We start from the raw sequence: 72089 nt of genomic DNA on the forward strand, positions 1-72089 counted from the left end.
CATCACGTTTACGACTTTGATAAAGTTCGGATTGTAGACTATCGCGATTGCAGTTTATCGTATCGCGACATTGTTGCTCGTGTTGGTCGAGATCCAATGATTGTTAGCAGAATATGGAATCGGTGGGTTCAGGAGGGTAATACGGAACGCCGTGCTGGATCCCAACGGCTTCGTATCATTAGCAATCGAGATGACAGGCATCTTATCCGCATGGCTGTAACGGATCGTGCAGCCACGTCTCGATCCCTGAGTCAACAGATGGGGACGTCTGCAAGACGACAACCATCTGCACCATCAGTTCGACCACGTTTGCAGCAGCATGGTCTATCAGCTCGGAGACCACGGCTGCGGTTACCCTTGACGATACATCACAGACAGGAGCGCCTGCGATGTTGTACTCATCGACGAACCTGGATGCACGAATGGCAAAACCGCATTTTTTCGGATGCATCCAGGTTCTATTTACAGCATCATGATGGTCGCATCCGTGTTTGGCGACATCGCAGTGAACGCACATTGGAAGCGTGTATTCGTCATCGCGATACTGGCGTATCACCCGGCGTGATGGTATGGGGTGCCATTGGTTCCACGTCTCGGTCACCTCTTGTTCGCATTGACGGCTCTTTGAACAGTGGACGTTACATTTCAGATGTGTTACAACTCGTGGCTCTACCCTTCATTCGATCCCTGCGAAACCCTACATTTCAGCAGGATAATGCACGACCTCAAGTTGCACGTCCTGTACGGGCCTTTCTGGATACAGAAAATGTTCGACTGCTGCCCTGGCCAGCACATTCTCCAGATCTCTCACCAATTTAAAACGTCTGGTTAATGGTGGCCGAGCAACTGGCTCGTCACAATACGCCAGTCACTACTCTTGATGAACTGTGGTATCGTCTTGAAGCTGCATGGGCATCTGTACCTGTACACGCCATCCAAGCTCTGTGTGACTCAATTCCCAGGCGTATCAACGCCGTTATTACGGTGAGAGGTGGTTATTCTGGGTAGTGATTTCTCAGGATCTATGCACCCAAATTGCGTGAAAATGTTATCACATGTCCGATCTAATATAACATATTTGTCCAATGAATACCCGTTTATCATCTGCATTTCTTCTTCGTGTAGCATTTTTAATGGCCAGTAGTGTACATACGTATACCTATTTATAATATGTATGAATTCGGTGCATTTCAAAACGTGGCCTGTCTCACGAACTAATATTTACTGGATCTATTCAAAACATATTTTATCTCTAATGTCACGGATCCAATTATTACTTCTGAGGCAAGTTCACGGGGCTACAAATTAGTCAGCCCTAGATAAATCATTTCAAACACAATGTAGCACCGTGTAATTCCGCTCCTGAACTTGAGAACCGCCTTGATTAAGTTAGGAAGTCACAAGGTTGTGCTGGTACGTCGCTTCCAGGTTCAGCCAACCCCTGAGAATCTGATCGCGCAGTTCCACCAAATGGCGAGAAAGATGATGCTGGCTTTTTTCCCACTGTTCCAACATGTCTCACTCAGGTGATTTTGCAGCTCATTCGAGGTACAACAGGGTAGGCGAGTGCTCAGAAAACCTCCAGTCCGACGAACTTTGCTGTTGTCATCATTATGTGCCCTTGTGAGCAATGTCCTCTTGCGAGGTGACCGACTCCAAATGTTCTTTACATACAGTTCCCAACGCAAGGTGCTCTCGCTGACAGGTCTGGATGGACTATCATTACCGCCTGCAGCAATTCCTGTTGGGACGAAAAGTGGTTTTCATTCATAACTGTGGAACGCATCACCTGTCCCGCTCAGTCAGGATGTTCTTCCGACCACAATTTTGACGTCATGTTTCGTGGCCACATGTGTCACCGCTGTTTGTAAACACGTTGAACAGTCCTCTGCGAGCCACGAACAAATTCAGCAGCTTCACTCACGGTACAGCCATGGGTACCGTCAAACACGTATGCCCCTTTTTGTCACTCTGTAACATCGTTAGATTCACACAAGTTTACGTCCAATGTCGATTTGAAACATTTATGCCTCACAGATCCCTACTGCACTGAAAAGCCAAAGAAACCGGTACACCCACCTAACATCGTGTAGGGCCCCTGTGAGAACGCAGAAGTGCCGCAACACGTGGCATGGGCTCGACTAATGTCCGAAATAGTGCCGGAGGGAACTGACGCCATGAATCGTGCAGAGCTGATCATAAATGCGTTAAGAGTACGAGAGGTTGGAGATCTCTTCTGAACAGCACGCTGCAAGGCATCCCATATATGCTCAATAATGTTCATTTCTGGGGAGTTTGGTAGCCAGCGGAAGGGTTTAAACCCAGAAGAGTGTTTCTGGAGCCACTCTGTAGCAATTCGTGGCGTGTGGGGTGTCGCATTGTCCTGCTGGAATTACCCAAGTCCGTCGGAATGCGCAATGGACATGAATGAATACAGGAAGCTTACGTACGTGCCACCTATCAAAGTCGTATCTAGACTATCAGGAATCCCATATCACTCCAACTCTACACGCCCCACACCATTAGAGCCTCCAATACTTTGATCAGTCCCCTGCTGACATGCAGGGTCCATGGATTCATGACGTTGCCTCCATACCCGTACGCGTCCATCCGCTCGATACAATTTGAAACGAGACTCCTCCGACCAGGCAACATGTTTCCAGTCACCAACAGTCCAATGTCGGTATTGACGGACCCAGGCGAGACGTAAAGCTTTGTGTCGTGCAGTCATGAAGGGTACACTAGCAGGCCTCCGGCTTCGAAGGCCCATATCGATGATATTTCCTTGAATGATTCGCACGTTGGCACTTGTTGATGGCCCAGTATTGAAATCTGTAACAATTTACAGAAGGATTTCACTTCTGACACTTTGAATGATTCTCTGCAGTCGTCGTTGGACCCGTTCTTGCAGGATCTTTTTCCGGCCACCGCTATGTCGGAGATTTGATGTTTTACCGGATACCTGGTATTCACGGTACACTCGTGAAATGGTCGTACGGGAAAATATCCACTTCATCCCTACCTCGTAGATGCTGTGTCCCATCGCTCGTGCGCCGACTATAACACCACGGTCAAACTCACTAAAATCTTGATAACCTGCCATTGTAGCAGCAGTAACCGATCTAACAACTGTGCCAGACATTTTTTGTCTTATATAGGCGTTACCGACCGCAGCGCCGCATTCTGCCTGTTTACATATCTCTGTATTTGAATACGCACGCCTATCCCAGTTCCTTTGGGAGCTTCAGTGTACCTTCTGTTCACGTAGAGGCAGTGCGCGTGCGTTGAACGAGTGACTCGACTGCTGCCCCATGTGTGAAGGCTTAACGAGTCGCCTCTGCGTGCGCACTGCGGTGACTTGATTTTTTGGTCTGGTGAGCTTGTCTTCCACTGGCACTGTGTCGCTCCCTTTCTCTCATACTGCCCTTATCTGCTTCTCTCTTTGTATACCACAACCGCTGTCTACTACCTTCCACTATTTATTACACATTCGTGGTGACTTTCGATAACCCATAGGACTTGGGGGAATGTCCAGTTCTGCAGGGACGATTAATATGTTTTCTAATTTATGTTGTTGTTGTTGTTGTGGTCTTCAGTCCTGAGACTGGTTTGATGCAGCTCTCCATGCTACTCTATCCTGTGCAAGCTTCTTCATCTCCCAGTACCTACTGCAACCTACATCCTTCTGAATCTGCTTAGTGTATTCATCTCTTGGTCTCCCCCTACGATTTTTACCCACCACGCTGCCCTCCAATACTAAATTGGTGATCCCTTGATGCCTCAGAACATGTCCTACCAACCGATCCCTTCTTCTGGTCAAGTTGGGCCACAAACTTCTCTTCTCCCCAATCCTATTCAATACTTCCTCATTAGTTATGTGGTCTACCCATCTAATCTTCAGCATTCTTCTGTAGCACCACATTTCGAAAGCTTCTATTCTCTTCTTGTCCAAACTATTTACCGTCCATGTTTCACTTCCGTACATGGCTACACTCCATACAAATACTTTCAGAAACGACTTCCTGACACTTAAATCTATACTCGATGTTAGCAAATTTCTCTTCTTCAGAAACGCTTTCCTTGCCATTGCCAGTCTACATTTTATATCCTCTCTATTTCGACCATCATCAGTTATTTTGCTCCCCAAATAGCAAAACTCCTTTACTACTTTAAGTGTCTCATTTCGTAATCTAATACCCTCAACATCACCCGACTTAATTCGACTACATTCCATTATCCTCGTTTTGCTATTGTTGATGTTCATCTTATATCCTCCCTTAAAGACACCATCCATTCCGTTCAACTGCTCTTCCAAGTCCTTTGCTGTCTCTGATAGAATTACAATGTCATCGGCGAACCTCAAAGTTTTTATTTCTTCTCCATGGATTTTAATACCTACTCCAAATTTTTCTTTTGTTTCCTTTACTGCTTGCTCAATATACAGATTGAATAACATCGGGGATAGGCTACAACCCTGTCTTACTCCCTTCCCAACCACTGCTTCCCTTTCATGTCACTCGACTCTTATAACTGCCATCTGGTTTCTGTACAAATTGTAAATAGCCTTTCGCTCCCTGTATTTTACCCCTGCCACCTTTAGAATTTGAAAGAGAGTATTCCAGTCAACATTGTCAAAAGCTTTCTCTAAGTCTACAAATGCTAGAAACGTAGGCTTGCCTTTCCTTAATCTTTCTTCTAAGATAAGTCGTAAGGTCAGTATTGCCTCACGTGTTCCAACATTTCTACGGAATCCAAACTGATCATCCCCGAGGTCAGCTTCTACTAGTTTTTCCATTCGTCTGTAAAGAATTCGTGTTAGTATTTTGCAGCCATTTTCTAATTTATAGCCATATCTTTCTGCCACCTTATTTTGAAAAAACACAGCACGCATTTATTACGGAAATTGCAAAATCATATCGAACATCCAGTGGGTGATAAATTCTTCGTTCTCCATTTATTTGCCAGAGTGTATCCCATAAACCGCCTAGTCCGAGACAGTCGGTTTTTATTGTTTGTTAAACATAAGGATGCATTAAATTTTCAGAGATACCAAATACCTCGTCTCTGACAATGACACACGGCATCGGTACTCCCTTCTGTCACATGGGGCTTTCCTCCGATACATTTTCACTAACGAGATTTTCATGCGAAATAGGTTGTATGAAAATAGATGAGTCAATATAAATTCCGTACACTTCAGCAGCTATGTAAGTAAACTTATAATCCTCAGCGCATAAAGAAAGTAAAACGAAGCAAAAAATTTATATTATTGTAATAAAATACGTTTGATATGAGAAAAAAGATATAATTATTCCACGTGCATCTCTCTTGGCTGATCGGTAATGGTTGGTCGTCAGCTGACTAAGTTGACTGCTTAACATTGCGGCTGCGTAGTCTTTTATAGCCGAAACTGCAGAAGCCGTCCACTTATAAGCATATTTATGTTTCATTTTTCACGCTGTAAATCATGTAAAGCTGTGCTCAACTTGAAGGATGGTTCCAGCACATCAGTGCTCTACCGGGAATGGTAGTGACTTCCTCTATCCTCTGAACGGATACACCGAATTGGAGGGGGATCTACATTTCAACACATGCTCTGAAATACGGTGCAATTTTACTTGGCAATATTATCTTTGTTATAGGTGAAAGAAGCGACAAGAACAGAGAAAATCGTAGGACCAACCGGGGCTCGAACCTTAAGCCTACGTTTTATAGTATGTTACTTCAGCCACAGAGCCACAAAGGCATATTGCTGGACAAACTACGTATTAATAAGTTGTTTATAAAACGGAAACTGCACCGAGCTAAGGAAAGAAATACTAATTCTATACAAGATATATATAAAGACAATACAGTGGCATTATACGTTATTCGTTATTTAATTTACAAATAATTTAATGGTGAATAAATTTGTTTGAATAATCTATTTACTTGAATAATTACCCAGATAGAAATCTATTTGAATTATACCCACCTCTTTTCAACTCTACACCTAATGCTTCCCTTCCCTTTCTGTTCATATTATAAAATATAGTGAGGCCTAGTAGTCCATTTGCTCAATTTTCTCACGAAAGTCTGTGGTGTAGCTAGATTGAAGTTTTTTTGTTAATTATAAACCAAGTTGACAGTTATAGTCTGCTGGCCGCGGTGGTCTAGCGGTTCTGGCGCTGCAGTCCGGAACCGTGGGACTGCTACGGTCGCAGGTTCGAATCCTGCCTCGGGCATGGGTGTTGTGTGATGTCCTTAGGTTAGTTAGGTTTAAGTAGTTCTAAGTTCTAGGGGACTTATGACCTAAGATGTTGAGTCCCATAGTGCTCAGAGCCATTTGAAGTTATAGTCTGTTGGATCTGCAATGTAAATCTTTTTAATCTGATCTGTTCAAAATACTGTATGTCTAAATGTCAGTGCGATTTTAGCAGCTGACTGGAAGCAACCTTTAATTGACCAGTTACTATCTCACGGAATATAAAGTTCGACTGGAATAATGACCTTCAGTAACGTTCAATATTCGACTATCATTTTATTTTTCTTTATGCTGTGATAATACTTGGTGAGTCTCAGGTATACAGCGCACATCTTCTCCATAGCAAATATGGAAAATCGGCTGCTGAAAAGAAATTCTAATTCTAAATGCATTTGAACACTTGCCGGGCCCTTAGCGCCGCTGTCTGTCTTTCCTCACCCTCACGGCAAGGCCACGCGGCTGTTGAGTGAGCGCCGCGTGATACCGACTGAGTGAACTGCCAAGCGCGTGTCTCCTCCGCTTGCGCGTGCACAGCGAGTGATGTAGACGAGCGCTACTCATGCAGATCCGCCGTGCGGATGCAGTGCTCTAGTAAGCAACAGTAGTAAATACACCGTGGATTTTTAGGTCGTAAAAAGTGCCTTTCGAGCAAGCAGTGAAGGAAACAAAAGAAAAATTCGGGGTAGGTATTAAAATCCATGGAGAAGAGGTAAAAACTTTGAGGTTCGCCGATGACATTGTGATTCCGTCAGAGACGGCGAAGGACTTGGAAGAGCAGTTGAACGGAATGGATAGTGTCTTGAAAGGAGGATATAAGATGAACATCAACAAAAGCAAAACGAGGATAATGGAATGTAGTAGAATTAAGTCGGGTGATGCTGAGGGAATTAGATTAGGAAATGAGACACTTAAAGTAGTAAAGGAATTTTGCTATTTGGGGAGCAAAATAACCGATGATGGTCGAAGTAGAGAGGATATAAAATGTAGACTTGCAATGGGAAGGAAAGCGTTTCTGAAGAAAAACTTGTTAACATCGAGTATAGATTTAAATGTCAGGAAGTCGTTTTTGAAAGTATTTGTATGGAGCGTAGCCATGTATGGAAGTGAAACATGGACGATAAATAGTTTAGACAAGAAGAGAATAGAAACTTTCAAAATGTGGTGCTACAGAAGAATGCTGAAGATTAGATGGGTAAATCACATAACTAATGAGGAGGTACTGAATAGGATTGAGGAGAAGAGAAGTTTGTGGCACAACTTGACTAGAAGAAGGGATCGGTTGGTAGGACATGTTCTGAGGCATCAAGGTATCACCAATTTTAGCATTGGAGGGCAGCGTGGAGGGTAAAAATCGTAGAGGGAGACCAAGAGATGAATACACCAAGCAGATTCAGAAGGATGTAGGTTGCAGTAGGTACTGGGAGATGAAGAAGCTTGCACAGGATAGAGTAGCATGGAGAGCTGCATCAAACCACTCTCAGGACTGAAGACCACAACAAGGCACCTAAAATAGACTCTTTCAGTACCTCATTTAGTTTATGTGTGGTATTTCCGTAAGAGCGTTCAAAAATTTAGCAGGGTTTAGAGGATGTTCCACTGAACAACTTCAGGAAGGGAACCTGGCGTAGTACAAGCCAGCTTAGGGGATAATAAGAATAAAATCACATTACTGTGTACCTTTTTTTACATTATTTACATCTTACTGCGAACTTGAAGTGTTATTGACGCAATGAAAGTGCCATTTGTACAATACCTTACAAAATGTGTTGAATGCACATGCAAGCATGACGTCGGCGAAAAAGATTCTGACGCACAATGATAAATATCCCTGGTGTGTTTCGAAGCCGGCCGGAGTGGCCGACCGGTTCTAGGCACTTCAGTCTGGAACCGCGCGACCGCTACGGTCACAGGTTCGAATCCTGACTCGGGCATGGATGTATGTGATGTCCTTAGGTTAGTTAGGTTTAAGTATTTCTAAGTTCTAGGGGACTGATGACCTCAGATGTTAAGTCCCATTGAGTCCCATAGTGCTCAGAGGCATTTGAACCCTTTTGTGTGTGTGTGTGTGTGTGTGTGTGTGTGTCTGCGTGTTTCGAATCACATCACAGCAGCTACAATTCTGGCATTCGTCAATCGAGAGAAATAAACACTCGTCGTGACGGATGCTGCCTGTTAGGAAATCGTTCTCTGTACAGCTTTACAGCAGCAAGAGTGTTGCAATGTACTTACCCATACACAAGATGCATGTCAGTGAGTTCTGTGGAACTGTACCAGTTTAGCTCCATCGTATTGTACTGTACGTCTCCGAATAATAGTGAATAATGAACGTGTCTGTCGTTGATTCATAGCACGTTCTGTCGTGGGACAATGTAAATACGAGACAACAGAGCCACCTTATGGACAAGTAAAGTAAACAAAACCTGCATCATGACTTCCTAATAATCCGGATCGTTATCATTTCCTCGCAGGAAATATAGAATGTACATGTAAATAAACAGCACAGTACACGTAAACTTGTACGAATGTTAGTTGTAAATGAGATGGAAAACAGTACTGTTAGACAAAGCGCTAGATAAGTTTGGTTCCATATCTCCTTAAGATGGCTTCTCCGACCCCAGGTTCCCTACCTCAAATAGTTCAGTGGAGCATTCTCTATGACGTGTTAAACTTCTGTACCCTCTTACGGAAACACGCTGTATAAAACCTAAAATAGGCCCTAAAAATATTATGCACAGGAGCTAAACATAATGTAAAACACACAGTGTCGAGATACGAGCATATAAAAAGTACAATGATAATATGCACAGTTGCACAGCACAGTAAACATTATACTATTTTAATGTTCAGACTGATCCCAAACCTCTTCAGTTTTTCCGGGATAAAAATACACTAACTGCATTACCATAGGGTAGCTGACAAAAGATAAGTCACACTATAGAGAGGGTATACAGCACTGCGAAACTAGTTACGTAAATACGGAATAATTGTGTATACGGCGAGCTGAACATACGCTTGTGGAACACTGCAGCTGCCTCTGAAATAAGTTGTGGTGATTAAACAGTAATGATAGAATTTGTGATTGTCTGATGCAAATCATTCTGAGAGAAAAAGATCAAATATGTGTGGTCCGCAGCTCGTGGTCGTGCGGTAGCGTTCTCGCTTCTCGCACCCGGGTTCCCGGGTTCGATTCCCGGCGCGGTCGGGGATTTTTCTCTGCCTCGTGCTGACTGGGTTTTATGTGATGTCCTTAGGTTAGTTAGGTTTAAGTAGTTCTAAGTTCTAGGGGACTGATGACCATAGATGTTAAGTCCCATAGTGCTCAGAGCCAAATATGTGTGCATATGTAACTATATAAAAAAAACAGATCGGATGCCCAGCAAACTTGTAAGAAGTTACTGTGGAAGGGTCCATAAGCTACTTTAACCACCCAACAATGACGTCAGAATGATTCAGGGAATACTCAACATTCACCTTTGCCATATTTATTCCAGATGTTTTTGATGCTACCTGTTTGGAAAGAGTCTTTCCTTTGACTTTAAGACATCAAATTTACGCTTGTTACATGTTACATTTAGTAATTCTACCGTTATCTCTTCATTGCGCAGCTGAGCTTTAAGTAAAGCTGGCTATTTCGTCAGTCTATTCACGATGGCTTGATATTGGTCCAAGAGCATCTACTTCATTCTGCAAATACGGAACGAGATCACTATTGCTCTTAGATTCGTTATTAGTTGTTACAAAATGTTTTTAGGCCAGTAACTCCGAGATCGTCAGTTTATATCACGAAGCACCAACTGGAGCACTACGTCACACTTTGTTGCTTGGTTGGTTCATCTGTGGGAGAAGACCAAACAGCGAAGGCATCGGACCCGTCGGATTAGGAAAGGAATTTGGCCGTGCCCTTTCAAAGGAACCACCCCGGAATTTGCCTGACGCGATTTAGGGAAATCACGGAAAACCTAAAACAGCACGGCCAAACGCGGGTTTGAACCGTCGTCTTCCCGAATGTGAAGCCACTTGCAAACCACTGCGCCACCTCGCTGGGTCACACTTTGGCCTTGTATCATGTGTATCATTTGTGTCGCGCACATGTACGCATCACGGAACTGCCCAAACCACCAGTTTTCTGAGTTCCCTACTTCGTGTAGCATTTATTGGAACACTTTTAAATCAGAAAGAAACACAAATGATAGCTCCTAGTCGTGGACGTTTAAAAGTTTCGTAAAGATTTTTCACCGTTTCTCGCCGCGCATGCGCAGAGGTTCAAAAAAAAATGGCTCTGAGCACTATGGGACTTAACTTCTGAGGTCATCAGTCCCCTAGAAGTTAGAACTACTTAAACCTAACTAATCTAAGCACATCACACACATCCATGCCCGAGGCAGGATTCGAACCTGCGACCGTAGCGGTCACGCGATTCCAGACTGAAGCCCCTAGAACCGCTCGGCCACACTGGCCGGCTTACAAAAAAAAATCATAACCTAATTTTTGCCTAGTAAATGTTGGTTCCGATGTAACATAACTGACATTTTTGACTACTACTTAAAACTGTCTGCACTTATCTGTCTCTTTCCGTATACATCATTTTACTTGCGTATACCTTATCAGTTTTTTTGTTTTCGTATTTGATTTCCCTTTTTGGAAAGATCCCCAGCGTTAGTAACATTCACTGGAAGTCATTCTGCCTGCTTAGCTGAGTGCCTTTTATGCAACGTGCCCTCATCATTATGTCATAATCACTGACACGCAAGCCGCCGAATGTGAGCCTTCAAGCCAACAATGCCACACGATCATTTCATTTCACTGTGAGAACCACATCTTATTCGCTTTTCCGTAATGGGTTTTGCAGGGCGATAGCTCCCACGAATCAATCTCGCAAAGCCTGATATGAGAGCATTGCTTAATTTACTTTTCGACACGTTCTGTAAAAACATTCTGAAGCTATTGTGGTATCACACTCGATGTACAAGGTCAAAATACGTCCATGCAGGGCATTTGTTTCATCCAAAAGCGATGTTTAACTCCGTATTATTTAATTAAAACATCGATACGAAATCATTTATAGCTTATAAAATAGTTTGCCATGGAAAAAATCTGAGTCCAGATCTGTACATCGTTAATTTGATCCAGTCTAGTGATTTTCGTTTTTCTAAGTCCTTAGTCCTTCCGTCTCCTTGTCAACACGGTTCAATCAATACATCACAAACATGATTTGCTTGTAAACTAAACCAGCAATCTGTGAGGGCCCCAAATTCTATTTTTGTCCTCTTAATGATGCTGAAAACTTGCCTTTGGCTTCACTAGAATTTGTGAATTTGATTCGTAAGAGATTTCAAATTCTGGCATAGGGACGTTAGAGGAATGACGCCATAAGTCACCACACTACAATAAGCCACCTCATCTGATGGAGGGCAGTTGGCAGTAATTCTGGAGACTATTCCAGAAACAGTGTCAGATGATTAGATTCCAAAAAACCTTATCGTGGCAACGCTGACAACGCCATATTGACGTACAGTTGCACTTTTTGTGATGATTAATAATAAACAACCCGCAGCGTTTTTACTGGTTTTTCATCCGTTTCAAATGACATCAGCGAAGTCACGGACCTGCAACCGTGGATAGAGAATCAAGAGAAATGTGTGGATCTGAGAATCTACTGATTAAGGCTCACCATTTATGCATAAACGAGGGAACACTAGTTGACCTGCTGGTCTCTACGTCTACATCTACCATACATACTCCCCAAGTCACCGTACGGTGCGTAGCGGAGGGTATCCTCACCACTACTTGTCATTTCCCCTCCTGTTCCGCTCGTAAACAGAGCGAGGGAAAAACGACTGTTTGTCCACCTCCGTATGAGCCCTAATTTCTCGTATCTTAATATTCATGTCCTAAAGCACGATGTATGTTGGCGAGAGCAGAATCGTTCGGCTGTCAGCTACAAATACAGTTCACTAAATTTTCTCAATAGTGCTTCAGAAAAGAACGTCTCTTTCCCTTCATGGATACCCATTAGAGTTCCCAAAGCATCTCCATAGCACTTACGTGTTGTTCGAACCTACCGGTAACAAATCGACCTCTGAAATGCTTCGATGTCTTCCTTCAATCCGACCTGGCACGGATCCCAAATACTCAAGCAATAATCGTCCGCCGCTCGTGGTCTCGCGGTAGCGTTCTCGCTTCCCGAGCACGGGGTCCCGTGTTCGATTCCCGGCGGGGTCAGGGATTTTCACCTGCCTCGAGATGACTGGGTGTTTGTGTTGTCCTCATCATTTCATCATCATCCAGGAAAGTGGCGAAATTGGACTGAGCAAAGGTTGGGAAATTGTACGGGCGCTCATAACCACGCAGTTGAGCGCCCCACAAACCAAACAACATCATCATCATCGTCAAGCAGTAATCAAGAATATGTCGTACTAGCGTCCTATATGCGGTCTCCTTTACAGGTGAACCACTCTTTCCTAAAATTCTCCCAATAAACCGAAATCGACCATTCGCCTTCCCTATCACAGTTCTCACATGCTCTGCAGCGTTATGTCAAGATATTTAAACGAGTTGATTGGTTGAAGAAGGACACTAGTAATTCTGTATCCGAACACTACAGGTTTGATCTACGCTACTGGCCATTAAAATTGCTACACCACTAAGATGACGTGCTACAGACGCGAAATTTAACCGACAGGAAGAAGATGCTGTGATATGCAGATGATTACCTTTTCGGAGCATTCACACAAGGCTGGCGCCGTGGCGACAACTACAACGTGCTCACATGAGGAAAGTTTCCAACCGATTTCTCATACACAAACAGCAGTTGACCGACGTTGTCTGGTGAAACGTTGTTGTCATGCCTCGTGTAAGGAGGAGAAATGCGTACCATCACGTTTCCGACTTTGATAAAGGTCGGATTGTAGCCTATCGCGATTGCGGTTTATCGTATCGCGACATTGCTGCTCGCCTTGGTCGAGATCCAATTACTGTTAGCATAATATGGAATCGGTGGGTTCAGGAGGATAATACGGAACGCCGTGCTGGATCCCAACGGCCTCGTATCCCTAGCAGTCGAGATGACAGGCATCTTATCCGCATGGCTGCAACGGATCGTGCAGCCACGTCTAGATCCCTGAGTCAACAAATGGGGACGTTTGCAACACAACAACCATCTGCACGAACAGTTCGACGACGTTTGCAGCAGCGTGGACTATCAGCTCGGAGACCATGGCTGCGGTTACCCTTGACGCTGCATCACAGACAGGAGCGCCTGCGATGGTGTTCTCAACGACGAACCTGGGTGCACGAATGACAAAATGGTGGATCCAGGTACGTTTTACAGCCTCATGATGGTCACATCCGTGTTTGGCGATATCGCGATGAACGCACATTGGAAGCGTGTATTCGTCATCGCCATACTGGCGTATCACTCGGCGTGATGGTATGGGGTGCCATTGGTTACACGTATCGATCACCTCTTGTTCGCATTGACAGCACTTTGAACAGTGGACGTTACATTTAAGATGTGTTACTACCCGTGGCTCTACCCTTCATTCGATTCCTGCGAAACCTTACATTTCAGCAGGATAATGCACGACCGGATGTTGAAGGTCCTGTACGGGCCTTTCTGGGTACAGGAAATGTTCGACTGCTGCCCTGGCCAGCACATTCTCCAGATCTCTCACCAATTGAAAACGTCTGGTCAATGGTGGCCGAGCAACTGGCTTGTCACAATATGCCAGTCACTACTCTTGATGAACTGTGGTATCGTGTTGAAGCTGCATGGGCAGCTGTACCTATACACGCCATCCAAACTCTGTTTGACTCAATGCCCAGGCGTATCAAGGCCCTTATTACGGCCAGAGGTGGTTGTTCTGGATAGTGATTTCTCAGGATCTATGCACCCAAATTGCGTGAAAATGCAATCACATGTCAGTTCTAGTATAATATAGTTGTCCAATGAATACCCGTTTATCATCTGCATTTCTTCTTGGTGTAGCGATTTTAATTGCCAGTAGTGTACCTACTCGTGCGCATTAACTTACATTTTTCCACATTTAGGGCTAGCTGCAATTCATCAGGCCAACTAGAAATTTTGTCTAAGTCTCTTGTAATTGTCACTCAACTTCGACACCTTACCTGTACACCACAGCATTATCAGCAACTAACCACAAATTGGTGCTCTCCCTATCCGCCAAATCATTAATGTATATAGAGATCGACAGTGGTCCTTTCACACTTGTTTGGGGCACTGCTGACAATACCCTTGTCTCTGATGAACAGTCGCCGCCGAGGACAACATACTGGGCTCCATTCCTTAAGAAGTCTTCGAGCCACTCACGTATCTCTGAACTTATTCCATATCGTCGTACCTTCGATAAGCCTGCAATGGTGCACTGTGTCAAGTGCTTTCTGTAAATCTAGAAATATTGAATCTGCCTGTTGCCTTTCATCCATAATTCTTAGTATATCACGTGAGGAAAGTGCAAGCTGAGTTTCGCGCAAGCGATTCTTTCCAAAACCATCCTAATTTGTGGACATGATGATGATGATGAGGTCCCATATTCCGAGGAGCGTAGGGGAAGATGCGGGAGAACCGCACCACTGTACTAGGCAAGGTCCTAGCGGAGGTGGTTTGTCATTGCCTTCCTCCGACCGTAATGGGGATGAATGATGGTGATGATGAAGACAACACAACAACACCCAGTCATCACTAGGTAGAGAAAATCCCTGACCCCGCCGGGAATCGAACCAGGGACCACGTGCGAGGGAAGCGAGAACGCTACCGCAAGACCACATTCGAACTAGGCGAGTGTGATGACCCAATTGTATTAATTTAGTCGAGTTCGGTAATAACTTCTGACGCTCTTTTCCTTCGGCGTCTGCGTACATCAGACGTACCGTAGCATTGCGCAATCGTTAAGAGCGGTCACAAAAGAGCGGTCACAAAACCGAGAGACGCAGTACTTGACTCGTGTGCCGCTGTTGTTGTGGCAGGCCTGGTGTTTACGACGCAGGCCGGGAGGCGTGTCCGTGTTTACCTGCTGTCATCCCCCTCCCCCCCCCCCCCCGGCCACACTCATCCCTCGGTAATGGTCACAAACAGCCCGCCGCGCCAGGCGTTATCTGCCGCCGCCCACTGCGCCGTTTCCGCCTACTGCAAAACACAATAGTGAGGGTCGCTCCGCCACGTCACGACGCGCTGCCCACACTGGCTTGGGCGAAACACCCGGAAGTGATTTCCGTCACTGCTTCGGCGAGCTGGATGGCGCTCCAGCTGCGGTGCGCTTCCTTCTACAGGGTGAGAAAAACGCACAGTAAAGCAGCGACTTTGTCAAGCACGTGGCAAGGCCACACAGCCTGTGTCCACTCCTGTTCTCGCCACAAAGCAACAGAGAGAAATAAAATTATTCTTTTAATTCTAGTCACAGGTTCGAACTTCATATAAAATTCCGAGTTAACTGATATTGAAACGTCCCCTTTGAACAATTGTACATGACTGTGCTTAAGCCGGCCGAAGTGGCCGTGCGGTTAAAGGCGCTGCAGTCTGGAACCGCGAGACCGCTACGGTCGCAGGTTCGAGTCCTGCCTCGGGCATGGATGTTTGTGATGTCCTTAGGTTAGTTAGCTTTAACTAGTTCTAAGTTCTAGGGGACTAATGACCTCAGAAGCTGAGTCCCATAGTGCTCAGAGCCATTTTGAACTGTGCTTAAACTGACACACAATATTTTTAGCGCAACGCAATCTGACTTTCAGAAATCCCTACAAAAGAATGGCCCTGACTAACATTAACCTATGCGTTTCACAAATTGCTTACCTCACAAAAATCTTGGTTACTCGAACTACTGCAATTACAGCGAGCGCCACTACTGCCAGCTAAATAAAAGATTCAAACTACGGAATGCAGTAACTACTGATAGGCATAGTTAGCAAATGAAAGATTTTGATAGAGAACAAACAATGTATTTACCTTAATAGTGTTCAAAAGTCATAATGTATATAGCAGTTCATGATATCCAGTATTGCAAATTTCAAAACTCCGCCATCTCTCTCCTCACATCCACCACTGCTGGCGGCTCACCTCCAGCTGCGCAACGCTACGCGCTGTTCACGTCCAGCTGCCCAACACTACAATGGCAGACAACAATGCAAACTAGCCACAGACTGCACACAGCACAGCCAGTGATTTTCATACAGAGAGCGCTACGTGGCGGCGGCGTTACCAATATAAGAACCTAAACAGCCTACTTACAATATCTAACTCTGACCAGTCGAATAATTAATTAATAATTCATCAAACTTGACCATTGAGGTAATACCACTAAATTGATTTTCCGAAGTCCACAGACACTACCACAACGAAATTCTGTCTCGAAATCTGGCAGAAAACCCAAAGAGATTCTGATCGTACATAAAGCACACCAGTGGCAAGACACAATCAATACTTTCACCGCGCGATAACAATGCTGAAGTCACTGATGACAGTGCCACTAAAGCAGAGTTATTAAACACGGTTTTCCGAAACTCCTTCACCAAAGAAGACGAAGTAAATATTGCTGAATTCCAATCAAGAACAAGTGCCAAGATGAGAAACATAGAAGTAGATATCCTCGGTGTAACAATGCAGCTTAAATCACTTAATAAAGGCAAGGCTTCCGGTCCAGACTGTATGCCTGTCAGGTTCCTCTCAGAGTATGCTGATAAAATAGCTCCATATTTAGTAATTATATACAACCACTCTCTCACAGAAAGATACGTACCTAAAGACTGGAAAATTGCTCAAGTCACACCAATACCCAAAAAGGGAAGTAGGAGTAATCCGCTGAATTACATACCTATATCACTAACGTCGATTTGCAGTAGGGTCTTAGAACAAATACGGTATTTGAACACTATGAAGTACCTCGAAGAAAAAGATTTATTGACATATAGTCAACACGGATTCAGAAAATATCGTTCTTGTGAAACACAACTAGTTCTTTATACTCATGAAGTAATGAGTGCTATCCACAGAGGATGTCAAATTGATTCAAATGGTTCAAATGGCTCTGAGCACTATGGGACTCAACATCTTAGGTCATAAGTCCCCTAGAACTTAGAACTACTTAAACCCAACTAACCTAAGGACATCACACACACCCATGCCCGAGGCAGGATTCGAACCTGCGACCGTAGCAGTCCCGCGGTTCCGGACTGCAGCGCCACAACCGCTAGACCACCGCGGCCGGCTCAAATTGATTCCATATATTTAGATTTCCAGAAGGCTTTCGACACCGTTCCTCACAAGCGTCCTAATCAAACGGCGTGCCTACGGAGTAGCGCCTCAGTTGTGCGACTGGATTCGTGATTTGCTGTCAGAAAGGTCACAGTTCGTAGTAATAGACGGAAAGTCATCGAGTAAAACAGAAGTAATATCCGGCGTTCCCCAAGGGAGTGCTATAGACCCTCTATTGTTCCTGGTCTATATTAACGACATAGGAGACAATCTGAATAGCCGTCTTAGATTGTTTGCAGATGATGCTGTCATTTACCGTCTTGTAAAGTCATCAGATGATCAAAACGACTTGCAAAATGATTTAGATAAGATATCTGTATGGTGCGAAAAGTGGCAATTGACCCTGAATAAAGAAAAGTGCGAAGTTATTCACACAAGTACTAAAGAAATCAGCTAAATTTCGATTACGCGGTAAGTCACACAAATCTGAGGGCTGTAAATTTAACTAAATACTTAGGGATTACAATTACAAATAACCTAAATTGGAACGATCACATAAATAATATTATGGGTAGAGCAAACCAAAGACTGCGATTCATTGGCAGAACACTTAGAAGGTGCAACAGGTCTACCAAAGAGACTGCTTACACTACGCTTGTCCCTATTCTAGAGTACTGCTGTGCAGTGTGGGATCCGCATCAGGTGGGACTGACGGATGACATCGAAAAAGTACAAAGAAGGGTAGCTCGTTTTGTATTATCGCGAAATAGGGGAGATAGTGTCACAGACATGATACGTGAATTGGAGTGGCAATCATTAAAACAAAGGCTTTTTTCGTTGCAACGGGATCTTCTCATGAAGTTTTCTCCTCCGATTGGCAGCCACCTACATAGGGAGAAATGATCATCACGATAAAATAGGATAAATCAGGGCTCGCAAAGAAAAATTTGAGTGCTCGTTTTTCCCGCGTGTCGTTCGGGAGTGGAACGGTAGACAGCATGAAGGTGGTTCATTGAACCCTCTGCCAGGCACTTTATTGTGAATCGCAGAGTAATCATGTAGATGTAGATGTACGGAGAGGACCATCGATTAAAACGGGCAGGATAATTTTAGCATTCCCCGTTTAAAAAATAAATAAAATGCCCAAGTTGGCGAATATAGCTTGCTGTTCAGGCCGTTACGTCAAGTCGACGTTGGAGCGACGCGGTGGCGGAGGCACACACAGTTCACCCGCCTTCAGAGAACTGTCGCCAGTTCAGGGCACCCAACGTGAGGGATGGAACTCAGCCACTCCAGGCGGCCAGAACAGCAGGAATGGTTCCACCTCTCACCCCTGTTAGGTTGGATACGAGGGCGTTTCCGCGTACCGCGAAGGTGCACTGCGGCTCATCGACCGAGCATTTAAATAACCTGGAGAGCAACTCTCCAGCCCCATTCCGGTGCAGTTTCCTAGAGGAGTCAACATCGCGAAGTTCAGTGTACGGCGGTTACCGCCATTTAATGCCTAGTGTTTCCCATTGCTCTGGGAACTGCGTAGGTTTAATCATCAGGGAACCTCTCGTGATGTTTCTGAGGCGCTCCTGGAATTACGATGGTTGCGAGTGCGTTAGAGCTACGTCTGCGCAGCAAGATATTGGCACCATAGATCGGCATGAAGAGTAGTAAGGAGTTCTGGCCGACTCCTGTTGCTGTTAACGTGACCCATGGTTAGTTTCTCTGGTTATAGTGATACCTGCTATTTCATTTCTGTGCTTTCTCTGGGGACTGGTCTTCACACTGAGGACGAGTTGGAAAGTGATCTTGTGTACTTTCAACTTGTCCTACAGCAAGTATGTTCGCCCAGCAGCTACATTCCGTGTGTAAAATGTGTAACTACTTGTGACAGGATTACCTCTGAATTTATATGTTCATTTCTGAATATGTGTTTCGCCAGATTACTCCGACTTTCATTATCTGCTGCTTGCCTACTGTTCCTTTTGTAAACCAGTTTCTTACTAGGCTACGAAGCACCTGCAGAAGAGACGAGGTCCGTCGCCTGGGACAGAAGCTCCTCAAGCGAGTGATCTGCCAGAAAACATTGTCAGTCGGAGCTCCATTGCTAATCTGATACAGTTATCTCCACCAAAAACCCAAAAGCTACAACTCTCTAAGGAAAAGAAAACGGCGCACCACGAAGGAATTATCCGAATGGGATGAAAATGAGTGTGCCCGCATCTCGTGGTCGTGCGGTAGCGTTCTCGCTTCCCACGCCCGGGTTCCCGGGTTCGATTCCCGGCGGGGTCAGGGATTTTCTCTGCCTCGTGATGGCTGGGTGTTGTGTGCTGTCCTTAGGTTAGTTAGGTTTAAGTAGTTCTAAGTTCTAGGGGACTGATGACCATAGATGTTAAGTCCCATAGTGCTCAGAGCCATTTGAACCATTTTTTTGAAAATGAGTGTGTAACGCCGGAAACGCATATCCCCCTATTTCCATCTATTGTACTATAGATTTTTCCTTATTTTGTTACCCGAAGATATGACATTTCTGTGTCTTTATATATTGTAATTGTTTTACTATTTGTATATATATGTTTATGCATTTATGTCGATGTATAATTGGTTTGTCTTGTGAATATTATTTGTATTTTTATGCTGGGTCTGGCCTAGGGAAAACTATGCTATCGAACGATTACATCGATAGGTCGTGTGGCGAACCAAAGTGTTTAGGATCTCTGGTAGTGTTAACGCTGCCGCGTGGATCGCGGGCAGAGGGGAGTCTGGCTGGAGTAGTGCGGTTGAGCAGGTGTGTTGTGTGACGCTCCCGCGAGTTGCCGCGCTTTCGGGGTTTGGCAGCATGTAATTGCGCTCGACTTGCTGTGATAGTTTCTGACACGGTGTCGCGGACGGGAAGCATTAGCTGGCGCACATGAAGAGCCCGTTTCGCCTGGTGACCGTGTCGAGAAGAAGGCGCGTCAACATCCAGCTTCTGCAACAGCGACGGCCGACAATCAGTGACTATCGCCACCTCCTCGATCGACGGCTTCAAACCTTCAATCAACCAACAAGGAAGACTGGAAGCACGTAAAGTTTTAGAACTGTATGGCATACCTCAGCTTTTAAAACTGTTCAAATCACAAAATTACAGCAACGTAGCATGAACCTTTGTTGCTCATTGTCCCAATTGCATTACCAAGCAGGGTCCCTTCCTTTTCCGGAATGAACCCGACTGTCGTTGAAATTCATACGCCAGCATATCATTCCATTTCACTGCTTTAAGTTCAAAGTTCAGTTAAAGTATTCATAGCTGGCTACAATATTTAGATTACACAAGCACAAATTAAGAGTGCTAGTTTTGTTACCATATTTTAGCTTCCCTGTGACTGCAGCTCAGCTTAGTACGTACTAAATTTTACTATTGTTAATTGTTCAGAATCATTTAATTCAAGTTCAAAGTTAATTCTCTTATTTCTAAATTGTGTAGATTCAAGTAGCTTTTGAAATGATTGTTGAGGTAGCCCAAGACTAACCGTATTTTACTGAATTTCGATGTGCTTCAGAAACAAATCTCGCTATTAACTTCTGTCACTAAATTAACTTTCAATTTTCCGGTTTTATTAATTCTTTTGCTAAATAAAGTCAGAGTGTAGCGAAATTTATTACTTAAACTTTCAGTTTTCACGCTACAGGTGTCGACCTTCAGTTGCCACGCTTCTAGTGCTAATTATATGTGCAATAACCTTTCGTTTTCAGTTATTGTAGTAGTTGTCCATAGGACTGGCGACCGTAATTTTCCCTAAATCTCAAATATCTAATTACCGCTAGTTAATTGTTAACGTAACGGCCGCACATTTACTTTCTTTATCAACTTTACCCCTTTTCAAAATTAATTTCCACCAGTTTCATTTGCATTTTTCCTTTCATTTAGATGTAACCCTTTCCTCCCTCTTTACCGACAGATTAACTTTGGTGACGATTGCTTTTCCCAAATTTCCATTAGGTACACGCGGTTTAATTTTTCACTGTCATTAAGGTCGATAAGTGAGGGGGAGGTTACAAGTGAATGTGATTTACATCAACAGGCAAACAAATGGTCATAGTTTCTGAACAGTTTGATTGCTTATTCGAGAGGAAGGGCGTTACAAATTGAGCCAGTCCACCTCTGTCCCTTATGCAAGCTGTTTTTCGGCTTGGCATTGATCAGTAGAGTTGGATGCCCTCCTGAGGGACATCGTGCCAGATTCTGTTCAACTGCCGACTTCGATCGCTTGAACCCTAAGGTGGTTGGAGGCAACTGCCATAATGCTCTAAACGTTCTCAGTTTGGGGCAGATCCGGCGACCTTACTGGCAAAGGTAGGGTTTTTCGAGCACAAAGACAAGCGGGAGCAACTCTCTCCGTGTGCAGACGGGCATTATCTTGCTGAAATGTAAGCCCAGGATGGCTTGGCATGAAGGGCAACAAGGTAGGGCACACAATATCGTCGAAGTATCAACGTACCGTAAGGGCGCTCGCAGATGACAACCAGAGGGATGCTGCTACGAAATGAAACAGCACCCCAGACAATCACTCGTCCTTGTTGGGCCGTATGGCGGGCGCGAGTCAGGCTGGTACCACACCACTGTCCAGGGTGTCTCCAGACACGCCTTCGCCGGTCATCGGGGCTCGATTGAAAGCACGACTCATCACCGAAGACAGTTCTGTTCCAGTCATCGAGATTCCAGGCTGTATCTAGAGACGCCGTACTTGCTGCGCCCTCAACATACAAGGCCACTCTCCCTGATAATCGCACTGGGAAGTCAGGTCATTCCAAGGTCCTTAGGTGTTGGAGAAAGCAAAATGCGTTAACTCTGAAGCTGACCAGTCCTATTCTCTCCCTTCTGTCGTAACTCTTCTATCCTCGTCTCAGTCTACACCCTGCATTCTCGTGCGCCATCACCACCCTTTAGCGAGTGATACTTTAGCATCCAGATTGTGAGGATAAGACCTGTTAGATTTTTAAGCGCCCTCACTACAAGACTTACAGCTCTGCGTCCCTCTCTCTCTCTCGCTCTCTCTCTCTTAAGCCGACACCCCCGGGATAACAAGGCCGCCGAGCAGTGTTAGTGACGTCACACTAAGCGGCCCATAGCCGACGCAGCAGTCCACGGACACCTCCGTACAGACGCGCCTGATGCTAACGATCTTCTGTCCGTCATACAGAAAGGAGCGAACTATAATTCGAACCAAAGACCAAATTATATATAGTCTTGTAAACAGCATAAAGGTTCATAACGAAATACCGATTACATATACGGGCAGCAATAAGTTTAATCGATTGAGGAACTTTGCCACTATTTTATAATTGTCAGAACACTATTTAGCTTTAAAACTCGCATACAGGTGGTGACAAATACCAACTGACAGCAGGACTTAATATTTTCAAGCTATTACACTGAAAGTAAATTATCTTAAACACTGTCATACATAGCAAAACCCTCACAACTTATGTTTACAATAAGGTAACAAGAGTTCGCTTTATCTCATAAAACACATGACTATTGTGAATTTACTCATATATTCATGGTGACAGTTCTTTTCAAGGATTTTTACAAGTGTACCCCCAGTAATAAAGAATGGAAACAAAAGATAGATATCAAATATTCTCCTTTTAACATAGACATCACTGAACACAAGATTCTGTCTTGCACTGTGATACTAAGGAACTGCTCTTTCCTTTAAGAAAAGCCTAACAATTTGAAGTTCACTCTGCTATTGAAGATTCATTTCTTGAAACAATATTAAAAATGTTATGAAAGGTAAGGAAATGAAAAGCAACCAAGTGCATTACATGTAAGAATGTGAGCAAAAGGCTGAGGCTCTCTTTACTTACCATTTTCAATCTCTCTACAGCTTATTTCCTTTTCCACGTAGAAATCACCAACTGCAAGTCTCATTATTGCTGTCTGTTACTAACAAAGTGCTTTTCTATTTAGAAAACCTGACAATTTGATGTTCATTCTGGTACTGATGATAAACACTTTTCAGAGGAGTTCTAGAACCTATTCCTGCCCGTATATGTAATCGGTATTTCGTTATGAACCTTTATGCTGTTTACAAGACTATATATAATTTGGTCTTTGGTTCGAATTATAGTTCGCTCCTTTCTGTATGACGGACAGAAGATCGTTAGCATCAGGCGCGTCTGTACGGAGGTGTCCGTGGACTGCTGCGTCGGCTACGGGCCGCTTAGTGTGACATCTCTAACACTGCTGGGCGGCGTTTCTATCCCGGGGGTGTCGGCTTAAGCCGTCGGCACACGGACCGTGCATCCGAACGTTGAGCGTTGAGCCTGCCGAGTTTCTGACGTCAGAGAGTGGAACAGCACGTTCGGGAATCTTTCCGAATGTGCAGAGCAATATCTGGCATGTCAGACATTCTGAGCGTGCTTCTGAGAGTTGACCAATGAGATGGCACAACGCCACCTACTTCCCACCGCACGCCGTCTCCCTTCAGTAGAGAGTTGTGAGGCGCCATATTGGCTTTCATTTCAAGCACCAGCAAACTGAGAATCACTGGAAAACCCGTTGTTAACTGTGTGATACGTTCCAATAAAATAATGAGAAACATCATATTTGTGGCAAAAGAATTATTGTAACTTGCTTATTATGAGAGTAGGCTATTTGAAGGCAGCGACACACTGAAGATCCACCCAAAACGCATTGTTCTTGGTACAATTTGTTATAATTAAATTTCAATTAGTAATATATCTACGATTAAGGTTTTCATCCAGCGTAACATACTAAGATTACAAAGCAAGAGGTTGCTGCTGGTTTAGCGTAATGAGTAGCGTCGCTATCCATATAGAGTTACTAGTTGGAGCGGTAGTTGGCGTATTGACACTTCCAATTTTTTTTCTGACATTCGCGTTTTTATTAGGTTCTGATACTTTTAGTTTAATATAAGTATATATTCCGTAATATTTGATGTTATGTAAATAAAAGTTCACCCTTTCTTGAGGGGAGACTTTGTTCGATTGGCTTAATCTACAGGACAGCTTGCGCTACTTGTATAAAGATATTTTGCTCCCTTTTTTCTTTTACGCTTCGTAATTCACATGTTGCAAAGATTCTGCTACTTGGTAGGAACAGTGATCAAGTAAGACTGCCCTTGGTGTTTTACTAAAATGTGGGAATTATGAAATAATTTTATGCGGAGAAGTATTCCAAATTTGTACCGCACTGTTTGTAATGGAACTTTTATAAGCCTGTGTCCTTATTGATTGGACATGGTACTTTCCTTTTCGTCGACGATGGAGGAAATGTGCGTTTTGATAGAGGTAACGTGGGAATTTTACGCGCGCCCGTTGAGTAAACAGTGTGATTTACGAACTAGAAACATCCCTCGACTGCCACTGGAGTGCGTTGCGATCGCGTTCTCCACGTTGGGGCCCACAAGTCGCATCGTTCCTGAGCGTTCAGCAGCACGTTGAACTAGGCACGCTCAATGTTAACGTTCGACAGCACGGTCCGTGTGCCGACGGCTTTACGCTTGGCCTTCCTCATCTTTTCCAGAATGGTTCTGGTAGGGGGAAGAGGCGGTCGCTGGATTTGAAACGCCAGTTCCGGGCTATGCTTAGTAAGCGTTTTTCTGGCTTTTTCCCGTCCTGCAATTCACCCTCAGTTCCACAACTGGCTCTCTCTAAAGAGTGGTATAATTTTGGAACATGTTTTATGTTGTGTTGGCAGACGATCCAACACCGTGTTACTAGGGGAGCCCGAAATGCACGCGTTTTAGCTCACGCAGGCTGGCGTGAGGAGGGAAGGACTCTACTGACGTGAGGTCTGGAACATGACAAGGAATTAGAATTCCGAAAGCGGACGTAATCAGTTTGATACTTCACTTTAATCCATTAATGATGAACGTCGCTCTTGACGGTACATGATGCACAATATTATCTGTTCATAATACATTCCTAGTAACTGAATATGGCGCCTTGCTAGGTCGTAGCAAATGACGTAGCTGAAGGCTATGCTAAACTGTCGTCTCTGCAAATGAGAGCGTATGTAGTCAGTGAACCATCGCTAGCAAAGTCGGCTGTACAACTGGGGCGAGTGCTAGGGAGTCTCTCTAGACTAGACCTGCCGTGTGGCGGCGCTCGGTCTGCAATCACTGATAGTGGCGACACGCGGGTCCGACGTATACTAACGGACCGCGGCCGATTTAAAGGCTACCACCTAGCAAATGTGGTGTCTGGCGGTGACACCATATTTTATGCTGAACAGTTATGATGTTCTCGGAGAAGGAAAAAACTCTTCTATAAAAAACACACATGGATTCCGCAAACAGAGATCCTGAGAAACTCAGTTCGCTCTGTTCCTCCATGAGATTCAAGTGCCGTAGACAGTGGTCCTCAGTTTGATGTCGTGTTTCTTGACTTCAGGAAGGTATTTGACACCGTCCCACACTGCCTTGTAGTGGAAAAAGTTCGAGCTTATCGAGTATCGAAGCAGATTTGCGTCTGGATTCAAGACTTCCTTGCAGACAGAACTGTACGCGTAGCTCTTAGAGGAATAAAATCGACAGATGTAAAGGTAATTTCTGGTGTACTCCAAGGAAGTGTGGTAGGACCGCTACTGTTTACAATCTATATAAATGATCTAGTAGAAAGTGTCGGATGTTCTTTAATGCCATTCGCAGATGATGCGGTTGTCTATAACGAGGTAACAACGCCAGAAGAGAGAAACGATTTGCAGGATGACCTTCTGAGAATTGATGATTGATGCAGGCTCTAACAGTCTCGGACCGGCGCACAGTTTTAATCTGCCATACATTCCGCTGCAGAGTGAAAACCTCATTCTGGAAACATCCCCCAGGCTGTGGCTAAGCCATGTCTCCGCAATATCCTTTCTTTCAGGAGTGCTAGTTCCGCAAGGTTCGCAGGAGAGCTTCTGTAAAGTTTGGAGGGTAGGAGACGAGGTACTGGCAGAAGTAAAGCTGTGAGGACGGGCCGTGAGTCGTGCTTGGGTAGCTCAGGCGGTAGAGCACTTGCCCGCGAAAGGCAAGGGTCCCGAGTTCGAGTCTCGGTCCGGCACACAGTTTTAATCTGCCAGGAAGTTTCATCTTCATCTAACTGTTGATCCTGAACGTAAATAAACGTAACATATTGCGCATACATAGGAAAAGAAATCTACTGCTGTACGAGGTGCATTCAAGTTCTAAGGCCTCCGATTTTTTTTCTCCGGACTGGAAAGAGATAGAAACATGCGCATTGTTTTAAAAGGAGGCCGCGTTCATTGTCAATACGTCCCAGAGATGGCAGCACCGTACGGCAGATGGAATTTTACCGCCAGCGGTGAGAATGAGAACTGTTTTAAATACTTAAAATGGCGACGTTTTTCTTACTTGAACAGCATGCAATCATTCGTTTTCTGAATTTTCGTTGTGTGAAACCAATTGAAATTCATCGACAGTTGAAGGAGACATGTGGTGATGGAGTTATGGATGTGTCGAAAGTGCGTTCGTGGGTGCGACAGTTTAATGAAGGCAGAACATTGTGTGACAACAAACCGAAACAACATCGGGCTCGCACAAGCCGGTCTGACGACATGATCGAGAAAGTGGAGAGAATAGTTTTGGGGGATCGCCGAATGACTGTTGAACAGATCGCCTCCAGAGTTGACATTTCTGTGGGTTCTGTGCAAACACTCCTGCATGACGACCTCAAAATGCGAAAAGTGTCTTCCAGGTGGTTGCCACGAATGGTGACGGACGACCACATGGCTGCCCGTGTGGCATGTTGCCAAGCAATGTTGACGCGCAACGATAGCACGAATGGGACTTTCTTTTCGTCGGTTGTGACAGTGGATGAGACGTGGATGCCATTTTTCAATCCAGAAACAAAGCGCCAGTCAGCTTAATGGAAGCACACAGATTCACCGCCACCAAAAACATTTCGGGTAACCGCCAGTGCTGAAAAAATGATGGTGTCCATGTTCTGGGACAGCGAGTGCGTAATCCTTACCCATTGCGTTCCAAAGGGCACTACGGTAACAGGTGCATCCTACGAAAATGTTTTGAAGAACAAATTCCTTCCTGCACTGCAACAAAAACGTCCGGGAAGGGCTGCGCGTGTGCTGTTTCACCAAGACAACGCACCAGCACATCGAGCTAACGTTACGCAACAGTTTCTTCGTGATAACAACTTTGAAGTGATTCCTCATGCTCCCTACTCACCTGACCTGGCTCCTAGTGACTTTTGGCTTTTTCCAACAATGAAAGACACTCTCCGTGGCCGCACATTCACCAGCCGTGCTGCTATTGCCTCAGCGATCTTCCAGTGGTCAAAACAGACTCCTAAAGAAGCCTTCGCCGCTGCCATGGAATCATGGCATCAGCGTTGTGAAAAATGTGTACGTCTGCAGGGTGATTACGTCGAGAAGTAACGCCAGTTTCATCGATTTCTGGTGAGTAGTTAATTAGAAAAAAAATCGGAGGCCTTAGAACTTGAATGCACCTCGTATAGCTACACTATTGATGACAAACCGCTGGAAACAGTATCTGCCGTGAAATATCTATGAGTAACTATCCTGAGCGACCTTAAGTGGAATGATCACATAAAACAATTACTAGGAAACACAGATGCCAGACTCAGATTCATAGGAAGAATGTTAAGGAAATGTAACTCATCCACGAAGGAAGTGGCTTATAAAGCGCTCGTTGGCCGATTCTTGTGTCCTGTTCACCTATCTGGCATCCCTACCAGGCAGGACTTATAGGAGAGAAGATCCAGCGAAGAGCGGCACGTTTAGCCGAGGGATCGTTTAGCGGACACGAGAGCGTTACGCCAACGCTCAACAAACTCCATTGGCAGACGTTAACAAGAGAGGCGTTGTGCATCACGGAGTGGTTTCCTAATGAAATTTCGCGAGAGCACTTCCCGGAAAGAGTCGGACAACATATTACTTCCCCCTACATACGTCTCGCGTAATGATCACGAGGAGAAAATTCGAGAAATGAGAGCCAATACAGAAGCTTACCGACAATCGTTCTTCCCACGCGCCGTTCGCGAGTGCAACAGTGTTGGAGAGCTCAGTTAGTGGTACAAAAAGCATCCTCCGCCAAGCACTATTAGGTGGCTTGCGTAGTATGATGTAGATGTAGACGCAGATGGTAGGGAGGAATTTCCGACAGAATTCGAACCTGCCAACGATTCTTTCCTTTGCCGATCCCATCTTTTGTTATCTCCCTCATCCAAAGGCCCCTTTCTCGCTCCGCAAAGTAATTCAACTGCAGGGAAGAGATTTTCTTTCAAGTTTGCCGTCGTCCTCGCGCAAGGCGCCTGTTTGTCACGCTCGAAGTAACGTAAGTCTCGGGGTGCGAGAAGTTTTCGTCGATATTCGAAAAGCCAAACCGTCGTTGCCGTCCTATCCATCCGATCACCCAACTGCTGTCGCACATAGAGTGACGAATAAAAGAAGACAGATGAAATGAAACACATGTCCCTTCCAGAAAGCCTTCAGTCCCGTCTTCCCAACACAAAAATGAGCTAGGCATACTCTGTAAAACGCAGCTTGCATGACACACAGCAGATATACTTCGTCAATCAGTGTGAAGGAGGCTAGCAGTCATCTTTCAAGCTAATGAGAAAGAATTACGCTTTTGGAAAAAATGGCCGCAGCAGCTGGTATTTCACAAGAACACTGTAACCCCAGAGGCGCATTAAAAACATCAAGTCATTTTATTACAATGAAATGAATACCCCTACCTTCATACAGGCGTTGATATAAGTCAACAGGGACGGTTGAAAACGTGTATCCCGACCGGGAGTCGAACCGGGATACCCTGCTTACATGGCTGACGCTCTATCCATCTGTGCCACCGAGGACACAGAAGATAGTGCGACTGCAGGAACTTATCTCTCGCACGCCACCCGTCAAACCCACATTAGCAACTTATTGTCCCGCACTGTTTTCATGGTGCCCCTGCCCATTATACTCGTTACTCGCGCCTTTACTGCCGATTCCCGTAAGAGTTCAGGCACTGTTTGTGCATCTAAGAGTTCGGGCTCTGCTTGTGCATCCGCACAGAAGAAGATGGTCAAATGGCCGGTGAGCCTTATATATATATATATGTATATATACATATATAAGGCTCACCGGCTATATATATATATATATATATATATATATATATATATATATATATATATATATATATATATATATATATATGCGGATGCACAAGCAGAGCCCGAACTCTTACGGGAATCGGCAGTAAAGCCGCGAGTAATGAATATAATGGTCAGGGACACTATGAATATAGAGCGGGACAATAACCTGCGAATGTGGGTTTCACGGGTGGTGTACCAGAGATAAGTCCCTGCAGTCGCACTATCTTCTGAGTCCTCGGTGGCGCACAAGGATAGAGCGTCTGCCATATAAGCAAGATATCTCGGGTTCGAGTCCCAGTCGGGGCACACATTTTCAACTGTCCCTGTTGACTTATATCAACACCTATTCATTTCATTGTAATTTCATTTTAATGAGCTGCATGGCCACATGGTCGGACATGTCCGAAAGAACAGATACCATAGATGGTATGTATAAAGTCATTTTCTGTTGGGAATTTCCTCTTTTGTTACACGTAGAACACCAAACTACCAGGAGCATTTCATCATGGTGATGTCATCAGTGGATTTTCTATTAGTAATCCTAGAGGTCTCCCACTCCTTGGTTGACACGTGGATACCTGTTTTGAACTAAAAATGTTGAAACTGGCCGGAAATCCAACCTAAACCCTGTACTCAAGTGTGACACACAGGGACCACCTATCACACATTCTCATCAACGTAAGAATTACACTAATGTACACACAAAACCAAGAAACGATACGTACTAACAAAGTAATGGCATCATACAATGTAGGCTTTCACGGCCGGTGTTGTCTTCAGTTAAAACTTCCGGGCTGAGAGGCCGTGGTCGATGTATAAAATTTCCACCTGACGTTTCGTCTCCACCTGCGGGAGACATCTTCTGAGGTCGTCCGGCTACTGCCACTGAGGCTCCAGGTACCAGCAGCCTCAGTGGCAGTAGCCGGACGACCTCAGAAGATGTCTCCCGCAGGTGGAGACGAAACGTCAGGTGGAAATTTTATACATCGACGACGGCCTCTCAGCCCGGAAGTTTTAACTGAAGAAAAAGTAATGGCATTTATGTTGGTAGGTTCCTATGGGACCAAATTGCTGAGGTCATCTGTCCCAAGGCTTACACAGTACTTAATCTAATTTATACTAACTTACGCTAAGGACGAGACACACACCCATGCCCGAGTGAGGACTCGAAGCTCCGATGGCGAATGGCATCTCTGATACGTGAGTGAGGAGCCGCTCAGACAGCTGCGCGCGTTAACACGCCATATCGGTGATGCGGATCTAATCCGCCCGGCAGATTAACGACGAGGGCCGGTATGGATATGGTTCTTAGGCGATTTCATGCTTGCGAATAGGTGAATAGCGGGCTGGTAGCTACGTCTCGCCTCAGTTACACGTTTCACGAACGCTTCGAAAACGCTCGCACACTTTCACGTGCGATTACTCTAGAAGCACATAAATTCCGTCCCGTGGGGAAGGGGTGGTGACAGGAAGGACACTCGGCCAGCCTCTACCACTATCACTGCCAAGTCCAGATTAAGAGGGAACGAAAGGCCGACGGACGAAAATATTCCTCGAATTGAACTACTGGAAAGTAGTAGACAAATGGGATTTACTGCAACCAGTGAAGCATACATTGAAGGTTTCATTGGCATTTTTTATTGGAAAATATAAATATCTTCACACTGTAATAGGGGTTTTCCTGAGACAGCTCAGAAAGGAGGTAGATCGAAAGCTGTCGCTGTAACTCCGGTTGTGGTTACCTGAAACATGTAATCCTTAGAGATGTAATTTTAGTTCATCGTAGAAATTTTCAAAAGCGAAAGTATAGATACTTGAAAGAGATGGAGATTTTTAAACCCTCTTTTATAGCCGAAAAAAATACTAAATATGAACTTAAAAAAATCGGCTACGATGAACTGGAGGGAATTCAGTTTGCTTCAAGAGAGACCAAAATTCATTAAAATCGGACGAGAATTGCAATATGGGCGACGACAACCATGCCGAAAAACAGGGTTTTGAGAAAAACGCATTTAAACTTTGACAAGTATATCGAAAACGGACAAAGCTTGAACCTTACGGGATATCATTGACTCCTGGTCCATAATAGCTATCGCCTTGGCTAATGGACGACCGCTTCCTTCTACTTTGATCTGATAATCCCTCATTTTCGTCCTCAAAGCCCTATTCGTCGATGAGCGCATCGCCGCTGGGGTTTCTGTCTTCACGGAATCGGCGTGTTTCATCGCTGATTTTGATTTAAAGAGCATATACCACCCACTTTAATGCAGTATGGCCTACACTGAATAGAGATACGGCCGAATTTGAAGCAATGTTGACAGTTTCGCTTCGGCTGGATGTTATTTTTGGAGGGTGTCTCCAAATGAGACTACTGAAGCTCTCGTTCAGACCTTTAACGTACCGCCCCGTGCAGACACGATAACACCAAGAAAAGGTAGAAGACCATACGTAAGTCTGAAATGACCACAAGCTCGCGGTAAAACCAAGATAATATCTCTTTATTGTGGAACCTGCGGCGTATAGTATGTCATAATAGGACACTATACAGAGCGTTGGAAAAAAGTAAGCTGCTTGATATTTTGTTTTAGTACATTACGACTTTATCGCCTTCACTCAAAGTAACTTGAATTTCTATAACTGTCAGACGGCAAAAAACGTATTATTCATGTAGGTGCAACAGTAAATTGTCGAACAACTTTAAAAGGTTGCTGAAAATAACATTACAACCAACAACTACAGACAGCAATAAGGGTTTGCTAGCCGCTGACATATGTCCATCTACAATGTCAGGATATGTACTGCCGCTGGTCCCGGTGGAGGTTCGAGGCCTCCCTCGGGCATGGGTGTGTGAGTTTGTCCTCAGGATAATTTAGGTTAAGTAGTGCGTAAGCTTAGGGACTGAGCACCTTAGCAGTTAAGTACCATTAGATTTCACACACATTTGAACAATTTTATATGTACTGATGTAGGCAATAGAGCCGAAATAAGCTTATATACTAAAATAAAATATCAAACACTGTACTATTTACTAATTCTCAGTTAAATTAATCATCTCAAACACACAGAATCTGATTGATTGGGTGGAATTTAGTTACTACACAGTTTCAAAGAAGCGGTATATCACGTTTGTCCATCGTTATAACTGAACTGCAAGACTGAATGTATTGTTTTAAACAATTGCCCAGTACAGAGGAACTGGATCGTGACTGGACACAGTGAAAGTACCGTACGCAAGTTAAAATTATAGTGTCATATATTCTCAGACGTGAATTTGTCTACATGAGCAGGTCAAGTTCACGAACCGACTACGTCCCACCTATTCCAGATCATAGACTTTTCCAGGTCAATTCACACTCCCATAGGTGAGGCCAACACGACCATTACATCCAACCCACACAAAGAAAGAACATGTCATAAATCAGTGCATCTAAATTCCGATCATAGAGTAGCAAAATGGCTATAGGCAAGCTGGTTCACTAATTGTACGAGGTGCATTCAAGTTCTAAGGCCTCCGATTTTTTTTTCTCTGGACTGGAAAGAGATAGAAACATGCGCATTGTTTTAAAATGAGGCCGCGTTCATTGTCAATACGTCCCAGAGATGGCAGCACCGTATGGCAGATGGAATTTTACCGCCAGTGGCGAGAATGAGAACTGTTTTAAATACTTAAAACGGCGACGTTTTCCTTACTTGAACAGCGTGCAATCATTCGTTTTCTGAATTTGCGTGGTGTGAAACCAATTGAAATTCATCGACAGTTGAAGGAGACATGTGGTGATGGAGTTACAGATGTGTCGAAAGTGCGTTCGTGGTTGCGACAGTTTAATGAAGGCAGAACATCGTGTGACAACAAACCGAAACAGCCTCAGGCTCGCACAAGCCGGACTGACGACATGATCGAGACAGTGGAGAGAATTGTTTTGGGGGGATCACCGAATGACTGTTGAAAAGATCGCCTCCAGAGTTGGCATTTCTGTGGGTTCTGTGCACACAATCCTGCATGACGACCTGAAAATGCGAAAAGTGTCATCCAGGTGGGTGCCACGAATGCTGACGGACGACCACATGGCTGCCCGTGTGGCATGTTGCCAAGCAATGTTGACGCGCAACGACAGCATAAATGGGACTTTCTTTTCGTCGGTTGTGACAATGGATGAGACATGGATGCCATTTTTCAATCCAGAAACAAAGCGCCAGTCAGCTCAATGGAAGCACACAGATTCACCGCCACCAAAAAAATTTCGGGTAACCACCAGTGCTGAAAAAATGATGGTGTCCATGTTCTGGGACAGCGAGGGCGTAATCCTTACCCATTGCGTTCCAAAGGGCACTACGGTAACAGGTGCATCCTACGAAAATGTTTTGAAGAACAAATTCCTTCCTGCACTGCAACAAAAGCGTCCGGGAAGGGCTGCGCGTGTGCTGTTTCACCAAGACAACGCACCCACACATCGAGCTAACGTTACGCAACAGTTTCTTCGTGATAACAACTTTGAAGTGACTCCTCATGCTCCCTACTCATCTGACCTGGCTGCTAGTGACTTTTGGCTTTTTCCAACAATGAAAGACACTCCCCGTGGCAGCACATTCACCAGCCGTGCTGCTATTGCCTCAGCGATTTTCCAGTGGTCAAAACAGACTCCTAAAGAAGCCTTCGCCGCTGCCATGGAATGATGGCGTCAGCGTTGTGAAAAATGTGTACGTCTGCAGGGCGATTACGTCGAGAAGTAACGCCAGTTTCATCGATTTCGGGTGAGTAATTAATTAGAAAAAAAATCGGAGGCCTTAGAACTTGAATGCACCTCGTAGTGTAAACATCACCAAATGGGACGCTCGAGCCACACATCTTATTTATATATGTAATAAGCCATGCCCTTTACGAACGTTGTCATGATCTTGATGTGGGAAGCCATTCTCCTTTTTCAATAACGTCACATGGTCAAGAAATTCAAAATATACGATCTGAATTTCTTGTGCCTTGAGTCTGATTATTTACGAAAAAGGAATGGAACTATGTTTCACTTGAAAATCGCGTGAACTGGCGCGAAGTCAAAAAAATACTGTACTGCCTCATCAGTAAATTTCAACTATCTCTGTTTTAAACATCACTAAATAAAAAGAACGGAAAATATCAGTCAAATGTTTTGTGAAATGATCTGTTTAAAAAAGGAGTGAAATAAGTTAGAGAAACTTCATTTGCTGCACATGATTTCGAGCATCACTCAAAGCCTTGTCAAATGTTTCTCCAATCTGTTTTATTTCTTCCTTGTAGATAAATCGTATCACAAAACACTTCACCGATTTACCAAAAATAGAGAGATGGATGCATCTACAATAGGAAGTACCCGGGAGTGGGGGTGCATCTATAATGGTAAATATCCATCTTATATGACACAACATCATGTATCATGTTTCTTCACTTGACACAGTGCATTTTATTATATGATATGGGTACTATTACTAACAACTGAACACGCGAACATGTCAAGATGTTTCGATTTAAATATCTTTCCACCGGTATTGCGCTCTGATTACATAGGGGTGGCTTGTAGCAATGTGGAGTACACACCTCTCTGTACATAACCTAACACCTCGTTCTTGTGATAGTTCTTTTCCGTTAAATCAATCTGGTGCTGACTAGGGGAATTCTTTTCACTCGGGTGAAAACAGTAAGAATTTCACACAGTTTCGAAAGCTGCCAGTCACACAAAGGCAGCTCTTACGCTAGCATATCGCATCCTTTCAGGGATTATCCTGCTGCCTCAACCTCCGCAGACAAAGGGCGGCGGAGTGGAGGACTGGTACCTTCTGTAGCAGAACAGAAAGCCAGTGGTGGAAGGGGTGAGAACTGTGCTTGTTAGTAATCTTCGGATGGGGCCCTCCGCTGTCAACTTCCCGTAATCCTACTGTGTCTTGTCTCCAGGCACGTTCCTTCAATCAACATAAACAGCCACTCGTGCATCTGGAAATTTCCAAACTTTGTCCTTCCTGTGTGAATGCTGCGTGTAGTCCTACGAATTTTCCAGAGTTTCCAACAAATAAATCTGTACGTGTGAACAGGGCAACACTAATTTCGCCGGCCGGAGTGGCCGAGCGGTTCCAGGCGCTACAGTCTGGAACCGCGCGACTGCTACGGTCGCAGGTTCGAATCCTGCCTCGGGCATGGATGTGTGTGATATCCTTAGGTTAGTTAGGTTTAAGTAGTTCTAAGTTCTAGGGGACTGATGACCTCAGGTGTTAAGTCCCATAGTGCTCAGAGCCATTTGAACCATTTTTTTGAACACTAATTTCCCATTTCCTTATACATGTATCTCATTGGAGCATACATCTTCAATTTTATTGTAGGAACTAGGGAACGGACTTCCAGATCGCTGATTGGAGGAGCGCTTAGGCCCTTTCTAGGATTTGCTAGCTTTCTAAGGTCTCGTATGTGTTTCCTGATTCGAATTACTTGGTGATGCTACCCTGGACTCCGTGCTCATATGCGTCTTTCTTGAGTTTGGCCCTCTGCCAAGTCTTCGAAGTTTCACTCTGAACTCGTGCACGCCCGCGTCACGTATTCAGGAGGACGATGACATCCTCGACCTGCAGTCTCATCACATTGGCTCAGCCCAACAACAGTAAGTAGCTGATGCAGTTCGGCGTACACCTCAGTTCACGCTCCCGACTTCGGAAATCGCCATATATTGAGGAAATAGGAGTTAATTCCTGGCTTTTATGTTTTTAGTCTTCCCACCTTGATCTACGCACTTCACGCAATGATATGTAAGTTTTTCGGTAATCTGATTGTGCCTTTAGAGAAGATTCTTTTCGTAACAACTCACGTTTCGCTTCGTAATCGAGATGATTCAGGTGAGCTCACCCACTAAGAAACTTTTCTTTCTTAGGCTTGCTTTATTCACTGATATCCTGTGTGTTGCTGTTCGAATTCGTACCGTTTCTGTGTAATAATTTTGGAATCACGGTTGAAAATGTGATCTGTCACAATAAAATATTCTGGGCTATTATGCCATGGTGTAAGGATTTTCACTTCAAAACTCGACGTTTTGTCCCCATCTGCGGAGGACATTTTAAGGTGGATCGTAGCTTTATTGAATGTCCGATTCACCCTCTGGCTCGCTACTGACTGGAGTCAGTAGCGAGCCAGGGTGTGAAATACTGCTGCTCCCACTTTTGATTAGCCTATCAATTTGATATCAATGATGTGTCACAGGACAGGTGGATATGAGGGTTAGAGTACCAAAGACATGATTCGAGAGTTGCAGCGTTAATCAGCGTTTTTTCGTTGCAGAGAGATATTTTAACGGAACCTACATAGGGCGAGATGATCAACACAATAAAATCAGATATACTATCGAATTGATAAATTGGTACTTAGTATAAACCTGATATTTACAACTTCTCTGTACTGTTACCTTAAGAGACTTCATATGCGGTGAGGCACTTGGTTACTTTAAGAGAGAGTTCGAAAGTAAGGAGGCGTCCTGTAACAGAGGTAGCGCACGCTCTTAGAACTCTGTCATGATCCAAAAATGAGTTTAGTATTCTAGCTCTGTGTTGCAGGACATAACAGACAAGAAAAGATGTTTTTCTACCTGAGGAAATATAGCATATGCCATAGTGCTTTACAGGATTTTTGCAACAAGTAACGATACTTTAGCGATGTGAAATGTGTGTATGGTCCAATTTCTTCTATCTTTTTTTTTCCTTTATTGTGATTTCATTCCCCTGCCCTATATGGGCAGGGGAGGGCTGGCAGTGGCACAAAATAAAAATGGTTCAAATCGCTCTGAGCACTATGGGACTTAAAATCTGTGGTCATCAGTCCCCTAGAACTTAGAACTACTTAAACCTAACTAACCTAAGGACATCACACACATCCATGCCCGAGGCAGGATTCGAACCTGCGACCGTAGCGGTCACGCGGTACCAGACTGAAGTGCCTAGAACCGCACGGCCACACCGGTCGGCGGCAGTGGCACAAATCTCCGCTCTCCAGCCGAGTGACATGACAGCTGATAAAAGGAGAAAATTATACATATAAAGGCAATAAAAAGGGGGACATAAAAACAGAGTAAGGGGAGACAATGGAGGGAAAATATACACTGACACAGAGAAGTTCACGGGGGGACAATTAAAAAAGTCAACACAAAGTTCAAAAACAGTTAGCGATTCGTAGAGCACAAAAAAAGACACTGAAGTCACATGCACAGGTTAAAAGTTGGCCACTGTATGAAAACACTCCAGAACAAAGACACCTTAAAACCACTTTAAGATATGAAGCACACATGACAAAGAATAAAAACTGCCAGGAGGGACCTGCTGAGAGAGAGGATGGAAAAAGAGGGGAGAGCAAGGTGCAGCAGGGGAGAGGGCGGGATTAAAGGCGGTTATGGGGGTCAGGGGATGTACCAAGAGGCAGGTGGGGCAGGAGATGAAGGTCTTCTGTCTTCGAAAATAACTCCTATAGACGTGAGGAACCTACATTTTGTGTGAGAAATTCTAGGTGTATTGACAAAAGAGCATCCCCAATTTAGATTTTTTAAACAGAGGTGTTTATGTTAAGTAAGGGGGCTGCAGGTATCTCAAGTTGGGCCACATTGTAGCGCAATTGGTGGCAGGAGTTGTCCGGACAGTCAGAAGTAGAGGATTAGCCGGGTCTCTGGTGAGCCATGGTTTCCCAGCTGGTCAGTTCTTCAGGTACACGATACAGCTGTGAGAGGGCGCTGGACTAGACTGGAGGTGACTGGTCAGTTTTCTTTTTTATCTTGAGACACTGTGTTCAGGTAAAATAATGAGCACTACATTCATAAAAAATACTGTACAATGTATTTCTCATGTTTCTGTTGGCTAGGATGTGGCTTGCGGCTCTTAAATACACTCCTGGAAATGGAAAAAAGAACACATTGACACCGGTGTGTCAGACCCACCATACTTGCTCCGGACACTGCGAGAGGGCTGTACAAGCAATGATCACACGCACGGCACAGCGGACACACCAGGAACCGCGGTGTTGGCCGTCGAATGGCGCTAGCTGCGCAGCATTTGTGCACCGCCGCCGTCAGTGTCAGCCAGTTTGCCGTGGCATACGGAGCTCCATCGCAGTCTTTAACACTGGTAGCATGCCGCGACAGCGTGGACGTGAACCGTATGTGCAGTTGACGGACTTTGAGCGAGGGCGTATAGTGGGCATGCGGGAGGCCGGGTGGACGTACCGCCGAATTGCTCAACACGTGGGGCGTGAGGTCTCCACAGTACATCGATGTTGTCGCCAGTGGTCGGTGGAAGGTGCACGTGCCCGTCGACCTGGGACCGGACCGCAGCGACGCACGGATGCACGCCAAGACCGTAGGCTCCTACGCAGTGCCGTAGGGGACCGCACCGCCACTTCCCAGCAAATTAGGGACACTGTTGCTCCTGGGGTATCGGCGAGGACCATTCGCAACCGTCTCCATGAAGCTGGGCTACGGTCCCGCACACCGTTAGGCCGTCTTCCGCTCACGCCCCAACAACGTGCAGCCCGCCTCCAGTGGTGTCGCGACAGGCGTGAATGGAGGGACGAATGGAGACGTGTCGTCTTCAGCGATGAGAGTCGCTTCTGCCTTGGTGCCAATGATGGTCGTATGCGTGTTTGGCGCCGTGCAGGTGAGTGCCACAATCAGGACTGCATACGACCGAGGCACACAGGGCCAACACCCGGCATCATGGTGTGGAGAGCGATCTCCTACACTGGCCGTACACCACTGGTGATCGCCGAGGGGACACTGAATAGTGCACGGTACATCCAAACCGTCATCGAACCCATCGTTCTGCCATTCCTAGACCGGCAAGGGAACTTGCTGTTCCAACAGGACAATGCACGCACGCATGTATCCTGTGCCACCCAACGTGCTCTAGAAGGTGTAAGTCAACTACCCTGGCCAGCAAGATCTCCGGATCTGTCCCCCATTGAGCATGTTTGGGACTGGATGAAGCGTCGTCTCACGCGGTCTGCACGTCCAGCACGAACGCTGGTCCAACTGAGGCGCCAGGTGGAAATGGCATGGCAAGCCGTTCCACAGGACTACATCCAGCATCTCTACGATCGTCTCCATGGGAGAATAGCAGCCTGCATTGCTGCGAAAGGTGGATATACACTGTACTAGTGCCAACATTGTGCATGCTCTGTTGCCTGTGTCTATGTGCCTGTGGTTCTGTCAGTGTGATCATGTGATGTATCTGACCCCAGGAATGTGTCAATAAAGTTTCCCCTTCCTGGGACAATGAATTCACGGTGTTCTTATTTCAATTTCCAGGAGTGTAGGTATAAGTGCGTTTCATTCTCAAATGATGTTGCTACAGGACTCCTGTATACAGGACAGACTGTTACAGACGCAGTAGAGAGCGGGCCACTGTTATGGTATTATTATTACTGATCCATATGTTCCTCCCAACAACAGCTATCGTAGATCGGCAGGAGGTTACTCCCCTGTACTTCAGTTATAGCTTGCTGCCCTATCATTGTTTCCCATATAGGGATATTGGCTAGACTGGCTGGAGCAACTCTCCAGTGCTAGACTAATAGCGAAAATATCCACTCCACATCAACCAGTTAATGAGGAAACTGGACGGAGCTACTGCCTAATGACTGATCAATAGCCATTCATATTATTTAAGAAAACATTATACCAAATTGCATACAAAATAATAAAGACTTACATCCATCCTATCCTGCAGCCCAGCACAGACTTCTTCCTTTTCCCTCCAATTTCCAGATAGGAAGAGAAGGGAAATGGAGGGGAGGGGGTCAGGCCAACAGCGCCCTCTGGTGGTGGTGGTGCTGTGCACTAGATGACTTGGTCTCCGGACCTCAAAGTGAACACGCAAAATTTTATATTCTCGCCAATAAATATTTTTCCGCCATTTTTCTCCCATGCCGCCAGCGCCATCTTGAATTACATAAAGAGAGGGGAGGGGAGGGGAGGGGGCCGGGAGTCCCTTGAGAGATACCCACTTGCCAGTTGGAGGAAACCCGTGATGTCCTCGGGGGTAATTAATTGATCGATTTATTAATTTGCATAGTTAATTTGATTTCAGTTTGATGTCAAAATTGGCCCATAACACGCTTTGTCCCACTACTGCCATATAACAGCATGACGACATCCACCAACGGCCACCCAGGAGTTGTCAGTCGTGCTGGTGAGGAATGGAACGCCGTATCACAAGAACTTCTCACCAACACTGTCCAGTGTGGGAGCAAGGATGCAGAGCATCTATGATGGTTACACACCCTATGAAGAAGCATGTCCCATCTTTTGTAACATCCAGTTGTCGTTGAATAAAAGTGTCGCTTGTATTCGTCCTATTGTCTATTTCTTTTATTTACCTTATGTAGAACACTAGAAATTCTTTCTTCATACGGCCTAAGTTTCAACGACCTATATTACTTGGCGGTGACACATCACGTGACGGTTATTTTCGTCGTGTACACTGTCATTCACCAGGCTAGGAATAGTTTTCTTGTAATACGCCGCTTCCAATCCTATTTTAGCACAACGCGTTTCTGAGCTACAATGCCTTTCCCAGGGGCTACATTGAGGTTTTTTGGGAGTTACATCTCTTTTCCTTTGTTGCCTGTATTTGGCCAGAAAATGATCATCTTTTGCATCGGTGGAGACTTTCACTGTTGCACTTCCACTCCAAACAACATAAAGTGTTATAAAAAATGAAATATTGGCACTCAGAGTGCACTATTACTAACATAAATATTCGCTAAAAATATTTACAAGCTTGCCACTATTCCTAAGCAATGAACTATAGTCTCAGACAGCCCTTGACACTAACTCCAGACACCAGAAATCTGCTCTGTAGAAATCAAAATGGGTTCTGAAAACAACGATCGTGTGAAACCCAGCTCGCTGTGTTCGACCACGAGACGCAGAAAACTGCAGGAGCCGGCGCCCAGATTCATGCCATGTTGCTTGACTTTTGGAAGACGTTCCATACACTTCGCACTGTCGCTTAGTACCTAACACTTATAGCATACAGAACATCAGACAGCTGCCTAACTGTACTGAGAAGTCCCTATCAAAGAGGACACAGCATGTTACTCTTAACGGACAGTAATCTTCCAATGTAAAAGCGACTTCTGGTATACACCAAGGGTATGGTGTTAGAGGACCGTTACTTTTCACAATGTAAATGACCTAGTGGACAAAGTAATACGTTCTGTGAGGCTTTCCGCGGATGATGTTATTGTGTGCAGAGAACTCGGAACGCTAGAAAATTATAGCGAAATGCAGGAAGACATGCAGAGAATAGGCACTTGGTGCAAGTGCTGGGAGTCGACCCTCTTGTAAACTGTAACGTATTGTCCGTATGTAGTCAAAAGACTATTCTTCTGTTATTACACGGTTACAGAACCATCACTGGAAGGAATTGCATCCTGTGAATATCAAGGGGTATGTGTACGGAAATCGTAAATTGGAAGGACGACATACGAGGGTTGACAGTAAATTAAGTCTCCAATGGTTTTCCACATAGTAAACATGTTTTTATTGCAAAACCAATTACATATTCTGAAAGATTGGACTTTTAGCTATTTTTCAGGTTGGGGAACAAACAGTACTTACTGGGAGCCAAATCAGGACTGTATCGAAGGTAGTCAATGATTTCCCACCTGAATTTGCCTGAATTTGGCGATGAGATGCGTCGTGTTGCCTGCGAAGTCAGGGCGGGCGTTGTCATGGTGCGAACGAACTCCCTTTGTCAGCCGACCCCTCCTTTTGTTCTGTATAGTCCGGCGTAGCTTTGTTAGTGTCTGGCGGCACTTCGCCGCGTTGATTGTTGTACCTATAAATATATGTGTATACGAATTAGCTTATTTTAAATTAGTCTAAACTTGCAAATACTTTGACATGTCCTATATCCTTGTAAAAAGAGATCTACGGATGAATAAAGTTACTACTACTACTGCTACTACTACTAGTAGTACCTATTTCTCGGTAGTTGACCAGCATAACGTCTTTCCTATCCTTGAACACCGAAGCCATAATTTTCCGCATTGATGGCGTTTGCTTGAACATCTTGACATTCGGAGAACCGAAATGCCGCCATTGTTTTGATTGTTCCTTAATCCCTGGCGTGAAGTAGTAGACCCAAGTCTCGTCCACCCTTACAACTGAATCTAGAAATTCCTCATCCTCTTCCTGATAACTGTGCAGAAACTTGCGGGCACTTTCGATGCACTTTTTTGTGTTCATCAGTGAGCATCCATGGCACCCACCTAGCACACACCTTGTGATAATTCAAAATGTCCGTCAAAATCACGCCGACGGTTCTCTTAGAGACAATTCCTACCAGCTCGGCAATATCTCGCACAGTCACTCGCCGATATATGGAAAAAATGGTATAACCAAAAATAATTAATGTAGAGTATGTATATATGCACATCAAAAAAAGTTTTGCATCACCTCAGTTCCGAGAGTTCCAGAACCTGTACAGTAAACTGGAATAGAGATAACCATAAACATCATTTCCGCCCTTTTTATTGCTCATGAAAACCACACATTGCATGTTGTACCACCATACAGCTAGACCTTCAGAGATGGTGGTCTAGCTTGCTGTACACACCATTACCATTAATACCGAGTAGCACGTCCTCTTGCATTAAAGCATGCCTGTATTCGTCATAGCATACTATCCACAAGTTCATCAAGGCACTTTTGGTCCAGATTGTCCCACTCCTCAACGGCGATTCGGCGTAGATTCCTCAGAGTGGTTGGTGGGTCACGTTGTCCATGAACAGCCCTTTTCAATCTATCCCAGGCATGTTAAATAGGGTTCACGTCTGGAGAAGATGCTGACCATTCTAGTCGAGCGATGTCGTTATCCGTAAGGAAGTCATTCACAAGATATGCACGATGGGGGCGCGAATTGTCGTCCATGAAGACGAATGCCTTGCCAATATGCTGCCGATATGGTTGCAAGGCATTCATGTATTGTGCATCATGTATCGTGTGTGTGTGTGTGTGTGTGTGTGTGTGTGTGTGTGTGTGTGTGTGTGTGTGTGCGTGTGTGTGTCTCTGCATCCCAAATCAGACAGGAAATGGACACAGTCCAGCAAAAGTAAACTATTTCTACATGCGACGTCATTGGCTCACAGAGGTCTCCGTACCTCTCTTACTGCACGATAAAATGTGACCTGAGAGAGCTGCAGTTTCGTACAATATCTATTGATAAGCCGATTCTCCAAGGAGACACACGTAAATAATCTTCCACAAACAGGAATCAACATGTGATTTGGTGTAAACTGCTGTGATAAATTCTTTTTTGGGCTCAATTGTGTATATAGATGGAATGATAAAAATTGTAATGTAGAGGAAACAGAGAAGATCCACGGCAGAGTAGTGTGTTTGGGAACAGATTCACTTAGTAAGCGCGATAGCATTATGGAGACTCTCAGTCAACATCAGTGGCAAACAGTGCAAGAGAGGTGTTGTATATCACGGTGTGGTTTACTGTCCAAGTTTCGAGACAGTACGTTCCTAGAAGAGTGGACCCCCTATGTACGAGGGACCTTCTACATCTTTATTCTTCATGTCTATACCTCTATTTCTCAACATAGTCAGCCTAGCTGCGTACACATTTCTCCCAACGAGAGACCAATTTGTTCATACCAACCTCACGCCTGCTTGCACCGCTTCATCACTATCAAAATGAAGTCCACGAAGGTGTTCTTTGAGTTTTGGACACAGATGAAAATTGGATGCAACCAGGTCTGGATTTGGTAGTGGGTGATGGCTGGCAGGGAACTTGAGACGTCGCGTTGTTGCAGATATCGCAACATATATACTTACAATTAAATGTTACAATTGCAGTTTCAGTTGAATGGCATTTGACAATGAGCGAAGTATCGAAAATACATCCTGCTGATGGCCGTGGCTCTGGAAATAGAAATATCTGCACCATCCTTATGACTAGACGCACTCTTCCCCCTGCTATCACAGTATTCCACAGTCATCTCCTCTGCACATGTCGGAACACAAACACATACTTTATAACCTTGATGCTCAAGGTGAATCTATACCCTGCTACTGCTAAGTGTAATACTTCATCAATAACGGATTGCCTACGATTTGAAATAATACTGATAGAAAAATGTCTTAGAAACAGAGACATAATCGGCCAGATGTTAAAAAATCCGATCGCAAGAAACTACTTTATGTTACTGTCACAAGTGGTCTTGATTTTACAGGCGCACACAAGTATCCATGTTAAAAGCTATACTGGCTTTATAAATTGACGTATAATATTACTTCTGGATGAAATGGTTTTTCCGGACAAATATCGAGATGGTGAACGTAGGACTATGTATTATCAGACCAGCACTCCAGTTACATGTAGCCCACGATGCCACCTTGTGATAAAATCACTGAATTTTGAAAGTGATTCGGCTACGGAACGTGGTATGTAAGCGCTATTCACGACTCACTGTCGCCGCTCCAGATAGCTATTTCTATTGTATTTGTAACGTATTCTGTCTCGATACAATGTCAGATGTTCTGAGATATATTCACTGAGTTATAGGCGATGACTGATTGAGAAGGATCACAAACAGTAGCAGATGAGGTGCCGATTGAGGTTGCGAGAAAATGTACACTAGCTTTTCAGGTCTCTAGTGGTATGCTATCTGCTAGAAATGATATGTATGATATGGAATCACATCTTTCCATTTAAGCACATACCTGTGTTGGATCCTATGGACAAGCCCTTTAATGATTACAACCACTACTCAATCATATTTCTGGCACTCTCATGAAACAAGTCTCCTTTCTCAAACCTGTCTGCTACAGTAAAATTCCAACCTAGTTTTAGCCAGCCCCTGCGCATCTTGCAACTGCACCCATTTCTACAGCTTTGCGCATGTGATCATTCCACTTTAAGTTGGACTGAGCAGAAGTCGGAGAAAGTCATATTCACCACCTTCTGCAAGCCATGTAGGAACAGAACGACTTGAGTTAGTGCAACAGGACCGCGTTTTGACCATCAGGTGGTGCGTCTCCAAACCAGATACAGATACTACAGTCCAAAGCAGATCCGTGTCTATTCACATCTATCAGCCCAGCATGATATCATCGTTATTCTGTACCATCCAACAGAGAAAAATTACGAACTATAAAAGCTCCTCTAACTACATTCGATATAGAACTCACCTAGGCACCGATGCTGGCGCGATGACACATAGCTGTAGTGGGGGCCCAGTGCAGAGAGAGAGATGTCACAATACTATCCAGAATAGCATAGGGTGTATTCCTCCTAGTATTCCTCCTAATGGAACAGCCCATCTGTCACTAAATTTACCCATCAAACTGCTACTGCTGCTCTCTGTGTGGGACGATCCTATTAAATATACTGGTATTGATCCATTGCAGAGGCCAGTTTAGAGTTTCATCACCTGTACTCGAGGAGTATGATCGTATTCCATGGACTATACTGTAAATTGCAAAAAACGTTCCCTGTGTCCACGTCTTGTTGTTTGAAACATTATTTTTTTTAATGCTGTAACACGCCTTGTACACCACCATACATTTTGTTTTTCTTCCATGTCTTCGAGGTCTGTGTCGGGTTCTAAACTGACATTAAGATATTCTGATCCACGGCCTCTTACAGAAAACTAGACGTTGCACTGTGTAAATCATATTGTGAGTGCGGCAACCGTAACATGCCACACACACACTGGATGATTTTAAATAAAAGACAGTTTCAACACAATGTAACTGGAAGAGTTTGGTCCCACTGTGAAGAGTTTCCGAATTACAGTCCGAAGGTGATTCACAAGCTGTGTGTTGAAAATCATCTGTCATAGGCATGGAATAGCTGATGACTCTATGTTCCATTTCCACTGATTCATCATATTTTATTCATGTACGCAATCACTGTTTCAGTGCTATCCACCCCAGAAGCTGTTGTCCTTCCACCAAAACTCTTTCACCAGTTCAAACAAGCGATGTCAGTCAATCATTATGAGGTAGCCGACAGTGTGCCAGTGGAAACGACACCATCGATGTATTGTAATAATAAGCATCACAATTGATAGTGCGAACAATTTGAGCAATTTTGCAGTAATCTCAACACCGACCAAAGATGCAACAGCATGTTTCCCATGTATATACATGTGTCGTGGATCGGAGCCTCCCACGACACATGCATATACACGGACATACAGAAAACAGAGCAAACGCTCTCCAAATGTGAAGGTGACTGGACACATTCAAGTACAGTGCTATACTACACCTCCTGATCAGTGCATTTGGGCTAGGTGTTGGTAGCTGTGCTACACTTACAACCAATTTTAGAACACAGAACGAGAGGTTATCTCATGATCGCATGCATAGAACTGACATAGAAAAATCGATAGAATTGAGAAAAATGACGGGATAATACCTTCAGATTGACCGAATACACATCAGAATGCGGGGAAATTGAGGAAGTACTTGCTTATCTTCTGGTTCGAGCAGAACAATACTGAGGTGTGGGGTTGATCTGTTATTCTGTTACTCTGCGCAACGGATTAATCTGAGATGTACCCTTTACCCCGTGGCTCCTGCAAGATGCAATTTCCACCCCCACACTACTACGGAAGTCAGACAGACGCTCCTATCGTTCTAAACAGAAATGCCTGAAAAACTTTCAGCAATAAATATCTTCTGGAGTCGTCCGCTGTAAGGAAATGACACAAAAATTCACAAAATTTCTTACGTAACTAGTGGGATACCTGGGTACTGGAGTAGTGCTAGTTAGTGTAAGAAAAACATGAAAGTAACGAAAGTTATTATTTATTTTGCAAAAATTCTAAGAAATCACAATGGCACTTTTAGTTATGAATTGAACAAGTTATATCCTGGTTCTTTTCGGAATGTGAAGTTACCTCTAAAGGATAGGATTCGCTAATGAAATTTCTATACAAAGTTGACTTGGCAGAATGGCTGAGAGGCGCGCCTACTCAACTTGAATAATTGTCCTTTAGAATGTTGCTAGGTACAGTTGAGGCTGTCGCGTGTGAAACGCAGTGAAGTATACTGTTGTGGAGGAAATATGGGGCTCGCAACAGCTGTAGCGCACAATACCGTAAACTGCGATGACTGCTGTCTGCACCACTCGCTGCTGACAAATAAGATAACTCTCGTTCTATCTGGATTGACCTTCGCCAATTAAACTCTCCCTATGCCTTGATGAAGTCAAGGATTCCTATTCGCCCCTCATCTAACTATTGGTGTGGTACACTGGTCAGGTAACCAGTCCACCCTGATGCCACTCAAAAATTCGCTCGCAGGCGTTTAACTATAACTCTGTCCGTTCACACCGCACAATAAGTGTGTCGGCCAACACAGTGAACAACGCTTAATCGCAAGGACTCAGTAAAGAGTAGCACTTCGATTCGCTCTCAACAGAGGTGCTCTCCCAGTGAAGTACTGAGGAGAGACTTGTTCCTCGCTCCAAGAGCGACAACGGAATGGCACCTCTCCACGCCAGACGTGAAGGGGTATATTTTCCTTCAGCTCAAGGCATCAGAAATATCGTATGCCAATCAGCATTGCTCTTCTAAAACGGGAGAATGACGTTTCATTTAAGGCAACCATCCAGAAATCTGTAGCATTGGCGTTTGGAAGTTGCTGCCTCCCTGTGAAAATCTCTGAAACTAAGTGCTATGTGTAAATAATGTGTAGGCTGGCCGCTCCCACACAATATAGCGGAATTTGCTTTTAAGCCAAACACGGGGTTGTTCCCCCTTTTCACTCGGGCCCAAGCTGTCCGCTACATGGGCGGTCACCGGCCGACATAGGCTGGGTCATCATCTGAAGGGACGTTGTGCGGTTTCTTTCCCGAACTAAAAGCTTCTGTGACCGTCGTGTCTGGAATGTATGTGTGTACCGTCGTGTCTGGAATGTATGTGTGTACGCCAGCCTTGAGTATTTCAAGCACAGTGTGCTTACTTGTTAATTGCATATCGTTACATGAATTCATACAACATGACTTTATCTTATCAAGTTTGGGTTCAAATGAAGCGTCTTGATGTGTGGTATATGATTGTGAGGGGAGAATATGTAAGCAATGAAGGTCAGGAGACCATGATGTCTTACACAATTTGTACATGGGGACGAGTATGTGGCATCAAGAGGAATCCAAGAAAACGCCGACATGGAAGTGAAGGGAATTGAAGAAACAGCCGATTTTTTCTCCACCGAGGTGGCATTATACTGTATTTCTATTGAGGTATCAGTGATACACGCGAGTTGACTGCTGTATTTGACGTTTTTCAGGAAGACAGAGAACCATCCACCGCTAAACTTATGTGCATCTGTGTTAAAGGATAACAGAGAGTGGACAGGTGATCGATTGAGATCTGTAACGAAGTATGATTTAATGATAGTCTGATGATGCATTCTAGAGAGGGGGAAGTTGCTGCAAGTCAATTTTTTCAGTGTTCTGTCAGGATGCAACAGTCGCATGATATAGCTTGCATTCGACTCGTATACAGCCACGTGTTCTGTATGTGATTTAAAGCACTGTCTACTCTCGATCGTTAATGGTAAACCTGTCGGTCATCAGAGGACTTCCATCTCATGTTGCACATTCCTCTAAACGAACTATGATTTATGCGATGTACTCCATCCCTCTGTCGCATCTTGGCTGTAAAATCACGGCTTCAGCTTCATAACTAAGTTGGCAATAGATTTTGGTAAACATTTTTGGAAAGCAGTGATCAATTAATTGTTATATTTTGACTAAAGTTCAGTCTTGATCACATCATTTATATTTTAATGATATAGGTAACCGGTTTCGGTTCTTTCTACAAAACCATCATCAGACCCATGGCCCCCTTAGGATGGTAGGCGGATCTCTCCCCGCTGCGTATATATACCAAAGTAAGGTGGGTGAGACAGAAGAATGCACCATAAATGACGTTGAAAAGCTTGTTAAATTCGAAAAGTGTTGGGGACATAACCAATTACTTAATTTGGTATCCAAGGGGATAGAATAGTTTAAGGAAAAGGGGATGACAAATGGTTCTACATAACAGAACAATAGGTTAAGTGCTGACAAAGGGCAAACATTAGGTCAAGACACCCAGAGTATAGTGCCGAACATTAGGGGGTTGGGTTGTTTGGGGGAAGAGACCAAACAGCGAGATCATCGGTCTCATCATATTAGGGAAGGATGGGGAAGGAAGTCGGCTGTGCCCTTTCATAGGAACCATCCCGGCATTTGCCTGGTGCGATTTAGGGAAATCACAGAAACCTAAATCAGGATGGCCGGACACAGGATTGAACTGTCGTCCTCCAGAATGCAAGTCCAATGTGCTAACCACTGCGCCACCTCACTTGGTGCCAAACATTAAGTTATGCAACATGTTTGCTCCATGTAATTACATCTTACAAGACCTCCATGTTTCCAAACTGCTGAGAATTAGGAGCAAGAAAATCCAACCCCCACAAAATGATTTTATTTTATAAATAAACAATATACCCTTAAATTTCCTGATATTAGGCGCTTCCTCTCCATCACCAGACCGCCATGTTTGATTGTGTCACAGAAGGGACGGCAGCGCCCTCTGGTGACAGTGCCGTTTACTAGACCAGTTGGACTCCAGACCTCGTGGTGAACACACTGTTTCCCGCTATTTTTCTCCCAACCGTCTTGGATTACATCACAGACGATAGCGCTCTCTGGCTGTGCTACTGTGGCACGCACACTGTTTCCCGCCATCTTGGATAACAGTACTTGTGTCATCAGCTGACATCATGGCCGCCATCATGGATTATGTCACAGATTAGAGTGCCCTCTGGCGGCGGTAGTGTCTACTAGGTCAGTTGGAGTCCGGACCCCATGACGAACACTCTGGATGGTGGTACTGCTTCTAATTGCTTAAATAAAGACTGGTGCATTCAAAATAATAAAGACTTATGTCTAGCAAAGGCTGAGTCCTATTCCCACTATTTCCTGCGAGGAGGTGGCAGTCGGAAGACTTAGGTTAGAGGGGGTAGGCCAACTGCCCTTCCTTTCCCGCCATTTTCTTATGTTGGTAGAGGTAGCCCAAGTGACCTTTCATTACTGTCAAAATTCAGAGTTCCCACCAGTTCCTAGTATGAGGTGGCGGTTGGGTGACAGGTTACTGCAGGCAGTCCAAGTGACCTTTCTTTCCCGCCATATTCATAGGTTAGTAGAGATAGCCCAAGTGAGCTTTCTTTACTGAAAAAATTCAAACTTCCCGACAATTTCTAGGAAGAGGTGGAGGTTGGGTGACTTAAGTTGCTGGAGGTAGTCCAAGTGCCGTTTCTTTCCCACCATTTTCTTAGGTTGGTAGAGATAACCATGGTGTGATGCATTATCCTGGTGGAATTTGAACTTCCCGCCATTTCCTGGAGGAGGGGAGGGGGTTAGGTTAGTGGAGGTCGCCTAATTGACCTATCTTCCCGCCTAAATCTGCCATCTTGGATTACGTCATCGCCATCTTTGATTACATCATCATGACAGAACTTTTGGTGCACCCTGTGGGGCAGAACTACCCTGGGGTGGGGGTGACGTGATAGTGTCGGAACTTTTGGGGCACCCTTTGGGGTAGGAATTGCCTTGGGGTTGGGTGATGTCATCGCCGCCATCTTGGATAACAGTACTTTGGGGCAGAAAAGGCCTTGCCCCAAACTTCTGATGAATAGTGACAGCAGGCGAGATACCACATAGACTTCTCACAGAACTGAAAATAAGAAATAGCGGATGTGAACTGTGTTGCAACAAAGGAATTCAAGAGTCAAAACTTCCAAATGTGAACTCAACTTGAAAGACGTTAAAAACGTGTGTTTTGACAGGGACAGAGAAACTATATGTTTGTGAAACTGTTGCGTCATTTGTTGCAGCTCATGTGACAAACTATTATGTTTTCGTCATTTCCTTGGGAGTGATCACATTCACATTCATACGAACATCTAAACCGGGCAAGAGGGCATATCTCACTTACTTACCAGTCGTACAAATTCGGTGCGTCGATAACAGATTCCTATCATATGACACACGTATGTAGTGCCATGTATGAGACATCAGACGTGTTTCCGGTGAGGGATTCGGTTGACTTGTCGCCTTGTCATCAAACGTTTGCGGTTGCTATTCGAAAGCCTCTTCCTTTCCGCTGCTAATTGAGTAGTGGAAATAGGAAGGCAGAATGAAAATCGTGAATTTTAATATATTATCCAAGAGCATAAACGTTATATCACTTACAAAGATGTACGTGTGAAAGAACGCTGCGAGCCAGCTATCGCTGAGGCAGACTGTGAGTAACAAAGAACTTACGTTAGGTCACGCAGTAGTGGGCAGTTGCTCGGGAGTAGCAGGAGTTGCTGGCAGTGTCTGTTACGATGCTCCGGAGTGTGCAGCCGCTTAGTATTAAATATTGTTGTGTGTCAATGATTTACGGAAGATATAAGATTTTAAGTAATTTATTAAGAGACTGCTACAAATATTATTATGAAATTTTGATGAAGAATCTTTCTACATATTGCTACATCGATCTACAATAAATTAATCAATATTCGTGTATTTTTGCGCTTTTGATGTAGAACGATTTTAAATGAGACTAGCTTTGTATGTAACCCAAAGTTTTTTATTGTATTTTTTGTGAAGATCCTTTGGTCGCGTAAATGCAATTTTTATGATATAGTTAAAAAGCTGCAAGTCAGTATCTCAATACAGCAAGATTTTCAAGGAAGATATTACAGTCATTCTCCTCAGTCATATTCCGCCTCCCAACCCGAAGTCGTTTTTATTTAAACAAATTCTAAGTGCCTCTCGGTAAAATATCTTGCATTTTGGCTTTCGCATCTGTAGTTAGTTTAGTAGTGCTGAGATCAGAACAACGCCTTATCCAAGGCGACACCAATACGAGGTAAGAAATTTATGGATTTTCACACAGGGCCCAGTATTGTACTTATTCAGATTTACAGGGCCGTAGTAAGATCGAGTAGATTCGAATGTATTTACCTCTAGTTTGTCATTATCGTGCACATGTTTTAATTAGTTTTAATTTACTGCTGTTGCTTTCTTGCTAGTAGGCAGAGTGTTTAAAACAGGCTCAGGTAAATATACAGACACACGTAATCAGATACGCAGTCAGCACACCATTTGATATAACTGTTCTTTGTTAGACACAAACATCACACCTTACTTTCGACATAAACGTTAAATAGTTGTGCAGAATCAACTTTCATTATAGGTCCCTACGTTACACCTCGCTGTTGCAAACGGACGTTACACCACGACACAGACACAAATTTGAATACAGCGAAGAAGAAAAAAATTGGCACGCGGAAGTTCTGTACACGGCTCGCCCGCTTTGCAGTTCAAGACCGCGACTACTTAACTTCGACGCCATTGTTGCTTAAGCCTGCTCTATATTGCAGTTCTTGTTCTTGGACCGTTCACCGTTGGAATTTTGAGAGAATTCGAGTACGTAAGCCTTTATTTAGGATGACGATTTACTTTCATGATCCACCTTGTTGCGTGTCGATTTGCTTTGGGAAACGGTTTCATTTCTCGTATAATGGTGTTAGAAACCTGTATATTGCGTATGTCCTTTATATTGATCATTCGACCTATGTCCCTTGCTGTTAGCCATATCGCTACAAATTTTGCGCACTCAAAACGAGGTTCGATTGTGTGCTCCGAATGACAATTTCCACATGCGACCTACTGTTTTAACTGAATGGATTTGAGCTTAGAGTTAGGCTCTATTGTACAGCTTATCACATCGTACCAAGTCGACCTGGCACCCTCTGGTATTATTTTTAATTCTAAATGTGGTGTCACCGCCAGACACCACACTTGCTAGGTGGTAGCCTTTAAATCGGCCGCGGTCCGCTAGTATACGTCGGACCCGCGTGTCGCCACTGTCAGTGATTGCAGACAAGCGCCGTCACACGGCAGGTCTAGAGACACTTCCTAGCACTCGCCCCAGTTGTACAGCCCACTTTGCTAGCGAAGCTACACTGACAAGTACGCTCTCATTTGCCCAGACGATAGTTAGCATAGCCTTCAGCTACGTCATTGCTACGACCTAGCAAGGCGCCATTACCAGTGTATATTGAGATTGCACTTATGTATCATCAAGAGCGATGTACAACAATTATGGATTAAAGTTAAGTATTCCAGCAACTACGTTCTTTTCTTACTAGACTCAACTACTTTACTGTTCCAGACCTCACGCCAGTCTGCGTGAGCTTAACGCGTGCTTTTCGGCAACTCGCATAGTGACTTGGCTGTCTTGCCAAGTCACAACACTAAATTTTACAACAGCATTTTCGAATTGGGCTGCAGTAGTCGCAGCTCCTACTTATTAGGACTTGGTATTCCTTTAAGAACTATAGCGAAGTTATTAACAATTCCTTGTTTTAGGACGTCTGTTGGTACGTAGCTTTTATTGCGATAACAAATTTTAATAAGATTTTTAATTAATGTGGGATATTGATAGTATTAACAGGCGCTCGCTCTGATGTCGGGTGATATTTGTGAAACAGTACAGCAGTTGGTTTGTGTGGTCCAGTTTCTATTACACATTTGTTCTGAAGAGCCAAAGAAACTGGTTCACATGCTTCATATCGTGTAAAGCCTCCGCCAGCACGCAGAAGTGCAGCAGCACGACGTGGCATGGACTCGACTAATGTCTGAAGTAGTGCTGGAGGGAACTGACTCCATGAATCCCGCAGGTCTATCCGTCAGAATGCACAATGTAACATGAATGGGTGCAGGTGATCAGACAGCATGCTTACGTACATGTCACCTGTCACAGTCGTATCTAGATGTGTCAAGGGTCCATATCACTCCAACTGCACACGGCGTCCACCATTACAGAGCCTCCATCAGCTTGAATAATCCCTTGCTGTCATGCAGGCTCCATGGATTCATCAGGTTGTCTTCATACCCGCACACGTCCATGCGCTGGATACAATTTGGAACTAGAGTCGTCCGCAGCTCGTGGTCTTGCGGTAGCGTTCTCGCTTCCCGCGCCCGGATTCCCGGCGGGGTCAGGGATTTTCTCTGCCTCGTGATGACTGGGTGTTGTGTGATGTCCTTAGGTTAGTTAGGTTTAAGTAGTTCTGAGTTCTAGGGGACTGATGACCATAGCTGTTAAGTCCCATAGTGCTCAGAGCCATTTGAACCATTTGAACGAGAGTCGTCCGAACAGGCAACATTTTTCCAGTGTCGGTTTTGAGGGACAAAGGCGAGGCGTAAAGCTTTGTGTCGTGCAGTCGTCAAGGGTACTGGAGTGGGTCTTCGGCTCCGAAAGCCCATATCGATGATGTTTCGTTGAATGAGTCGCACGCTGACTCTTGTTAATGGCCCGGCATTGAAACCTGCAGCGATTTGCGGAAAGGTTGCACTTCTGTCACGCTGAACGATTCTCTTTTTCACAGTCCAGTACACCTTATTCCTGTTTTCGTGCTTGACCTGTGTTCAGTTATTGACGGGCTGTCCTCTGAACCCTCTTACGACTTAGATCTGTGGTGGGCGGGGGGAGGGGGACGATGGGAGCTTCCCTTGTTAGCGTCCGCATCTCGTGGTCGTGCGGTAGCGTTCTCGCTTCCCACGCCCAGGTTCCCGGGTTCGATTCCCGGCGGGGTCAGGGATTTTCTCTGCCTCGTGATGGCTGGCTGTTGTGTGCTGTCCTTAGGTTAGTTAGGTTTAAGTAGTTCTAGGGGACTGATGACCATAGATGTTAAGTCCCATAGTGCTCAGAGCCATTTGAACCATTTTTTTCCCCTTGTTAGCAAGTGTCCATTGTTCCTTAGCAGTTGTCAAGCAGTGTAATTCCTGTTCGACTGTTTCTTTTAGTTGTAGCCGCCCACGTGCAAGCCTCGCCACGTGCCGGTTCCGTTGCTTCGCCACAACTTTTCCGGGCAGTCGCTGGAACAGCTCTGCAGGACTAGGTTTCAGACGGCCGGCCATCGGTCTCCGCTGCTGTTGTTGACGGGCGCCGGCTGCGGGGCCGCAGAGGGAAGGCTACGGTTGCCAATTACCGCCGCTCGCGGCACGGCGCGACGGATGGATGGATGGCCCGTGCAGCTGCAGGCGAATATCGGCGCCGCGCACTCGGCCGCCTCAGGGCAGCCGGGTCACAAGCTCTGTCTGCCAAGCCCGCGACATTTACACGGCCGGCTTTGTGTCTCACAAGGGGACCAGTGCACCTGTTAATCACGTTGTAGAGTAGCTGGCCAGCAGCTTGTCATGTCATTGCCCCCAGTTTTCCGAGAAAACCGGTGCTGAAGTTTTGTGCGAATCTCTCGTATTCGTAACGGTAATCTTGTTTCGACCGAGAAGCGGACGTTGCACAGAGGCTAAGGCCGTCGTAACCACGGAACCGAGTCAGTTAACGCTGACGTGTCGCTCCAAGGATTCTGTGACGTCATTCCTTACTGTTTCTCGCTCAGGAGCCATTGCGTCACGTGAAACATGAAATAAGATCTGCGATATTTCGTTAACGTGCCACGTAAAGCAGAACCAATACGAAGCACGTCACAAGCAGAAAGCTTACAGTATTTGTTGTGTTCAGTAAAAGCCCATATTCAGTGAGTTTCATGTTATACGTTGCACCCTATGAATATATGCTGCTTCTAAGCACCAGCACATTGAATGTGTCGAAAACTAATCGTTATTGGTAAGATTTATCATAATAAAATGATAGCAAACATCACATTGGTAGTTGAAGATTTTTTTGTATTTCGTTATTTTCGCGTTGTCCGCCCCCGGAAGCTGAATGGTCAGCGTGGCGGATTGTCAGTCCTCTGGGCCCGGTCTCGATTCCCGGCTGGGTCGGGAATTTTCTCCGCCCGGGGACTGGGAGTTGTGCTGACCTCACCATCATCCTCATCGGCTGCAGGTCGCCGAGGCGCCAAATTGAAAGACCAACGTCCGCCGAACGTCCTGCCCGACTGGGGGTCCTAGCCATACGATTAATTTACACTCCTGGAAATTGAAATAAGAACACCGTGAATTCATTGTCCCAGGAAGGGGAAACTTTATTGACACATTCCTGGGGTCAGATATATCACATGATCACACTGACAGAACCACAGGCACATAGACACAGGCAACAGAGCATGCACAAAATCGGCACTAGTACAGTGTATATCCACCTTTCGCAGCAATGCAGGCTGCTATTCTCCCATGGAGACGATCGTAGAGATGCTGGATGTAGTCCTGTGGAACGGCTTGCCATGCCATTTCCACCTGGCGCCTCAGTTGGACCAGCGTTCGTGCTGGACGTGCAGACCGCGTGAGACGACGCTTCATCCAGTCCCAAACATGCTCAATGGGGGACAGATCCGGAGATCTTGCTGCCCAGGGTAGTTGACTTACACCTTCTAGAACACGTTGGGTGGCACGGGATACATGCGGACGTGCATTGTCCTGTTGGAACAGCAAGTTCCCTTGCCGGTCTAGGAATGGTAGAACGATGGGTTCGATGACGGTTTGGATGTACCGTGCACTATTCAGTGTCCCCTCGACGATCACCAGTGGTGTACGGCCAGTGTAGGAGATCGCTCCCCACACCATGATGCCGGCTGTTGGCCCTGTGTGCCTCGGTCGTATGCAGTCCTGATTGTGGCGCTCACCTGCACGGCGCCAAACACGCATACGACCATCATTGGCACCAAGGCAGAAGCGACTCTCATCGCTGAAGACGACACGTCTCCATTCGTCCCTCCATTCACGCCTGTCGCGACACCACTAGAGGCGGGCTGCACGATGTTGGGGCGTGAGCGGAAGACGGCCTAACGGTGTGCGGGACCGTAGCCCAGCTTCATGGAGACGGTTGCGAATGGTCCTCGCCGATACCCCAGGAGCAACAGTGTCCCTAATTTGCTGGGAAGTGGCGGTGCGGTCCCCTACGGCACTGCGTAGGATCCTACGGTCTTGGCGTGCATCCGTGCGTCGCTGCGGTCCGGTCCCAGGTCGACGGGCACGTGCACCTTCCGCCGACCACTGGCGACAACATCGATGTACTGTGGAGACCTCACGCCCCACGTGTTGAGCAATTCGGCGGTACGTCCACCCGGCCTCCCTCATGCCCACTATACGCCCTCGCTCAAAGTCCGTCAACTGCACATACGGTTCACGTCCACGCTGTCGCGGCATGCTACCAGTGTTAAAGACTGCGATGGAGCTCCGTATGCCACGGCAAACTGGCTGACACTGACGGCGGCGGTGCACAAATGCTGCGCAGCTAGCGCCATTCGACGGCCAACACCGCGGTTCCTGGTGTGTCCGCTGTGCCGTGCGTGTGATCATTGCTTGTACAGCCCTCTCGCAGTGTCCGGAGCAAGTATGGTGGGTCTGACACACCGGTGTCAATGTGTTCTTTTTTCCATTTCCAGGAGTGTATATTAAAAATTTTCTTGTTACAGCTGGTGTGTTATGAAAGTAACCCGTTTTAAGACAATTAACGGCACATTGAAAATTCATGAGAAAGGTGTCGTTATGATTAGCAATTGGTGTAATTAAATGTGAATTAATAAAGTTTCGTCGTTTAAAGCATTTATAAGATTGTAACATGAAATAAAAGGTCACACGTTACGGACATTCTACGTAGCACAGTTTGTAGAGCTTCCACGCAGTGGGACAGAAGGTAGGCTAGTACACGTTTCCTTTCCCATAATAGTAGAAATCTATGCAGGTAGAAATTTAACTATGACAGCAAAAGTCAGGCTGTGCTCGCGAAAGCGTAGTACTTAGCTGAGGTACTCCCGATGCCCAAACAAATAGGGAAGGCTCGACTGCTAATGTTTCTCCGCCGACCTGCAGCCTCAGCTTAAATGAGGGTGGACTAACGGACTTGCACGCTAAATGCGCGGCCCTACTCGTCAACAGAACTACACTTAAGCGCCAAAGAAGCTGGTATTGGCATGGTTATTCGAGCACATTACGTATATTCCTTATTACCGTTTCTTGTTGCCAATATTAGTTTATTCCCACGAATAAGCAGCTTTCACTCGGTTAATACTCGGCAGAAATCAAACCTGCATTTGGATCGGACTCCCTTAACTCTTGTGCAAAAAGGTGTGCAGTATACAGCTGCATCCGTTTTCAATAAGCTGCCACTCGAATTCAAAAATCTTAGCAGTAATCCACGCGCTTTCAAATCGAAACTGAAGACTTGCCTCATGGGTCACACCTTCTATTCTGTCGAGGAGTTCCTTGAAAAATTAAGCTGATTTTTATTGTATTGCTGACAGCGTTTACTTAAACTTATGGACTGACTTTTTCATGGTTCATGAACATTTATTTCTATCTGTTATTACGTTATTTTTTAATTTCATGTACTGACACGCTCCATGACCTTGGAGATTTTCTCGTCAATTTGGTCCTACGGAACTTGACCAGTAAATAAAACAGTAACAGGCACAATACCGCCGTGCGGTCGGAAACGCCTACACAAGACAAGTGTCTGGCGCAGTTGTCAGATCAGTTACAAGGTTATCAAGATTTAAGTGAGTTTTAACGTGGTGTTATAGTCGGCGCAAGAGCGATGGGACACAACATCTTCGAGGTAGCGATTAACTGGGGATCTTCCCAAATGGCTCTGAGCACTATGGGACTTAACATCATGGTCATCAGTCCCCTAGAACTTAGAACTCCTTAAACCTAACTAACCTAAGGACAGCACACAACACCCAGCCATCACGAGGCAGAGAAAATCCCTGACCCCGCCGGGAATCGAACCCGGGAACCCGGGCGTGGGAAGCGAGAACGCTACCGCACGACCACGAGATGCGGGCTGGGGGGGGGGGGGGGGGGGGAATCTTCCCGTACGACCATTTCACGAGTGTTTCGTGAATATCAGGAATCCTGTAAAACATCTAATCTCCGACATCGCTGCGGATGGAAAGACATCCTGCAAGAACGGAACCAACGACGCTTGAAGAGAAACGTTCAACGTGACACAAGTGCAACCCTTCTGCAAATTGCTGCAGATGTCAATGCTGGGCAATCAACAAGCGTCAGCATGCGAACCGTTCACAGAAACATCATCGATATGGGCTTTCGGAGCAGAAGCCCACTCGCGTACCCTTGATGACTGCACGACACAACGCTTTAGGCCTCGTCCGGGCCCGTCGACACCGACACTGGACTGTTGACGACTGGAAAAATGTTGCCTGGTCGGATGAGTCTCGTTTCAAATTGTATCGAGCGGATGGACGCGTGCGGGTATGGAGACAACCTGATGAATCCATGGACCCTGGATGACAGCAAGGGACTGTTCAAGCTGGTGGAGGCTCTATAATGGTGGACGCCGTGTGCAGTTAGAGTGATATGGGACCCCCGACACGTCTAGATACGACTCTGGCAGGTGACACGTACGTAAGCATGCTGTCTGATCACCTGCATCCATTCGTGTCCATAGCATATTCCGACGGACAGCCCTGCAGGATTCATAGTGTCAGTTCCCTCCAGCACTACTTCAGACATTAGTCGAGTCCATGCCGCGTCGTGCTCCGGCACTTCTGCGTGCTGGTGGGGGCCTTACAGGATATCAAGCATGTGTACCAGTTTCTTTGCTTTTCAGAACAAATGTGTACTAGAAAAGGGATTACGCAAATCAACTGCTGTTCTGTTTCACAAATATCACCCGACATCAGCGCTAGCGCCGGTTAATATTATCAATATCCCACATTCATTAAAAATCTTATTAAAATTTGTTATCTCAGTAAAAGCTACGTACCAACAGACATCCTAAAACAAGGACTTTTTAATAACTTCGCTATAGCTCTCAAAGGAATACCAAGTGCTAATAAATGGGAGCTGCGACTACTGCAGCACAAGTGGAAGAGCCTGTTAGAAAATTTAGCGTTGGAAATAATACCAGAGGGCGCCAGGTCGACTTGGTACGATGTGATAAGCTGGACAATAGAGACTGAATCCAAGCTCTAATCCATTCAGTTAAAACCGTAGGTCGCATGTGGAAATTACCATTCGGAGCACACAATCGAACCTCGTTTTGAGTGCGTAAAATTTGTAGCCGTATGGCTCACAGCAAGTGACATGGTTAGAATGATCAACAGAAAGGACATACGCAATATGCAGGTTTCCAATATCATTATACTAGAATTGAAACCGTTTCCCAAAACAAATCGACACGCAACACTATGAATCATGAAAGTAAATCGTCATCCTAAATAAGGCTTATATAAGCGAATTTTCTCAGTATTCCAACAGGTAAAGCTTATGATAATATTTTGAATGCAAACCCCTCTTTAAAAAAAAGGAAATGTAATGTGAGTACTATAAAAGTGTCGTCTAAGAAATAACTCAGTGGACAATTTCTAGCAGATTTCCCCACGGAAGACTGAAGTGTGAATGTGTTGTAATGTATATAATTTTTTAAAGTGAGTTTTTTTTATTATGTGAAACTGTTAAATGCTAAATAAATTTAAAAATCCGATTTTTTCTTACCATCACTTTTTCTAAAATACTGTGAGACTCCCCCTTTATTGAACTTTTATTAAGCTGATGTCCTTACTGACTCGACATGTATATTCCTTTCTGACTGATTACATATTCGTGGATATTCAGGCTTATATTTATACATACCACAGTCAGAACAATATGACCAGCATATGGACAAGGGAAGAAATGTGCATTTCAATAGAGCTATCGTAGGAATTTTTTACGCGCATCTAATTTCGTTAGCAGACTATAGTTTGCGAGTCAAATAAGGTCGACAACTGCCGCTGGAGAGCGCTGGTAGCGCAAAATCACATTGATCAACTCGTACCGTGTGGCAACGGCGCTGTCTCCTGATGTTGGTTATCCCACCTGCATGCACATCAACATTAGTTGCTTCGCCCCATGTGATGACGGCTAAAGGTTACTGCTAGCAGTGTGGGTTCAAACCCTGCCCACGTACTTATTCCTTTTTCAATGTCATTGCACACAGTATCATAAAATAGTATACCTCATACAAAATTATTCGAAATTAGCCGTTTTCGCAGCAGTAATGTCACTAATAAATCAATCATTACAGCTGATTATCTACAAATGGCATTCCATGTGTGGTTCGCAGTTAAATTCCAATATCTGGACACCTCGAACGAGTTCGCAAAGATGATAGAAGTAGTAACAAATGCGGATCAATTGGAGATACAGACGAAAGTACTCATCTCTATTTTTGATCTTGTTTTCGTACTTAATACCGGTCAAACCAGCTCCCAGTATCCCTCCAAAACCCAGGCGATCATTGTAGGCAAAACCACCCCTTCCTTCCGCCTCCTTGATTTCTTTCTCACTGTCTATGGCCGTCCTATCGCCCTCGCTCCCACCCTTAAGTACCTTGGCGTCACCCTCGACCGTCGCCTCTCCTGGACTCCCCATCTCCGGACAATCCAAGCCAAGGCACGCTTCCGACTCAGTCTCCTCAAGCTCCTTTCCGGCCGTACGTGGGGTCTGGACCCCTCCACCATCCTCCACACCTATAAATCCCTCATCCGCCCTATCCTTTGTTATGCCCATCCGGCTTGGATCTCTGCCCCCTCTACCTTTTACAAATCCCTCCAAATCCTTGAACGCCATGCTCTCCGCCTCGCCTATCGCATCCATCTCCCCTCCCCCACGCGGATCCTCTACGATCTCATTCCCTTCCCCCACCTTCTCCTTTTCCTTGAAAGGATACGGATCCTGTACACCTCCCGTAAACTTGATCCTCCTCACCCGCTCGTCTCCCCGATCCTCTCCCACCCCGGCCCGCTGCCGCGCCTGTCTTCCCACGTCCCACCCGGTCTCCATCTCTCCACCCTCCTTACGCTCTCCCAAGGTGGCTTCCGCCAACTCCCTCTCCCTAATGATGCCCTCCTCCCCTCCATCTACCCCTCCTGTCAACTTTGACCCCGCCCCACCACCCACTTCTGGTGTCCTTTCCTTTAGGCACCCTCCCTCCCTTATCTTCCCTTCTCTTTCCTTTTCCCCCGTCCCCTCCCTCCACCCCTCTTCCCCCGAGCTTCCCCTCCCCCATCCTCCCTCCCCCTATCTCCCCTGCCCGTGGCATCTCTGCTCTCCCCTCTCGCTCTCCCACTCCATTTCCGCCTTCTCCTCTTGGCAGGTGCCCGGACTCGCACACGCACAGTGAACATTCGCGCGCCGGAGGTCATTGCCATCAGCGTCTCGTGTGTGTGCCTTCGTTTGTGTTTAGTGTATATTCGCCGTCACGCCGCCACTGTTCACGTGTACCGTCGCCGTCATCCATGTTTTGTGCACCGTGTCAACTAGTGTCAGTGATGTTTTCTCGTCCAGCGTGAACAGCTCCGTGTTTTTTGTTTTTTAGTGTCTACATTGTTTTGCCCGCCGTTTTGTTTGTATTCTCTGTGCCCCCTCTATGTATTACTTATTGTAACCTCAAGGCTGAAGAGCGGCGTACTCAGCTGCTGACAGCCCGCCTTGAGTAAGGTGATAAAAATCACAATAAAGAAAAAAAAACAGCTCCCAGTGCCAAACGACGTACATTAGATCCCCTGTAGAACTAGAAGGGAAATTGATTTGAACAAGATTACTTCTCAGCACAGTATACGATCACTGTGTCAAGGAACATACACTGCAGCGCCACAGAAACTGGTATAGGCGTGCGTATTCAAATACAGCGATTTGTAAACTGGCAGAATACGGTGTTGCGGTCGGCAACGCCTGGTGCAGTTGTTAGATTGGCTACTGCTGCTACAATGGCAGGTTATCAAGGTGTAAGTGAGTTTATACGTGCAGTTGTAGTCGGCGCACGAGCTGTGGGACACAGCATAAAAAAAATAGCTCTGAGCACTATGGAACTCAACTTCTGAGGTCATCAGTCCCTAGAACTTAGAACTAATTAAACCTAACTAACCTAAGTACATCACACACATCCATGCCCGAGGCAGGATTCGAACCTGCGACCGTAGCGGTCTCGCGGCTCCAGACTGTAGCGCCTAGAACCGCAGGGCCACTACGGCCGGCGGAACACAGCATCTCCGAGGTAGCGATGAAGTGAGGATTTTCCCATACGACCATTTCACGAGTGTACTGTGAATATCGGGAATCGGTAAGACGTCAAATCTGCTACTTGGCTGCGGCCGACAAAAGATCCTGCAAGAACGGGACCAACGACGATTGAAGAGAACCGTTCAACGTGACAGATGTGCAATCCTTCCGCAAATTGCTCCAAATTTGGGCATTGGAGAAGTGTCTACGTGCGAACCATTCAACGAAACATCATTGACAGGGGCTTTCGGAGCCGAAGGTCCAATCGTTTACCCTTGATGACTGCACGACATAAAGGTTTACGCCTCGCCTGGTCACGTCAACATCGACATTGGACTGTTGATGACTGGAAATATGTTGTCTGGTCGGACGAGTCTTGTTTCAAATTGTATTGAGCGGATGGACGTGCGAGTATGGAGACTGTTGTGGGTTGGCAGGAGAGCCAACACCGGTATACTAGAGGAAGCCGAAAGGCACGCGTTTTAGCTCACGCAGGCTGGCGTGAGGTCTGGACCACGACAAGGAAATTAGACTTTAGAAAAACGGACGTAGCTGGTGGAATACTTAACTTTAATCCATTAATGATGAGCGTCGCTCTTGACTGTACATGACTCAGTATCAATAGTAACTGGTAATGCCGCCTTGCTAGGTCGTAACAAATGACGTAGCTGAAGGCTATGCTAACTATCGTCTCGGCAAATGAGAGCGTATTTTGTCAGTGAACCATCGCTAGCAAAGTCGGTTGTACAACTGGGGCGAGTGCTAGGAAGTCTCTCTAGACCTGTCGTGTGGCGGCGCTCGGTCTGCAATCACTGATAGTGGCGACACGCGGGTCCGACGTATACTAACGGACCGCGGCCGATTTAAAGGCTACCACCTAGCAAGTGTGGTGTCTGGCGGTGACACCACAGAGACAGCCTCATGAATGCATGGAACCTGTACGTCAGCAGGGACTGTTCAAGCTGGTGGAAGCTCTGTAATGATGTGGGGCGTGAGCAGTTGAAGTGATATGGAACCCCTGATACGTCTAGATATGACTCTGACAGGTGTCTCGTACGTAAGCACCCTGTCTGATCACCTGCACCCACTCATGTCCATTGTGCATTGCGACGGACTTGGACAGTTCCAGCAGGACAATGCGACACCCCCCACGTCTAGAATCGCTACAGAGTGGCTCCACGAAGACTCTTCTGCATTTAAACACTTCCGCTGTCTAGCACACTCTCCAGCCATGAAAATTATTGAGCATATCTGGGATTCGTTGCAACGTGCTGTTCAGAAGAGATCTCAACCCTTCGTACCCTTATGGATTTATGGAGAGCCCTGCAGGATTCATGGTGTCGGTTCCCTCTAGCACTACTTCACGTATTACTCGAGTCCATGCCACGTCGTGTTGCGGCATTTCCGCGTGTTAGCGGGGGGGGGGGGGGGGGGGGGGGGGCTACACGATATAAGGCAGTTGGGTGTACCAGTTTCTTTCGCTCTTCAGTGTATTCGCTTACGTTTTCTTATGTATGCAACAACCATTTGGCAAATATGGTCGGATTTTTGAAAAAAGATTTGACGAGTTGACTACTAAATCAAAATATCTGTGCCCTGCAACAAATCAGACAAGTTCACAAAAATGCTTTACGGAGAGTTATTAAAATACAACGGTGGGTATTAAACATAATGGAAATAAAGGTGACTGGTAACAGAAAATACAAAGAAATAATTAATTCACATCGTCACGGTTCACAAACGCAGATAGTATGGCTTGGTTGGGGCCTTTACAAATTGTTTACGCTTTTATGCGCAAGCGGCTACCACAGCAGAATGCGGAAGATGGTGTTAGGAAGGAGCTGTGACTCTGCCCGGCAAATAACACGGCGTCAAAGAGGAAGAGAGCCATTATTTACACCCTGGCGACTGCTGGAGCACACACACACACACAGGAGACGAGCGGATAACAATCGCGGACGAGCGCGTGTGCGGCCCTCATTATTGTGAGGGAAACCCGAGGTGTGGGAGAGCCGTGGCACCTGGCGGAACGCGTTCGGCCCTGAGCAGTTTGTCACGGCCCACGCTCGTCTCGTGTTACACGCGACGCCTGCCGCCACCACCGCCACCGCGGATCATCTGGCCAGTGGGAGGTAGTGAGCTCAATACCAAACTGGGGCCACTTGCCTAGAGAACTCTGACGACCTTTCGTCGAGCCGCTGTATCAGCCAGGAGCACTACTATACCCGGGCCGCTGTAACGTTGCACTTGACGTTTGCGTATAGTGGTGGGCAGGAAATCGCGTATCTGTTAAAAATCACAGTGACTGAGAAGTCACAGATATCACAGTAGCAACTTTACAGAATCTAACTGCGATTTCAGTCACAGTTAGCAGTCGCAAGTAGTATTTCATATTCAAAGACGTGAGCCATCTATTGGTCGAATTTAGCACTGCTTTCTGCGATTTCAGTGACAAGTCGCAACTAAGAGTCGCAAGTAGCAACTAAAAAGCGCGGTTAACAGTGCCATCTGTGGGTCAAAGTACGTACTACGCCCATCTCTGCGATACACTATTGAGTCCAACTGCGATTTCCGTGACAAGTCGCAACTAAGAGTCGCAAGTAGCAACTAAAAAGCGCAGTTAGCACTGCCATCTGTTGAGCAAAGTTCATACTACGCTATTCGCTACCGAGTCAAACTGCGATTTCTGTGACAAATCACAACTAAGAGTCGCAAGTAGCAACTAAAAAGCGCAGTTAACATACTTTTCCTAGTGTCATCTGTTGACCGACGTACGTACTACGTTATGAGAGCCTTGTACCTCACGAGATCGATGTGCTGTATGTGCATATGAAGGGCTTATTTCAATAGTGGTACAAGTCCATTTTTGTTCATTTTGAGATACAGAGTCGTAAAGTTAAATGAGCGCTGACAAATCTGCATTTGAGATACCAGAAATATTCAAGCATATGGCTTCTTGCTAGAGATGAACCTTTATTTATGTTTGTTTGGATCACTAATTTCAGAAGCATTATAGACAGAAAAGTGGAGGTAATGGACTTGTACCACTATTGAAATAAGCCCTTCATATTATATGACGACATGCACATTCAGCATCAGTTATGGTTGGTCAAATACTGCTGTGACTCTGAATGTATTATATTAATAAGAAGCAACATTGCCTTTTTCTCCTGAAAATATCAAGTAACGTAACAAATATGTTTGATTCTGCTTCCAATATGACAGTTTTGGTTACTACTCCACATGCCTACAGGACTTTGCTGTGTTAACAGCAGAACTCAGACATCTGTATAAGTGTAGAGAAATGAAAACAGTCATATGAATGCCTCACTTTTGTTCCGACACAGTTCAAGACTCGGGAGAAAAGTTTTACACCTGGTGTTCTACATGGCAACTTCACACACAGGAACTTTTTGCTGACTACTACCACCTACATAAGTAAGCTTTTCCTGTGTTACTTTCAAGTAATGCACTTAAGCTATTCCTGATTTAACTGGAAGATCTGTACTTCCCACTTTCATATCAACAGCCTCAAAATGCATATTGTAGACTTCGGGATATGTTACAGGTCAGTGTCACACCAAGATTGTGGAGAAAGGGGGGGGGGGGCGGCATGTCACTCTCCAACAAGTGTTTACCAATAAGTAAGTGGCGGAAAATTATGGGTATAGGACGGCTTAAACATGTGGAAAATGAGATTTTTATTATTCACTCACTGTATTTGACATTTATTATTCCTTTAAAATCGCACAACAACTTCAATAAAACACAGTTTAATCATTCACACACTTATTTCACAATTATTTCACTTTTAAACTGCAAATCCTCTAAGAGCTGTCTTGAATCTTCACGAGTCTCTCTCAAAAACTGTCTTGATGTGGATAGATACGTACAGCAACCAGTAATCAGAATCAGAACTGTGTCTGCAAAAACACAAGGATTATTAAACAATTTTTGCTGTCATTAATTACTAGCAATATAATTGACAGAGTAGATTGCTAATATTTGCTATAATATCACATTTGCAAGAACGATCTCACTGAAGTAATTAAGTCCATCGAAACGCTTAGAAACTAACCTCCCGTCTGACGAAAACGGTCTAAAGACGCAGTGGCAATTTCTTCAGATCTGTTGACAATGATATTTTGAGTTATCACTTCACTGAGTGACTGAAATGTAGTGCAGGTACCTGTGAACATAACAATATGTTAGAATTCATTTTCTAAATACGAACTATTACGGTACTGTACGGCTACTTACATATTAATTACACTATTAATATTTTCACAGTTGTTTCTTTAATACAAAATTAAAGCCAACGGAAGAAAAAACGTAAAACATACTTGCCAATGACAGGTTTGTTGAGATGCAATTTTCTGTGTTGACAGATGTAACATTTTCATACGGTGGTAAGTCGCAGAAATCGCAGGAATCACAGAAATCGCAGAAGTAGCAGAAGTCACAGAAATCGCAGAAGTAGCAGAAATCGCGGAAGTAGCAGAAATCGCAGAAATAGCAGTGGCGGAGGGATACACGACCTATGTTCCTTAACTGCGACTCTTAACTGCGACAAATCACAGTTAAGAATAACAGATACTGAAAAGTAGCATTCACAGAAATCACTGATATCGGAAAATCGCAGTTTAGCACATCACTATTTGCGTATGAAGTTGGCAGCGTAACGGAGTAACAAGTGAAGAACGATAGGCACCAGGCGTTCAGCGTGGGGCGCCAGCCAATCACAGCGCAGTGAGCACTGCTGTTACTCACGTGCTGTGACGTCAAAGTTCCCGCGTTGCCGGCTTTGTTTAGTGAATGTGTATAAAACGTGAATTGTATGTTGTTTACCGCGGGTTTTCGTTGTATTGTGTGCAATATCGTTGTGACTTTTGTTACGTTGTGAGTTTACATACTTGGGAAATGCCACCGAAAAGACTTCGTTCACCTAGTGACAATCCTTTGCATCGAGGGATGCCGCTAAACAGCCAGGCACTGGAGTTACTACGCAGAACTCGTGAGTTTTACGAGCAGGAGAAAAACTACGTAAGCATTCATGGACAGCCATCAATTCCTGCCGACAAAGTGGTGGAACGTACGTCGAAAACTCTTGGTATTAGTGCAAGAACCGTAGTAAGTAAGGGAGTATTACTACAAAACTTGGAAGATACTGAAGTGAGCCGTAATCATTCCGAGCTGTCTGGATCAAATAATACATTTTTATCAACCCTGGGAAAGAAGAAAAAGTGGCCTAGTCCTATCACAGATTTAGATTCTTTCCAGACTGATGCAATTCGTAGGCATGTTTATGCTTACTACAGCAGAAAAGAGTATCCGACTGTAGCTAAGTTATTAATCTCTTTAAAAGAAAGTGAACTCTTCAGGGGTGGTAAAACATCACTAAAAATTGTGCTAAAAAATATGGGTTTCCGTTACAAAACGCTAGACGGACGCAAAGTACTGTTAGAGAGGGCACATATTGTTACCGCTCGTTGCATTTTCTTGCACAAAATTGTGGGCAGAGACATTCATTCCATAATTTGGCTAGACGAAACGTGGGTTAATGGCGGGGAAGCTGTCAGTAAATGTTGGACGGATAACACACCCAGCAGTAGCGGCCATCAGCCGTCGAGAAGAGGAGCTAGATTAATTATGGTCCATGCAGGCTCCTCCAGTAGTTTTGCCCCTGACGCACTTTTAGTTTTTAGATAAAAAAGGACTGGTGATTACCATGAAGATATGGATCACACACGATTTGTTGAGTGGTTCAGGAACCTTTTAAAACAATTTCCTGTCCCTACAACAATTGTAATGGACAATGCTCCATATCATTCGGTTATACAGAACAAAGCCCCAACCACAAATGATCGGAAAGAAGTTATGATGCAGTGGTTACAGGCTCGAAATATTGCAGCGGATATGAGTATGAGAAAGGTTTTGTCGAAATTGTCAAGGAGCAGGGTCATACTGTAATAAGGCTGCCACCATATCACTGCCATTTCAACCCTATTGAGTCAATATGGAGTGATGTAAAAATGTATGTAAGGAACAACAACAAGTCCTTTACAATAGCAGAGGTGGAAAAGCTGTTGCGTGAAGCTCTTGTGATTGTGGATGCAGCCTCATGGAGAAAAAAAGTAGAGCACGTCGAGAAGCTTATACGAGCAGCACAGACAACAGAAGGCTTTATCAGTGGCCATGAACAATTAATGATTTGCCTTGCTGATGATGACGATGAAGACTGTTTTGGCGATGAATCGGACAACAGTGACGATGGCGAGTTGGATGGAATTGCGCCATTATTGCTGTAAATTGGTGAGTGAAAAATTACTAATATTGGTTATTTATTGCAATCTCGGTTATTATTTATTTTGTAACCTACGTACATTATTGATTTTAAAGTACCAGTCGTCAGATACTTGTTTTTTGTATTTCTTTGCTCCGTTATCGGAAGGGTGCGCATTGTTATGCTTTTACATGCATTATTATACTGTTGTTTACTTCCTGTCATTGTAGTACAACTAAAAACGAGTTTTTATATACACTGTAATTTCTCAATCGCTTGCATTTACGAGACGGGACGGAAAACTGTATCGTCTGCTGTGTGTATAGAGGCTGCTGTTGCAACATCGCTATTACAGTATAGCCAACCTAACTAGACAAAAAGCGAACTGTCAAGTGCAATGTTTCGCCGGCGGGGGTATAGCTGTCTGTAGTTAGACATGAGTGGATGCAGTAAGAAGGAAGCACTGAACTCCTTGGAAACATAAAGTCATTTGCAGCGATCATTGTACCAATGCAAAATACTTTTTTTCGATCAGAAGCTGATAATATAGCTATTCAAAGACGAAGCTGTCCCGAGTGCACTCAGTTTTCATGGCCGTTTTCAAGTGAAAATCGATCAGAAAAGGCCACATTTACTGAAGTACACTGAAGAGACAAAAGAAAACTGGCAAGCCTGTCTAACAACGTGTAGGGCCCCCGTGAGCATGCAGAAGCGCCGCAACACGGCGTGACATGGATTCGACTAATGTCTGAGGTAATGGTGGAGGGAACTGGCACAGTAGATCCTGCAGGCTTGTCCATAAATCTGTAGCAATACGAGAGGGTGGAGATCTCTTTATGAGCAGCACCTCGCAAGGCATACCAGATACGATAAATAATGTTCATATCTGGGGAGTTTGGTGGCCAGCACAAGCGTTTAAACTCAGAAGAGTATTCCTGGAGCCACTCTGTAGCGATTCTGGACGTGCAGGGTGTCGCATTGTCCTGCTGGAATTGCCCACGTGCGAGCACAGTGGACATGAATGGATGCAGGTGATCAGACAGAATGCTTGCATACGTGCCACCTGTCAGAGTCGTATCTAGACGTATCAAGGGTTCCATTTCATTGCATCTGCTCACGCCCCACACCATCACAGAGCCTCCACCAGCTTGAACAGTCCCCTGCTGACATGCAGGGTCCATGGATTCATGAGTTTGTCTCAATACCCATACACGTCCATCTGCTTGATACAATTTAAAACGAGACTCGTCTGAACAGGCACCATATTTCCAGTCATCAACAGTCCAATGTCAGTGTTGACAGGACCAAGCGAGGTGTAAAGCTTTGTGTCGTGCAGTCATGGAGGGTACATGAGTGGGCCTTCGGCTCTGAAAGTCCCAATCAATGATGTTTCCTTGGATGTTTCGTACTCTGACACTCGTTGATTGCCCAGCATTGAAATCTGCAGCAATTTACGGAAGGGTTGCACTTCTGTCACGTTCAACGATTCTCTTCAGTCGTCGTTGATCCAGTTCTAGCAGGATCTTTCCCCAGCCGCAGCGATGGCGGAGGTTTGATGTTTTACCGGATTCCTGATGTTCACGATACACTCGTCAAATGGTCGTAGGGGAAAATCCTCACTTCATCGGTACCTTGGACACTGCGTGTCCCATCGCTCGTGCCTCGACTAGAACACCACGTTTAAACTCACTTAAATCTTGATAACCTGCCATTGTAGCAGCAGTAAATAATCTAACAACTGCGCCAAAAAATTGTTGTCAAATACACGGTGGACCATTGATCGTGACCGGGCCAAATATCTCACGAAATAAGCGTCAAATGAAAAAACTACAAAAACGAAACTTGTCCTGCTTGAAGGGGTAAACCAGATGGCACTAAGATTGGCCCGCTAGATGGCGCTGCCATGGGTCAAACGGGTATCAACTGCGTTTATTAAAAATAGGAACCCCCATTTTTTATTACAAATTCGTGTAGTACGTAAAGAAATATGAATGTTTTAGTTGGACCACTTTTTTTCGCTTTGTGATAGATGGCGCTGTAATAGTCACAAACATATGGCTCACAATTTTAGACAAACAGTTGGTAACATGTAGGTTTTTAAACTGAAATACAGACTGTAGGTACGTTTGAACATTTTATTTCGGTTGTTCCAATGTGATACATGTAACTTTGTGAACTTATCATCTCTGAGAACGCATGCTGTTACAGCG

Source organism: Schistocerca cancellata, chromosome 5, assembly GCF_023864275.1.
Source record: "Schistocerca cancellata isolate TAMUIC-IGC-003103 chromosome 5, iqSchCanc2.1, whole genome shotgun sequence".
Lineage (NCBI taxonomy): Eukaryota > Metazoa > Arthropoda > Insecta > Orthoptera > Acrididae > Schistocerca > Schistocerca cancellata.